Source organism: Parasteatoda tepidariorum, chromosome 4 (genome assembly GCF_043381705.1).
Source record: "Parasteatoda tepidariorum isolate YZ-2023 chromosome 4, CAS_Ptep_4.0, whole genome shotgun sequence".
Classification (NCBI taxonomy): domain Eukaryota; kingdom Metazoa; phylum Arthropoda; class Arachnida; order Araneae; family Theridiidae; genus Parasteatoda; species Parasteatoda tepidariorum.
In genome coordinates, this window is record NC_092207.1 from 63,302,043 (window position 1) to 63,374,131 (window position 72,089).

At 28.4% G+C, this 72,089-nt stretch overlaps 3 protein-coding genes across 4 annotated transcripts in view; all 3 read right to left on the reverse strand.

Annotated features, from left to right (window-relative positions):
• Positions 1-451: 451 nt before the first annotated feature.
• Positions 452-16,394, reverse strand: LOC107453818 (cuticle protein 10.9). Its single transcript, XM_016070782.3, has 4 exons — positions 16,257-16,394; positions 5,968-6,060; positions 3,513-3,808; positions 452-749 (listed from the first exon to the last, which is right to left on the reverse strand). Exons 1-3 carry the CDS (start codon positions 16,275-16,277, stop codon positions 3,536-3,538), a joined length of 387 nt encoding a protein of 128 aa, XP_015926268.1. The 5' UTR covers positions 16,278-16,394; the 3' UTR covers positions 452-749; positions 3,513-3,535.
• A 26,670-nt stretch (positions 16,395-43,064) lies between these two features.
• On the reverse strand, positions 43,065-49,141 carry LOC107453933 (uncharacterized). The gene is made up of 3 exons (XM_016070958.4): positions 48,994-49,141; positions 46,694-46,816; positions 43,065-44,343 (listed from the first exon to the last, which is right to left on the reverse strand). Exons 1-3 carry the CDS (start codon positions 49,003-49,005, stop codon positions 43,432-43,434), a joined length of 1,047 nt encoding a protein of 348 aa, XP_015926444.1. The 5' UTR covers positions 49,006-49,141; the 3' UTR covers positions 43,065-43,431.
• Positions 49,142-67,868: 18,727 nt separating this feature from the next.
• The window catches only part of LOC107453944 (uncharacterized), a 10,771-nt gene continuing 6,550 nt past the window's right edge, over positions 67,869-72,089 (reverse strand). For both annotated transcript variants that reach the window (XM_016070968.3, XM_071179937.1), the window contains exon 3: positions 67,869-70,255. In XM_016070968.3, coding sequence (XP_015926454.2) covers positions 68,312-70,255 — 1,944 coding nt within the window. In that variant the 3' untranslated portion in view covers positions 67,869-68,311. The remainder of the gene's footprint in view (positions 70,256-72,089) is intronic.

Genomic DNA, 72,089 nt, shown 5'->3' on the forward strand with positions numbered 1-72,089 from the left:
TTGCAGTCAGGCGGGCGTCACTTGGCCGGCATTTATGTTAATATACATATCATAAAAATGAAATGTTAATTTGAAAAAATACGAATGCCTCCTTTTGCTATTAATCACAGTTCTGAGGTTTCAAAAGCCGCTCGTGATATCTTTGCTGTGTATAGAGAAAGTTCCATAGCTTGAAAAATTCTTTGTGATGTGTGTTACAAAATAAAAATGGCAGATTTGACCTGAAAGACCACCTCGTTCTGGTCAATTAATTGTAGAGCGATAAAGCCAATTGTTGCATTAACTCATGTCAAACGAGAAGAAAATTAACAGCAGAGAATTTCCTACACTTTAGTTTTTTTTATAAAATTCAAAAATAATTGCTGAAATTTAGCTGTTAACACAACATATAATCAAATTATTTAATTCCTCATTTAAAGAGAGAAGCAAATAAAAAATAAGTAAATTGCAATTCAGTTCAAACACGCACTTTATTTACATATCACATTGGACATTTCACAGTACTGTCAATGCAAAATAAATACAACTATGTGTATCATAGATTGCAGAACACAAAGCATAAACACAAATAATATAAATATGATTTTTTTTTCGAGAGATGATTTTATAAAATGAACCAATTCCAGATGCATGAGTGAGAATGATCTATGAAATGCATATTGGCAGTTGATTCAATGAAAGGTATCATTTAAAATTGTCCTTTATGTACAAAATCGTCTTTTAATCAGTTCTGTTGACCATGCAAAATCCTGTAATAGAAATTAAAGAAAAGCATATCAAAATAACAAGGTATTTCTTTACTAGTTTGCAATTTCATAACGTTAAAATGACACATAACCGTTGATAAAAGGGGCAGGCGATTCTGATGTTTAATAAAGAATGTTGCGAATATTTTATATATTTTTTTTCTTGGTTTTAGCTTATAAGAATTTTTAAAAACTAGAAAAAAGAAGAAAAAAAGTTATAAAATATGCTTGACGTCTTATAAAGTGTGTAGTATTGTAAATAGAAACTATATTGTACATTTATTAAGAAGTTGCATAAAATTGTCGAGCATATAATACACAAAAAAGTTCTTTTTTATTATGTTTCATGGCATACAGTAAAAATTTTTACAGATAAAATGTTTTTTGAGATTTTTTTGAATTCATTACATAATATTTTTTAATTATTGATTTTTTTTGTATGACAATAATATTAACATTAAAACACGTTCACTAATGGTGTCTTTTAAATAAACAGACATGTTGGTTACTGATATTGGTTACACACATATTTTTGCTAAAAAATAAAATTTTGAAATGTATGTTAATTTTCTACTAACTTCTTGTAAATTAAGAATACTTAAAACTAATTCAATCTTAACTCTTTAAATTCAGTATTTAAATTATCTAACTTTTAACACTAAAAAAAAAAATGGATAAATTGCATTTTCAGTAACATTTCTCAACTGCAAATGATTTGAATCATCAAATATTACCGTAAATCAACAATGATTTTACTTAAAATCAAATAAAATTTCCATTTTTTTTTTAATGTAACTTTATATTCTATTAATGATACAAGCTAAAACAAATTTCATAAGGGAGGCATTCTTTGACGATGTTTTCATAGATAAACCATAGACAGCCAATCTGTTTTCATAGATAAAAGTTTACCAATGCGTCTCTCTTTTCTTGAAAAAAATTTATTGATTGTGCAACAGCATAAATCTTATCTAATACTTTTATTATCTTTCGCAAATGGCAAGTTCCTCAAATTATATTTATTTATATATATTATTAATTCTTGTTTGTTTTCATAAAATTTGTTGTTGTTGTTGACGTAGGCCATTGAGGCAATTGGGTTGCGATTGTTCTTGTTTTGCAGTGGCGCCATCTATTGCCAAACTTTTGACTTCTGCCACACCCATACGTCACACCCGTTTATAGAACCCATTCATACATCCATTCATTCATTCATTCATTCATCCACAGATTGTAATTTTGACATGAACTCGATCCATCTCCAATCCAGTACTTCCAGAGGTATAATTTGTTATGGGAACACGAAGGACTTTATGACCCAAAAGATTTAACGTGCACCAGTCACCATTTGCTACACGGGGAGTATTTGGTCGGCTGGATTCAAACTCCCGTTCTTACGAGCTGAAGTCCAGCTACCTACCAACCAAGCTCTCCCGGTCCCCAACATTTTTTGTACAAAAGTTGAAACAAGCTGTATGTTCTTTAATTTGTCACTTCAAAATTGAGTTAAAGTGTTCTAATAGGACAAGAATCGTATAGTAACAATGAGTGTTTTAGAATTTAACCAAATATTCAAAGTTATATTTAATACTTGTATTACTTTAAAAACAAATCAATTTATTTCAAAAGTTTTCTTAATTTCCAACTCTCCATTTTAAAACTGAGTATATAAAGATGGTTGTTTTTTCAACAGGAAAAGAAATGGAATTATTAGGAATCACGTCAGTTTTTCTTCAGACACTATCGTTTTCAAAACTGTTGAAATATAAAATTTGGAAGAACTTGGTTTAGAACTTAAATTCTAGGTTTTATAAGAAATAGCAAAAAAAAAACCCCTTTTAATAATTTAAGGTATAATTTATTTAAATTAATCACAGTCCTAAATGCTTTTTTTAACAGGTTTTATTTTAACACATGAATTATATTTCAAATGTCAAATTATTATATTCTCTATTATAATATTTATAATGTACATTTTATATATATGAGCTAATTATTTACCTTTTAAAGCTTAACTCAGAATTTCCATTCTAAAATTATGGTAAAATAACCGGCAGCAGTCTGCCCTTCCAATTAACCGTAAGGTTTACAGTAAAGAACATTTTTCATACCTACCGTTTTAAAACTGTTCACAATTAGCATGGTTAAGAAACCATATTTATAAAACTATACGGTTTTTTAACCATTAACAACTAGCATGGTTTCAAGACCGTAAACAAAGAGATTTAACTAGACATTGGAGCTAAGTTGTGGTTGAGTTGCGTTTTGTCAAATGAACCGTGGAATGGCTGTTTCACCTATGGTAAGAGATGGGAAATATTAGATTTTTTTTGTTTTAAGAAGTTTTATGGTGCTGCTATCTATGCGTGAAACAGAGTATCGTATTTTAATAGTTTAGTTAGGGTCAGAAATTGGTAAATGCAGGACACTAGAAACTACTCTTCACGTGTTGAAGGGATTGGACTAAATATTGTGGTGTCAACGCTGGGGGTAAAACCACCGTTCTGTCGGTCATGAGATTGATGGATTAGCCCTCTTGGCTATAATTTGTACACAACTACAAGGAACTAAGTGGCTTTATTGGGTGGTCCTAGTTGGTGCTATAAAATTCTGGTTGTATTGGGTGAAAGCTGTTAAAACCACAATTGAATAAATTGTTATTTAAACATTTTTCAGAGAAATTTCTAAGAGTGCATAAGCTTTAGTGAAACACAGTCAACGATGCGCTACCAATTTTTAAAAAAAATATTTATACAAAATACATACTCTTTTGTTTTATTCAGGAAACCTTAATGATAATCTCCCAAATGGCCGTGGTATGATGTTGATTGCATATGGACACTGGCAGGATCTTGGTTAGCGGTTCCTGGTTCGTTGGTTCTCACTTTGGCTCTGAAACCATGTTCGTCGGCTACGTAGTCTACAAGACGATGAATTCCGTGAGCGTCGGTGTATCCGTAGCTACCAATGACTTTTTTGCCGTCACTGTGTTCTTTTCTGTACTGTTGATTGCCGTGGTGGTCCTTAATCTCATAACCGAATCCATATGGATGTGGTGGGTGCTAAAGAGAATTGAAGTGATTAAAAAAAGGAAGCTAAAAAAAATAAAATGATTAAAGAAAGATGCTAAAAAGAATTAGAGTGGTTAAGAAAAAGGATTCTAAAAAGAATTGGAGTGGTTAAAAAAGGAAACTAAAAAGAAATAAAATGGTTAAAAAAAGATGATAAAAAGAATTAGAATAGTTTAAAAAGGATTCTAAAAAGAAGTGAAGAGATTACAAAAAGGAGGCTTAAAAGAAATAAAATGATTAAAGAAAAATGCTAAAAAGAATTAGAGTGGTTAAAAAAAAAGGATTCTAAAAAGAATTGGAGTGGTTGAAAAAGGAAACTAAAAATAAGTAAAATGGTTCAAAGAAGATGCTAAAAAGAATTAGAATGGTTAAAAAAAGGATTCTAAAAAGAATTGGAGTGGTTAAAAAAGGAGGTTAAAAAGAAATAAAATGGTTAAAAATTATGCTAAAAATAATTAGAATGGTTAAAAAGAGGATTCTAAAAAGAAGTGAAGTGATTTAAAAGGAGGCTAAAATGAATCAGGGTTTTTAAAAAGGACTAGAGGGTAAAAAAATAGAGGCTTAAAACAAAAGGTGTGGTAATAATTAGTGCCAAGAGAAGGAAAAAAATTGAAAAGTCGCTAAAAAGACTAAGAGTGCTAAATGGAATAAAAGGTTTCAAAATGTGCTTCAAGAATATAAAGCTCCGAAAGGAATAAAAATGTTAAAGAAATGGTTCTAAAAAGAATAAGAGTACTGTAAAAAACGGAAGTGATAAAAGAAAGAATGATAAATTTATTTTAACTGGAGCAAAGCTTATTTTTTTAAAAATTATTTTACCATCTGTGACATTCGTTGGAAAATGTGCCAATGTAATAATATTTAGTGCATGTTTAAGGAATGAAGAAAGATTCCAAATATTTCTGTTTGTTTGAAGTAAAACTGTTAAAATTTTTAAACTTACAATGCAAAAATTTTATACAACTGAAATGAAATTGAGTTTGAAAAGAAAGAAATTGCATTTCATTTTCAAAATTGCTGTCGCCTCCAAAATTTTCAAAAATACTTTTTTTAGATTGGTAAATAAAAGTAATGTTTCGAGTTGAATAATTCGAAAATAAAATATAATTTTTCTCGATCAAAAGCTAAAGACATACAGATTAATAAGCTTTATTCTAAATCAATGAGAATTTAAAAATTTTCTTTTTAATATAATATTTTTTTTAAAGTAATAAATCTTTTTTTTAAGACCGGCAGCACCGATTTTTAACTCATGTTCTTACATTTTTTTTGTCATAATAGCTAATACAATTTTCGTTAATAAAAACATCATTCGCAATTTGATGCTGACAGTTTCCTCAGATATTTTTGGAAGTTTTCTTTGAAGGGTTTTAAAATATGATTTAAACACTGATTTAAACTGCATTCAACAAAATGTATAGAAATTTCTATTTCGGTATTGAACTTTTTTGAAATGTTCTTCATTTCAAAATTACATTTTCGAGTTTTAAAATTTTTCCTTAGTAAATAGCGTTAAAAAAAAGATTTACATTTCTTTGTATATCCCTTGCTTTGCATTGACTTACATTAACATCAATAATGAAAGTTTCATTTCAGAGAATATTGAAATATATCAAGATACATTAATTTTTTTAAACAATCATTAATTAATGAGTTAAAATATAAGTTAAGATTACATTAATAGTAAGATTAGATTATTTAATTGATATGCAGTGTGTTTAAAAATAAAAATTGTCAAATATTTCGAGAAATAAACATCAGTTCATAAATCTAAAAAACACGAAAGAAATATTTTCAAAAGACGCATTTAATCTTACCAAACTTACCCCCTAACTTGACCTCTTGGGAAATAGAGTAACTTAACATCATTATAGGATAATTTTAATTTACACAATATTGAACATGGATTTGGATTCTTCAGAAAAAAATAACCCGATTTGGTCTCACTTTTTGAATTTTGGTTCACAGATGGCACTGCAATCTTGAAATGAAAATGAGAGTCATAAGAGGTGATGATGGGGTGTTATGAAATGCATTATATGAAATTATTTCTAAACTTTTAATTAGATGAGTATTGCTCGAGTTATATGGTCGTTTTGACACTTTACGAACATTCTGCATAATTTCATACTTTAATGTTTGCTACTTACTTTTGGCTCATATCCATAGGCATTTATGGATTCATAACCTGGATATTCTGCTGAAACACTGATCACAAGTAAGCTGAAAGCTACTGTAAGTACCTGAAAAGTCAAACCAAAATGTTTTTAACTGCTTTATGCCTGAAAATTAACACAGAAAATCTTGAATAATCACTTTTTTTCAATAAAAACTAGCTTTTGACTGTGTAAAGGAGTCTGAAAAGAAAGACCATGCTCATATTTTCATGAGAGTAATAAATGTTTTTTGGTAGCTCGCTCCATTTAAATATATATATATATATATATTACATGTATATNAAATACACATATAATAAATAAAACCTTAACAATACAAATGAAAATACACATAAAAAAACGAACAAATGTTTAGAATAGTATTTGCTGATTCTCTAAATTTAAAATTCAACCCTTTTCATCCCTAATTTCGAATGGCCCCAATTATGCCACTCTAATTCTAAGTTTCATTCAGTCGTTATTCGTTTACTCGTATTTTAAAAACCGTCTGCTCTATTGTCAACTAGAACAGACTTTTCGTTCTGTGAGACTAAACTTATCTCGACAGGGGAGAGAAAGAAGAGAATTCTTTTTATAGCTGCCAACATTTTTCGCGCTGAATCACCGGTCGCCTGCTTTGTCACTCAACTCAACTCTTTTACACTCGCACCCCACTTCCCCCTAAAGTTTCACCTAAGTGGCGGAAACAAACGCTAAAAACAGATTAGAGCGTTTCACAGTGATTAAAAAAAACATGTCCGCGGAATGAAAACATTTATCCAATGTGTTGATAAAACACTCAGGCGATATTTTTTTTCTCCCACTCAATTCCGCAGTTTTACAGAAATAGAGATAACTTGTAGTTAGATGTTTAGACAGTACGATGACAGATAAACCTCAATTTCTATTTGGGAAAAAATTCTAAAAAGAAGGTTTTTAAAAAAAATGCTTTATGAAGTTTAAAAAAAGAATGTTCTATTAAATAGAGAAACAGTTATGAAAATATCGTTTGCTTTTTTTCATTGTTATATATATATATATATATATATATAATATTGTTGTAGAGGAGTATATTGTTGTAACGAAAGGCAATGAAGTTATCATACAGGGTGGTTCAAAAATATTCATCAAAAATGTAAAGGCAGGTAAAGGGGACCTAATAAACCATATTTCATAAAGGAATGTTTACGTAGAAATGCAGCCTTAAGCCGATAGACGGCGCTACTGCTTACTAATGCTATTTACCCAACTTTGTTAAGGTTGCTTATTTTTGAGTAGCTATTGTAAACTTTAAATGACTGTAATTTGATTGTAAACTGCTTGACTGCTTTTAATAGTTAAGAACTCTGTAAAAATTACTTTTAATTGGATAGTCATTAGTTTTCCAAAAAATCCAAACTTGATAATGTCATATTTCTGATCAGAAATCATTGCATAAATCATATTTGCAATTAAAAATAAACTGCATCTATTTAAGAAAGTTCTTCATGACATATTTGTATGTAGTTAATTAATGTTAACTTTATTTTTCTTAATCAAAGCGGAATGAATTTGCGTGGAGATTTAAATTTTGATATATATAAAGAAAGGAAAATAACAATTCACAATTAATTCCGATCGAAGCTAAAATATTCACATTTTAGGTCAGTGAAATGAGTTTATTTTTAATTAGGGAGCAAATTTAATCAGATGTAAATGCGTAGATGAATAACGGTATCTAATTTGTATTCATCTCTTGAATATTATTATTTCAAATGAGTTTTTATTATACTACGTTCTCTTATCATTATTCAATTTCAAAAGAGCTGCCGAGTTTCTAATTTGGCTTCAAAACAATTATTAAAGTGCTATAAGTGCAATTTTAATACTACTTTCATTTAGTGTTCTGCTATGATAAAGATAAAAATACATTTCGTGTGTTTTTCAAACTCTATTTATATAAAGGTTTTCTCAACTAATTTTATTTTTTTTTTCCTCCAGATTATTCTTAAAAGAATTAAGTTGTCCTTGAACTAAATATTGCAACTGTCTTTTTAAGGATTTTAATGTTTTTCATTTCTTAAGTAAAAATATTAAGATAATTCATTCCGTATACAATGCGAATATTTTTGTTAATTGACAAATTTTTTTCAATTGTGTTCAACGAATTCCGTCCAAAAAATCGAACTAAATATTCAAATTTAAAATAAAAAAATTTCAAGAACCGTCTTTTGCTACTATTTGCTGCTTTGTACATATTGAATAAATTGTATTTCAAATAAGAAATTGAAACGTTCTTTATAAAAAATGCATATTTAACACAGTGAAAATATTATTTTGATTTAAAATTGAATTTTATTAATTCTGATGTATTAATATTTTTAAAAACAATGCGTTTTGGAGTAAAGTAATTAAAATTGCTACTGTAAAAATGCTTTATTCACTAACTTTCTTAAAAAAATAAATAATAAAATAAACAATGAAACAATTAATTACCACGCTGTTTGGTAGTAAATGTGGTGAAATTTGTTAGTTATATAATGATACCTTATACAGTAAAGTGCAGAACTGCAATTTTAAAAAATTACATAAAAAATTATATAAAATTGATAAACTAAGAATTGCGTGAAACTGTTAAAGCAAACATATTGCGGAAAATTTATGTCTTTTTTAATAGATTTTCTTTTCAATGAAGACATTAAATTGTTTGTAATGCGCTTGAAATTATGTGCTGTTAGTCAAAAAATTGAATAAATAAATAAATAAAACTGAAAAATTAAATAAAAAACGTGACTACATGCACTGTAAAAGCCGTGATGGCTCAGGGAATAGAGCGTGCCCAGAATGAATCCCAGCAATGGCTGGTTGATACGAATTCTGCATCTGGCTTGCACCGACCGCAGTGCTGACGTAAAATATCCACAGTGGTAGACGGATCATGGGTTAGAGTCAGGGTTTGAAAAAACCCGGGGATTTTTGAAAAAACCCAACCCGCCTGGGTTTTATTGAAAAAACCCGGGGAAAATTGGGTTTTATTTGAAAAAACCCGGGGAAAATTGGGTTTTATTTGAAAAAACCCGGGGAAAATTGGGTTTTTTCATTTAGTGCTCATAAATTTTACTGTGAAAATATTTTTATTTATTAAATAGTGTTGTATAAGTAAGCACTAAAATTTCATCTGACTTTTACTCTTATAAAAATTTTTTTCTTTTTTTTTAAAGCCAGAAAATAAAACTGTTTAAATTTGTTAATGTATCACTTGGTAAAAAGAGAAAAAAAATTGTTTCTTTTCAATTTTTTTAAACATATGAATTAATAATAATAACTTGCTTATTAATATAAAAAGCACGCAACTATATTCGAAAAATTGATCTTTTCAGACTATATTATTTAAATTATTATTTGATTTAATACCATTAAAATATTACTTTTTGAAAAAACCCACTTAAAGTTTTCAATAGTACCTACTATAAAATTATATGAAGATTCGAGCTTCTTTTACTTTACTAATATTAAAAACTTAATCACATAAATCAAGCAACTCTATTTGACAAATTTATGCTGCACAATAAATTATATAAAAGTAAATGCAAAACAATAAGTTTTAGTAAAAAAATAAATAAAAAATGTGAAAAAACCCACTTATCGTTCTGAGAGGGTTTTTTCAAGGTGGGCCCACCCGATAAAACCCGGGCGGGTTTTTTCAAAGTGGGCCCACTTGGCGAACCCTGGTTAGAGTCCCCTTGCCGTCAGGCTAACTGTGGGAAGTTTTCCTCTCCATGTAATGCAAATGAGGATTAGTTCCATTAAAGGAGTCCTCCACGAAGGCATATTTCTCCCAATGCTTGATCCAAGAGTTCCTTTATCAAAATTTCAAGGCTATAGAGTTGAACATTAGTAGTCGTAAACCAAAAATTGGGTCGGCTGTTCAACGACAGTTATAAATCTTCTATATGCACTGTAAAATTTTTTAGTTACACCTCAACTCCGAAAATGATGGCAGCTATACACCAAAATTTTTTACACTGTTGATAATGGCATAAAAATTATTTACTCTGCCAAATTTACTTTTCAGTCTTGTATTTTTACTAAGTGTGAGGCAATAAGAACTGCAGTTTTGAAAATCAACCGGAAAACATTCACTTTACGAACGGAAAAATTACTAAATGAATGGTTTTAATATCATATATTTTAGTTTTATCACTAGAATAATGTCTTTTATTTATTTATTTTTATTAGAAATGTCATTGCCATGCACTACGGAAATTTCACCAGAATATTCTTCTATATATTTCCGTGTAAATATTTAGGCTCAACAAGTACAGAGATGTCAAATTTCTAATAAAAAGTATAGCTTTCCTTCTGCTTTTTTTAAAAAAACTTATTACTTTCTTTTACGGGAGTACGGTAATTTAAGAATAATTTTTTTCTTCGTTTAACTCTATTTCTTATACACAAATATCTAACGATTTCATTGAGAAGTTTTTTATTTATTTAGTTTTAAATTCATGTAATTCTTAAATAAAAGTCGGTATTTTAACTAGTTCGCGATCGGAGAAAAGCGAAGGAAACATTTCCCCTGACTCACACGCTCCGAGAGTATACGTACTAAAGAGTATACTAATACGAGTTGTAATACGAGAGAGCCGAATTCAGAATACGCCCGTGTGATCATGGGCTGCTTGAGTTAGAAAAAATTGTTTCATAAATGATATTTTGGGTCTTGTAGGGAGAATCGCGTGATCACGTATATATGATTACGGTCTTGAAAGTTAAAATTAATCCTTTTACTTCTGTAGTTATTCGCATAGATAATTGAAAATATTTTCGTTTTGTTTTCGGTCATCGGAAAATCAGTATATAACCCGTTCAGGATCGGAGAAAAGCGAAAGAAGCATTTACACAGACTCACACGCTCTGAGAGTATACGTACAAAAGAGTATACTAATACGAGTTGTAATACGAGAGCGGCGAATTCAGAATACGCCCGTGTGATCATGGGCTGCTTGAGTTACAAAAATTTGTTTCATAAATGATATTTTGGATCTTGTAGGGAGAATCGCATGATCACATGTATATGATTACGGGCTTTGAAAGGTTAAATTAATCCTTTTACTTCTGTAGTTATTTGCATAGATAATTGAAAATATTTTCGCTTTGTTTTCGGTCATCGGAAAGTGAGTATATAACCCTTTCAGGATCGGAGAAAAGCGAAAGAAGCATTTACACAATCTCGCACTCTCCAAGAGTATACTAATACGAGTTGTAATACGAGAGTACCGAATTCACAATACGCCAGTGTGATCATGGGCGGCTTGAGTCAGAAAAATTCACTTTATACTTGATATTTTGGGTCTTGTAGGGAGAATTGCGTGATCACATGTACATGATCACAGTCTTGAAATCTTAAACTAATCCTTTTACTTCTGTAGCTATTCGCATAGATAATTGAAATTAATTTCTTTTCTTTTCAGGGTCTGCTGGTCCAACGGAGAAAGTAAAGCCTCATCAAATAAAAAATGCACTTTTGTTTTGTTTTCCTTTGAAATAATTCGATTTTACACTTCACTGGCTTTACAATAAATGACCTTTCTCCGAATTTTAATTCATATCATTGTTTTACTGAAAAAAAATCCTGAAATTTTCTTACTTTCTTGCTTGTTATTCCTTTATTCGATGAGAATATAGATCAGATTTCAGTATTATTTAGAATGTTTATAAATTGTAAAATAAATCAAGTTTTATGTCGTAAAAAGAATGTCTATTTTTAACTGAATACAAACCCATATCCCACTTTTCACCTTTCAGTTTGAAAGTACCTATTGTTTTATCTGAAGGTTTTCGTATTTTTGCTCATCCGGGTGCTTGTCATTAATAGATTCAAATCGCTTAAGAGGAAATTCACGAAACTGTTTAGAATTATTTTGTTTTATCTCACGCTCAAGAAGATAATGTATTTAAATTCTGATGTAAACATTCTTATTATAATTATTCAAAAACAAAAAAATCAAAATAAATATGCTGAAAAAAGTAGAAGAGAATAAAAAACAGAACTCCTTAAGTTATAGGTTGTAGATCGAAATGGGAGCTGATTCTCAAACTAGTAGCCTAGCTTGATATCTATACCCTTGATAGCTATATCTTCAACATATAAGGAGTTTGAGGCAGCAAAGTGATACGTTACATTCTTTTCCAATGTTGATATTTTCCCTCAATGTGTATCTAAGTGTTGTTTCCAGGTAGGTACTCCACGAATTTGCGGAATATCCCCTAGAGAGCAGCACAATGGATTGAAGCATCCTATAGTTGGCAAAATAATCGCTTCCTTTTTCAGCAGAAACATTTGTCAAAAACGCTCTCCTTTATAATTTAGAAATGCAGCTCATTACTTTATTGCCCCAAACATAAAACCTATATTACTTGTTCTGGAAAAACGTTTTTAGTACGGTAAAACATCCCTAAATGGAAAGTTTTAAGCAGCTCGAATATAACAGTACAAACACTTGTGATTGGATTTTAACAAGTACTGCTAATTTAAATATTCATTTGATTAACATAGCACGACATTTATGAGGAAGTACAATTTTTTTCTAGTGGGCTCCCCCCCCCCTGGTTCGCAGACTTCCGAAGACTGGTCTCTAATTTTATATGGTTGCTTTGAAAACTATGTACGCTTCTCTCGCTATTAAGTTAAGCATGCTAAGCTTAACATTTTGAATGTTAATTTAAGTTTAACATTTAAAATGTGTTCTAGCGTAAATCATAAGAGCAAAGCAATTATTAAAATATTTGAAATTAATTCCTCTTTAAAAAATTCGAATTTTTAGTCGGAAATTAGTCATTGAAATAAAAAGTTTTAAATTGAAATAAATGAATGCAATAGAAAAACGTTCAGAAGCAAAATAATAAAAATGGTTTTAAAAAGCAGGTACTACTAAAGATTTTCAGAATTATAAATTTTAGAACTTTCGGCAATAACTGTAAAGCTACTGTTATTATTGCGAATAAAATAATTATTATTGAACCTGTATAGGCATAGTTAAAAAGTAATATCGACACTTTTCTCGTTGATATGAATTATTCGTTTTTAACCTTTCTGTTTTTCCCAATTCATAGCTCAGTTTGTTTCAGCTTTTTTTTTGTCCACGCGAAAAAGGAATTATTCTTCTGAAAATCGTTAACATGTACGTTTACGCTTTCATGCTTATGACAGCTCTCATGCTTAGTATCTTAATTCTTTCTAGTTCTTAATTTTGTAGCTAGTGTGAAAAAGAAAAGAAGACTTTCTTTGTAGTGATGATGGAATGGGAAAAAAAATTTAAAAAAAAAGTGTCGCTGAGGTTATAGGTCAGGTGGTTGAGTATCAGATGTCTTCTTCTCGAGTTGAAAGAATTCGACTATATTTATGCTTTATACTTAAACTATTTATATTCATTATATTTACTACATCTGATGTTAAAGTTCATTTAAGGTGTTTATTAAAAAAAAACTTTTATTTACACGCATTTCAAATAAACAAGTTTTTAAATATACTTGAAAACTTTTTTTGTAAATTTTTCCAATAAATCATAGTTACAAGCTTTATTAATATTTTTTTTTAAGATTACGGTTTGATGCTTTTACATAATATATTATTATAAAGTTATTCTCAAACTTTGTAAAGAGCTACTGAGAATTTAAGAAAAATTTATTTTTTCATATTGTAATATTTTTAAGCACAATAAAATTTGCATAAAAGCTCCAGTACCTTTTTGAACTTTGTAATGGATTCACCAATTGGGACTTATTTTATATTGACGTATAAATGAAAAGTCATATAAAAATCTACGAACATGAAGAGAATGTTCTTTTTTTAATTTTTTTTCTTCAAAAAAGTGAAAAATGAAGTGAATTATCCAAATATGCCTTCAATAAATTTTTATGATATGTGTATCCTGCATTAGAGAACGAAAAATAAGTCTTTTTAATCGCAATTTGAGAAGTTTTAAAAGGAAAGTATTTAATAAATGTATACAAATGAAACTATACAAAAAAGCTTGCAAAAATTTAAATGAAAGTATTACTCGAAATTTGAATTTCTTTTTAAACACAACTACTACTTAAGTTAAAATAATTTTTATCATAATTATTAACATTTTACAGAATATTTTATGCATTTCCACATTTTCTCTTATTATAGGATGTTTGTGGCTTTTATCTTGTATGATTTTAATATTGATAATGTTCAAACTTCTTTGATTTGGGGAAAATTGTCAGTTGTAAAAGATATTTTAGTAAGAGGTATAATTAAACACAGTCGTGAATGTATTATATGACAATGAAAAAAATTCTCAATTTTTTTTAATAAGAAATATATTTGAATCTAATAAATTACGCGAAATGCTATAATTATTTTTAATTATGTGCGAAACAAACTTAATAATATTGAAAAAAGGGAACTTTAAGGTTTGTCAGATACTATGCTTGTTTGCTTATAGATCTGTTATATTTTAGATAGTATAATATATATTTTTGGAAATTGTTTTTGATTGTTTTGGGAGAGTAGGATACGTACTACATAGTAACTAAAATTCAGCATAATATATACAGATATAATTCAATATTATGCTTACTAAGGTAAAAGTTTAAATTTAGCAATTTTATTTTTTCTGATTAAAAAATTCTCCTTCAAAGTTTGTTATATTTTTATGTTTCAAAATTTTAGCGATAACTTTCCAAAAGTATAAATTTGAATAGTGATTAAAGAATAGTGAATATTTGAAAAAGAATAATAAAAAACACTCCAGAAGAAAGTAACTCTGAATAAATGGTTTGTCTAAATAAATTTTCTGAATAATCTGCCTAAAATTAGAAAAAATATTTGTATACTTTTTTATGGAATAATTTTTAATTAATTGAGTACTACAATAATTATTTTAATACAATATGTTAGCATGAAATACTTATCATCCATGAAATCAGTCAGTTTCGTTCAAAATTTAAGTAATTATAAAGCATTAGTGCAAAATTCAGAAGATATTGTTTTTCATGTTTTGTAGCATAATAATGATTCATAAATTGGTTTAATTCAATAGAATATATTTTGAACAAAAAAGTTTTATCTTTACCAAAAAGGCCAGATTTTTTTTAAAAAAAATAGTTCAATAAATTGCCGTAAAATTTTATTTTTAAAATTATGAAATGATTTTAAGAATTAAATTACTTGTCATATTTCAGAACACTAATTTTTATAATCTCTAAAATATTTTTAGAATAAACAGGGTGAATTAACACTTTGTAATTTATTTTGGGTATTAATTGCTTTAAATTTTTTTATTGGAAAAACATTTAAATGGTAAAATTGCTCTGTAAAAATTAATTACTATTACGTTCTTCTTAAATTGCAATATTCAGCTTTTCATAAATAGTTAAATTATTGAAACGAAATAAACGATGAAAATTATATATGTTTACTTATTTCGTGTTTTTTGCAATTATTATAATAACATTCATGATAATATTAACTTTCTTTCTTGGTTCTTTAATATTAACTTTACTAAATACATGAATTTATTATTATTTACATTTTTAAACTTAGATAAATTATTAAAAAAGGGATAATGATAAAGAAATTTTTTTCTGCTAGTAAGTTTTGCACGGATTTATAAAAATTGAAATTTAGCATTATTTTTTGGAGTTTATTTTCATATAATTTTTTGCAGATTATAAACAAAAAAAATTGCATTACTAATCTTAAAGTTACACAAAGCAATATATAATAATGATTAAATTTAAAACTAATTCCATTCCATTCATTTTCAAATGTTATATTATTTAATAAACGATTACAAATAATTTTATGGAACATATTAACAAAAAACTTGCAGTACGGGTCTTAATGTTACATAATACCAATATATGTCATAATCATTAAATTTAAAATTTCTCTTATTCAATTAATTTTCATTCATTGCGTTTTTTACCAAATAAAATGAATAATTTCAACTACTTTTTCGTAAAACATTAACAGAATATTTGCAATATTAAGATCATACAATACAAATATATCATACTAAATTTAAAATTAATTCCCCTCCATTAATTGGCAGAAAATTTACAGTATAGATCTTAAAGTTAGGCAATACAACTATATCATATTAACTAAATTTAAAAATAATTCTTTTTCATTCATTATATTTTTTAATACACTTAAAAATGAATAATTTGAAACGCTGAGATGTAATTTTAAAAAAGTAAATCGAAATGTAACAGCTATGTTTATCCTAAATGTTACATAAATTAGAAAAAAAAAAAAGAGAACTCACATGGAACAGAATTCTATTCATGATTGAATGAAATCGTAATCCGTCAAAATTCGAACTTTCTTGAAGTGATAGGCAGAGAAACTACGATTCCTTCATAATGGGAGACGGAGCTTATATAGTGGAATTATAGCGTGCGCGTTCAACTGGAGAAAGTGTAGACATTAGTAGGTCAGCGGTCGTCCGTTAGGGGGCGGGGGTAACTATTCACACGATGGTGTTGTCTTTAATTTACTATTCATTAATATTTGGGTGTGAGATTTCGATTATTGTGTTTATTCTTGTAAGCGAAGGCCGGTATTGTTTCCTTTTCCTTGTTTCCTTATTGGTCCACAATTTGCTTGCTCTTTTCATGAATTTATTAGTTTCATAATTGTCACGGCAAAAATCGATTTATGCATACCGCAAATATTGTGTAATTATTTATAAATTGTGTTGAGTTTTAAATTTTTCGAGCCTTTTTTGTTTTTGTTTTGAATTAATTAAATTTTAATGACAGTTGCGGCTGTTAGGTTTTGAAAGTTGTATGGGATATCGCATGATATCGCAATGTACTATAGTGTACATATTGCTTAATGCTGACAAGATATAGCACAGTATCATTTCATTTCATGCTAGCAGGGCATCAGACTATAGTTAAGTATTACTAAAGTTGCAGGCAAGTTACGTTCCAGATATTGATATAAAATCAATGTCAGCGTAATATGAAATTAGTTTCACTCAAGAAAGAATGAAACTATACCGAAATATAGGATGAGTTTTATCTCAGCTCCAGAAAACGTTTCAGAAATAAAAAAAAGGCATAAGTTTGAGCAAAGGCATAAAATAACAATATAACGTAATTTACAATTAGTTTCACTTAATAAATAATAAATAATGGCGAAGTTTTATTTCAACTTCAGATGACGCATCAGATATTAATGATTAAGTCTTGGGTTTGACTCTTGTAAATCGAGAATAACAATGCAGCGTAATATCGAATTAGTTTAATGCAAGAAAGAATAAAACTATGTCGAATTATGTGATGAATTTGATATCGGCCTCGGACGACGTTTCAGACGTTACTGAGAAAGGCTTGAGTTTGAGTTAAGGTTCGGAATAACAAAGTAACGTAATATCGAATAGTTTCACTCATAAAGAATGAAGCTATATCGAATAATGGATAAGTTTGATTTCAGATTTAGACGACATATCAGGTATTGATGAGAAAGATTTGGGTTTGTGCTAATGTTCAGAATGACAATACAATGTAATTATTAAATTAGTTTCACTAAAAAAAGAATAAAACTATACCAAATTATGAAATGAGTTTAACCTCAGACTCAGACGATGTTTCTGACCTTAATGAGAAAGGTTTGGGTTCGATCTAAGGTCGAGAATAGCAATGTATAATAATATCGAATTAGTTTCACTCAAGAAGGAACAAAACTGTACCGAATTTTGTGATGAGGTTTACATCAGTCTTGGATGAGGTTTTAGAATTTAATGAGAAAGACTTGGTCGAGCTAAGGTCCAGAATAGCACTGTAACGTAATATCGAATAGTTTCACTCATGAAACAATGAAGTTATACCAAATGATGTGTAGCTTCAGATGACGCATCAGTTATTAATGAGAAAGGCTTGGGTTTGATCTAAGGTCTGGAATAACAATGTAACGTAATATCGGATTAGTTTCACTCAAGAAAGAATAAAACTGTACTGGATTATGTGATGAAGTTGATTTCAGTCTTTGACGAGGTTTCAGACCTAAATGAAAGAGACATGGGTTTAAGCTTAGATTCAGAATAACAATGTAACTTACTATCGAATAGGTTCATTAGTCATAGTTTCATTACCGAATAGTTACATTAAAGAATGAAGCTTTACCGAATAATGGGCAAGTCTGATTTCAACGCCAGAGGATGCGTCAGATATTAATGAGAAAAGCTTAGGCTTGAATAATAAAATGCAATATAGAATTAGTTTAACTCTAGAAAAAGGGAAACTGTAACGAATAATGGGAAAAACTACGAAGATGCGTTTGTCTAGAGTCACCTTCGAAGTGCTTTTGTCCTTTTAAATGGACTCGAATTAGAAGAATGTTAAGATAAATTTTATAGTTCTTTAACCCAGGTGAACTGTAGCTTAGAATTTCTAATTCTTAATTAAAACAAGAAAAATAAAAAACATTATTAAAATAATGAAATTCTCTTCTATTCAAAACTCGAGAAGTATTTTATAGGATCTCTCTGGTCCCATATCCCAAAAATAAACTCACCAAATCAATGCATTATAAAAATAAATGAAAAAAAAAATTCTAAAAAAATTATCAAACAGCATCGGTCGCCATAACAACACATGCAATGACGACGCATGCGCACTTTTTACTTTTGAACACCAGGTTAAACGGGACTGTGTTCCAATACCGAGTATGATCGTTGTTTAGGTTTTCATCGGTACTGAGGAACACGGCTTTGAGTTCTATTCTTGTTGTTAATTATGGAAAGTTTTTACAATTTTCTTATCCACATCAAGGTAACGCTGGTTAATTCCGTTTAAAATAACATTTCCAAAGAAGATTTTCACTTGATACACAGTTAAGAAGATATATCTGACTTCTGAGTTCGAACTTAAAATGTTTTGTAGTTTCAACTTTGAAAAACTAACATTCGTGATGCATACAGCCTTTTAATCATCGGTAATAAAAAATGATATCAGGCGCAGAGCACTATTTCTTTCAATAACGTAATATCGAAAGTAATATCTTAACGTAATATAGAATAGTTTCACTCATGAGAGAATGAAGTTACATCAAATAATGTGTAAGTCTGATTTTAGCTTCAGATGACGCATCATTTATTAATGAGAAAGGCTTGGGTTTGATCTAAGGTTTAGAATAACAATGGAACGTAATATCGGATCAGTTTCACTCAAGAAAGAATAAAACTGTACTGAATTATGTGATGAGGTTTATTTCAGTCTTTGATGAGGTTTCAGATCTAAATGAAAAAGACATGGGTTTGAGCTAAGGTTGAATCTAGACCAGGGGTTTTCAACTTACATGAGACCGGTGGGACGCAATTAAAAACACAAATCAAATGGCGGGCAGCAACTTTATCAAAATTTTATGTAGGACACTTTTATGTTTGAAGGAACATTAAATATTACTGTCAGATTTTTAACAAGTTGCTCAAAACAAAAGTATTGAATTACAAATTAAAATAAGAAGTAGATTTTCAAAAATATTTAATTGCATATTAAAAAATTCGTTATACAATAACTTTAATGTGCACTCATGTAATAAACAATTAATATGCGACAGATATCTAATTGTTAAGATATAAAACTTTTAAAAGGTTGGTATTAAAACTTACATAGTACCACACAAAATGTTTAATGAGAAAATTGAGGTCTGCTGAAACCACCAGAGAATAGATATTTACATTCTAAATTTAAAATTTAAAAATGAGTGTGTAAATATTTTCGTCCAAAGTGAGTGGTTTTAAAAAGTTAAATCGAAGAATTTCTTCGAGAAAATTTCTTATACACACATGCTAAATTATATTCACAAAATGCAAAAAAATTAAGTAACGAAGAGCAACATACACGATTATTTTTGTATTTAAATAAATATTTTCTTGGATGCAAAACCTGAGAAATAATTTTTTTTGCACCGTTGGTATGATAAATTTCACAGAAACGAAGAAATTAGGTTTTTAAAAACGAGAATAGTATTTTAAACCCATACGAAAATTTTTTACGAAAATTGTCCGCAAGAAAATGACAGCCAATATATTTTATTATATTAACTAATATCAATTAACTAATAATAACTAATATCAACTAATGTTAAAAAGGGCTTCACGGGCCGGATGCGGCACCGGGCCACTAGTTAGAAACCACTGATGTAGACCAAGAAAAGAAAAGTATAAAATAAATCGGAACTAACAGAAAAGTACACTTCATATTGGAATGACTACTTGCTAAGTGGGGAGGTGTCAAACTTTAAACTTCCCTGATTAATTTTTATGTACTTAAGTGTGAATAATACTTAACGCTTTAAATAAAATGAATCCTTAATGAAATATTAAGAATGTAATTTCTTTTTATCCAAATTATATTTAAAAAAATACAATAAAGGTTTTGGGACAATGCGAAATAGTAACTAATGTTCTAACGATAGCTCACGCATTTAGCACTGTAAGTAAGCCGCACTTTTTTTTCATCCAAGTTTCAGTCGAGAAATGATTTATTTATAAATAAAAAAAATTACAGAGCATAACAACAAAAATAAGTTTTAAAACAAACTTCTGAGGCATAAAATTGTGTTTCGGCTTTGTTTTTTTTTAATTTTTTTTATAATGAAAATTGCATTTTAGGTAAAAACGAAATAAGGAAACTTAACTTTCAAGAATTTGCCTAATTAAGAACACGGTGAAAAGAAATCCTGGTAAAAATACCGCACTGTATGGTAATAACATTTTTGCTTAAAAAATATATAATTTTGGTTAACAAAACTAAAATATACGGTTTTTAAATCATTCATTTGGTAATTTTTTTGTTCATAAGACAACTATTACAGATATTCCGGATTTCAAAATTATAGTTTTTATTACCACCCATTGAGTAAAAAGTACAAAACTTAAATGTAAATTAAACCGAATAAATGGTTTTCGCGCCATGCATTAGGGTATCATGATAAAACTACCAAATTTTATCATATATCATAAAATCATATTTTAATGTTTATTTTACCAAAATCAATACCTGAGAGCTTCGGTAATAATTACCGCGCTATGGAGAGGTGGTTAGGAACTAATGTCGTTAACAAGACCAGAAGAATCAGCCATCATTATTTATCAAGAATTATTTATTTAATAATATTATAACACTTTTTCTTTCGATAAGAACTATTCGCTTATAACCTTTCAATTCTTCCTAATCAATAGCTCAGTTTGTTTCAGCTTTTCGATGTCCTCCTGAAAAAATAATTTCCTTTCAGAAATTTGCAAGCATGTAAGGAATTTTAGGAATAACTTTAAGGAATTAAATTCGATTTTATTGAAAAAATATAATTAAAGCACCTATATTTTGAGTGCAAGCACTTAAAATAACTGTCAATCAAAAATAAGTAGTAGATAATTACCTTCATTATTCATATAGTTATCTTTTTATTAATATTTTATCTTATTTTATATTCACTTTTCTTAGTACTTAAAATATAATTCGGTATCAAAGGTAGTTTCTCTGTTAAAAATATTGAATAAAGAAACAAATCTTTATTAATTCAAGAACTAAGTTCGTAATAAAAAAAATTTAATTTCAAAAAACAAACAAATACACGTTTCCTAACATAACAATTTTTCTCCCGTCCTTCTGAACAATTAGAGCAAATCTACTATAATAATTATATTTATTACTTTATATTGAAATAATGAATCGAATGTATTGTAATAGATATAGTTGAATGAATGAGTGATGATTAGGAAATCGTTAAACAATAAGAACCCTTTTGTTGTCTATTTGATTTCAATATTAAGAAATATTTCAAAGAATGAAAAAAACAATATCAGCATAAAGGTTTTTTTTCTTAAATTTTATCTTTATATCAATACAAATTGTGGCAGTTTATTATTTTTCCAAAAATCTGTTGATTTTCATACAGAAGCTTTATTAAATAAAAAATTAAATCGGCTTAAAGAAGTTTTATTTTTATATTGAAAATGAAGTTTCGTTTATTAGTTTTTGTTTTTGGTAAATAATATTTCTTTCTATATAGAGAAAAATAAATCAAACTGCTTAAGGATTTTTTTATAGCGAAACTGTTGAAAAAAAAACAAAAAAAATTCGCTTTATTTTTTTTGCATAAAGAACTATAGAATGTGTCAAATATTTTTTTTTTTTACTATCCAATAAAAATTTGTTACCATGTTTAATTTTTTGATTGCTGGAATTGTGAGTTGTCAGAGATTCAATTTCTACCAATAGTTCCTCAACTGTAAAAAATTCCAGATCAAATATCAGTAAAAAGTACTAACACTCAAGGTGCAGGTACTTTTTACCGTAAAATCCCATTTTTACTGGAACATGTTAGGAACAAAAAAAAAAAAAAAATTGATACTCCGTAATTTTCACCGTAAAATCACCGTATTGTAAAATCACTGAATCATTCTAACTAAATAAATATTACAGTAAAAATTACGGGATAATATTTTACGAATGATGTACGCTAATTGACGGCACTTAATACAGTAATTTTATCCGAAATTTTTTTACAATGCAAACCGTGAACGTATAACATATATTTTAAATTCAGTCTAAAGAGCTCCAAACACAGAATTAAATTAAAATTTTAATATTTAGGGCTGTAGTTTTGGAGGGTACTTCCCTCTTCAACTTATCTCGTGAAATTAAGAAAAAAATATTCGACATGAAATAATGATAAAGTTGAAAAAATTGTTTCGCTTTCTGTTTTTTATTACTTATTTTTTTCTGGTGGGGTGTTTGAGTAGTGCTGAAAAATCAAAATTATTTAAGAAAAGTTTTAATTGAAATAACTAATAAATAACTGTTTCTAGATACATTAAAAAGGAAATAGGAATAAGAAACCGATTATATTCAGGAAACATGGGAAGTTTTACACTGCAAAAAATTCCGGTTTGAAACACATAAAAAGGTATCAGAGGTCTTTGGGTAAATCATCCGTAAAATTCATTTTTGCAGTAAAATATAACCCTGTAATTTTTGCAGTAATATTTAATTAATTAGATTTATTTAGTGATTTTACTGTAAAAAATTACATTTATTAAAAATTACGATATTAATTTTTTTTGTTCCGTAACGATAAACATGTTAATGTTTCAGTAAGAATGGATTTTATTGTAAAACGTATTGGCGCTTTGAGTGCCTGTACTTTTTACAGTAATTTGATCCAGAATATTTTACACTGTATATGAAAACGTTTGCTATGTGATAAGAACTATCCAAAGAAGCTGAAGCGGAAAATTAGTTATGATAAAGTGAAAATTAAATTTGTTTGCAAAAATACAGCACATTTAAAGAGCTCAATTATAAGTGCCCATTCTCAAGACTCACCAGACATGATTGATAATAATGATTCGAAACATGCCTATAATGCTTTGAAACATGTCGATCTTTATAATTTTAATTTTTTTTACATTATCAACTAATTTTGTTATTTTATAACCATTTTATTTTTTATCCTTTAATGTTGTATGTTCACTGATTGCTTGTTAGTATTTAAATAAAAAAAAATACTCGACTTCTGCTTTTCATAAAATAAGTTTATTTCTTTTCGTTGAAATGTATACATTATTTTATGATTATTACATTTTTTAGGAAATGTCTTAAAGATTTCTTATAATTATATATGCATTTATTACTTACTTATTTCATATATGTGTCTTTTTTATAATAAGCAGTTTTTTTCTTCCTGTTATACTAATTTACATCATTCAACTGGTTTCTTTATTATAGTTCCTTTGGCTTTATCTAAATGTAAGATTTAAAAGTATTTTTTTCTAATATTAGCTATTTAATTAAAATTTCATAACTTTAATTAGAAAATAAATCCCAACGAGGAAAATTAATTTAATAGTTTAAGGAAAGCTATTAATTTTACTATTAAACTATGCGTAGTATAATTAATCTAGTTTTGAAATGAATTATCACCATAGTTTAAGACATGTTTAGAAAAATAAATTTAAGTGACATAACTTTGTGTCGTTACCACAGTGTCTATAATTAAATATCTTAACATTTCACAAAACTATGAATGTTAAGTGAAATATGTGAGAACCTTGGCAGGGTGGATTATCATAGGTTTTAAAACACGAGAAAATCGCGTGATCCCTAACTGAAAAGCCATTCACCCGCAAAAGTGGTAAAAAAGTAAGTTTTGTCACGAGATGGATTTACACGACCATGACATGTGGAAAAAAAATTTTGAGTTTTTTTCTCAAATCTAAAAGGGAAAGTTTTGAAGATGTACGATGTATTTGATTTTATGATGAATGTTCATCGTAGATAAAAATATATTTCGCTTTATTTTATGCAGTGAATTTTCTATTATAAGTTTGATAATTTTTGTAGTTCAAGTGTAAAAATGTGATTTTTCAAGTAAATGAGGAAAAATTTTGTATGCAGACATTTATCTGCATTAAACATTGAATGTATAGTTTGCATAGATTGTTAAAAAAATTCCCAAAACGTTTCCCAATATATGGGCATGTAGTTTCCAAAAATGTTTCTTAACATTTTGGAAACCTCTTGTGCGGCTAGGCTAACAACAATGTCAAGCAACATCTATCAAAAGGTATCCCATGATAGAATCGAGTTAACAAGTCTTATATAATAGTGAATTGAAATTTAATAGTTGTAGTGGTAGTTACGATACATTATTCCCCGTCAGAATTTCATATGTGATAGAAATCGATAAATGGATACAGCTAGTTGAACCATTCCTGTTTTGCGAGAGGCCGTATTAAGATCACGGGGCTTTGGGTTCTGGTTGTGAGAGCTGTATTAGGATCACGCTTGTGGGTATGGTCACTCCTGTGTTGCAATTAGAAGTCGAGTGTGCACAGGCCCCCATTGTGTGTGATCGAGACTGAGTAGCATAAGCGTAATGAGACCAATGTCGCTGTCACAAATGACAAATCAAATGTTCACTGTGAACCATTCATCAAACTAAGTGTGCTTAAATCGAAGTGGGCATTTCAGTCGAGGTAGGCTAACTGGTTGAGGCAGGTGTGTTGAGATAACGTTCGCAAGTCACCCATGTGAGGCTAGGGTACCGAAAATGTCAACCATCGGCCATGGTGGCACAGGGGATACCGGGTTCGAATCCCGTCAGTGGCTGGTTGATTCGAATTCCGCACCCGGCTCGCAACGACAGCAGAGAAGACGTAAAATATCCTCAGTGGTAGATGGATCATGGGTTAGAGTTCTTGTGCCGCCAGGCTAAACATGCGAGGTTTTCGGGGTTTTTCTCCTCCATGTAACACAAAGGGGGTTTAGTTCCATCAAAAAGTCCTCCTCAAAGGAAAAGTTCTCCCAAAACTTGATTCAGAAGTTGCCTTGTCTTATAGATTGGGTTCAACATTAAAAAGATACGGAGTTTAATTTTTCTAGTCGTAAACTGAAAATTTGGTCGGCTGTTCAGCAATGGTTATAAAATAAAATAAAACATCAACCGTCTGGCCTGGATAGCCTGGTTGATAGAGTGTTGAACTAGTGTTCGAGAGAACGGGAGTTCGAATTCAGCCAGCAGAAGAGTCCCCGTATATTAAATAGTGACTGATGTACGTTAAATCTGTTGGGGTCACAAACTCCTCCAAGTTCCAATAACAAATTAATACCTCTGGGGATACTGATCCAGGAGTTCCCTTGCTTTCTGGATTGGGTTCAAATGAAAAGTAAAATGTTATTCGTACAACTTATTTCAAACTTTTACATACCTAAAAGGTCAATTTCTAAGATATATAAGGTAGTATTAAATCTTCTTATATTTTTATATATGTTATTTCAGATATATTATCGGATTCTTAGTTTTACAGAAAAGTTTATCAATTTGCATTAGCAAACTCATACATGAAAATTATTTACATACATGAAAATATTTGCATACATATTTACATACATGAAAATATTCTTCGACAACTTGCAATTACTGCATATTTATTAATTTAATAACTTTATCATTTCAGATTTTTCCTTCCGCTTTTTTTCTATTTTGTTGATTGGTTACGAATAAGTTTGTTCAATTAGTATACTGCAGTTTTTAAATTTATTTTTCGAAAAAGTATCATTCTTCCTACAGAATAAAGTTTATAAAATGATATTCTGAATGAGTGTTAGCAAATAAAATAAATGTTTACTGCTTTCTCATATGGTCATTCACAGTAACTTATATCATAAATAGATAAATATATATATGACAATCAAAGCTATTGAATAATATTTCATACAAGAAATAAATATTTTATTTTATAGGGAAATTTTGCTATTTTTTAATGACTATGAAAGTAATACAGCTTAAAATTGATACACGGAAATTTTTGAAAGTATTTGGCTATATGGCTGCGAAAGTATTCAAGCAATATTCAATAAGTAGAAATTAAAAAAAAAAAAAAAAAAAAAAAAAAAAAAAAAAAAAAAAAAAAAAAAAAAAAACTAACGACTAAATTAAATTACATTAAACACTATTGCTTTTTAAATTTCACCACATTGCTCACGCAAATTTATAAGAAAAGAACTAACATTTTAGAATAAAAAGTTCTAGTTACGAAAGTATGTAAGCAATTATTGATAAGTAAAAATTAAAAAAAATAGAAGCCAGTAAATTAAATTATATTAAACACTATTGTTTTTTAATATTCAACATATCGTTCACACAAATTAAATTATAGTAAATTAAATTATATTAAACACTATTACTTTTTAATATTTACCACATTGCTCATGCAAATTTATATGAAAAAAACTGAAATTTTAGAACAAAAATTACTGGCTATAAAGTATGCAAGAAATTATTGATAAGTAGATATTAAAATAAATACAAGCAAGTAAATTAATTATATTAAACACTATTGTTTTTTAATATTCAACATATTGGTCATACAAATTAAATTATAGTAAATTAAATTATATTAAACACTATTACTTTTTAATATTCCCCACATTGCTCATGCAAATTTATATGAAAAAAAACTAAAATTTTAGAACAAAAATTTCTGTCTATATGGTTACGAAAGTATGCAAGCAACTATTGATAAGTAGAAATTAAAAAGAATACAAGCAAGTAAATTAAATTATATTAAATACTATTGTTTTTTAATATTCAACATATTATTCATAGAAATTAAATTATAGTGAATTAAATTATATTAAACACTATTACTTTTTAATATTGACCACATTGCTCATGCAAATTTATATGAAAAAAACTAAAATTTTGGAACAAAAATTTCTGGCTATATGGCTACGAAAGTATGCAAGCAACTATTGATAAGTAGAAATTAAAAAAAATGCAAACAAGTAAATTAAATTATATTAAACACTATTGTTTTTTAATATTCAACATATTGTTCATGCAAATTTAAAAGCAAAAACTAGCATTTTAGAACAAACATTTCTAGCTATATGGTTACGAAAGTATGCAAGCAACATTCCATAAAAATTTGGTCATTATTTACATTGTTCGCGTGACATGGGCAATCAATTCAGAAAAAAATTGCTCCAAATTACAATTTCGGCAATGAATCAATCACAACTTAAGACAAATGATAACGTCTAAAATGGTTCGTAAAGTTGAAAAATAATGAAAGTAGTGACAAAAATGTTACTGTCACCACTGAATAGTTTTGACAGGTTATATTTTTTGCTAGCAGTTGTATCCCACTAACAAGTCTCTGAAAGAAACTTTCGGCATCATTGATCAAGGTAAGCGTAAATCACGTGATTAATCACATGAATATCATAAGTGTTATAAAACTCAATCATATTGTTATAGTAAACAACTTAAAAGCTATTTGAATGCCTGGATAATAGCATTTGATTGCCTAAGTGACTAGCGTGTGTGTGAGGGTTTTGAAAAGTAAAATTCCCATTTCCGACTAAATCGCTAAAACGTAGTAATTTTAGGCATTAAATGTTGTTTAGTGTTTAGGTATAGTGACGTGCCAAATTTTCTCTGAATAAAGCGTTTTTGTATTTAACTTTGAGTTGAAAGGAGCGTAAAATGAAAGTGCTTTAATTTACAATTTTTTAAACACGTTTGCATAAATGAATCGAAATGTTAACCAGTTGTTTATTTTGCTACAATAATTGATTGTATAGTTTGAATAGTATTTAATTTGATATTTTAAAAAGTAGTTATTTTTTGAATAAATGATGTTCTACGTAGTAATTTTAGGCATTAAATGTTGTTTAGTGTTTAGGTATAATGGCGTGTCAAACCATCTCTGAATAAAGCGTTTTTGTATTTAACTTTGAGTTGAAAGGAACGTAAAATGAAATTGTTTTAATTTACAATTTTTTAAACACGTTTGCATAAATGAATCGAAATGTTACCCAGTTGTTTATTTTGCAACAATAATTGATTGTATTGTTTGAATAGTTTTTGATTTGATATTTTAAGAAGTAGTTATTTTTTGAATAAGTATGTTTTTCTCGTATTCTTAGCATAGTTATGTATTTATGTTACAAAATCTGAAACAGTAATAAAAATTTATAGTTGTTACTTAAATTATTTAGTTTTGATAAAGAAAATTATAATAAAAATTTAAATAGTATAGTAAATAAAAATAATAACTGTTTAAACTAAAGGTTATGTTATTATTAAAGTTTCAATGAAATTAGTTTTAAATAACAATGTAAAACAAAATATTTTTTTAAAGAAATAAACAGAAGAATCAGTAGTGATATTAGGAGAAATAAAATACCCAATTTTTTTAACTAAAAACAATTTATTGGGTAATTTTGACGACTTACCTGAATGGCTTATCAGAGAAAAGAGCAAAATTTGAGTTTTAAAACTAACATGAAAATCTTTGTTTTAGTAAAATTTTAGTTGTTTTTTACGAATTCTTTCGAAAATTTTCAAATTTACTGTTGAACTATAACATGGATACTTTAAATCTTAATAAGGTATTGAAATAAACCCCGTTTCGGTTCAAATTAAACTATAGCATCACGTAATCAAGTTTAAGAAGTGTTTTGTTTAAACTGGACATCATACTTAGGTTGCAGTGAACGTTGAACAGTATTAAGGTTCATCACGCCTTTAAATTTAATTGTGTACAGTGAGAAATGTTTTAAGTATACAAATGAATGAGACATCAGTTTCTGTATAATAATACTCATATGTAATCAAGTTTAAGAAGTGCGTTAATTTATTTAAACTAGACATTATATTCAGGTTGCAGTGAATGTAAAACGGTATTAAAGTTCATCAAGCCTTTTAAATTTAATAGTGCACTGTGAAAAATATATTTTTAATACACAAATGAATGGGATATAAGTTCTTGATTAATAATATTGACTAAAACATTTGAAGGTTAATAAATTACTAAAAAAATTCATATTGTTACGAGTCTTGGAAGAATGAGATTTTTTTTATTAAACAGAAGGAAATGAATTAGTTTCTAGGGAATATTATTAGTGATTACATTTAGCTTATTGATGCAACTGTAAATTTATTAAGTGACTTATAAACGAAAACAATTTAAATCTAAATCCGAATGAAGTTAAACTAGAATTACGAATAAAATTTGCAAATAGAAGCTACACACATAAAAGCTGTTAAAAATATTTGTTTTTCAAGTTCAAATGAATGAAATATAAATGTACTTTAACCCTTCTGAATCAGCAGAATGAGACCCGTATACTCCTTCAGTATATGCCTTAAACAGTGCGTACTAATACCAGAGTACCGTATTGTCATGTTGGGCCGCTAGAGTCAGAAAGGCTCGTTTTATAAATGGTACCATGGTCCACGAATGGAGAATTTCATGATTATGGTCCTAAGGAGGTTAAAGCACGATGCAATAGTTTTAATATTGATATTAAGTTATTTTTATTTTTTGCAATGTTTGCAGAATGAGTTTTGCGATAACGATGATTTTTTAAAATGAAAATGCTCTGAAATATTTTTATTGAATTAGAAATAAACTATACATAACTAAATTTAAATTATATGTTACAGTTAAAAAGCTAATTAAAGAAGCTAATTCATATTTCAGTATTTAAATATATCCTAGGTAACCTAGAGTATTGAAATCAAAACAAGATAATGAAATACAAAATAGCGTATAGATAAAATCTCAGTAGCTATGGACAGTGAACTTGTCCGTTTTTAAAATGAAAATGATCTGAATGTTTTTGTATTTAATTAGAAATACACTATTCATAACTAAATTTGAATGATATGTTTCACCTAAGTAAGTTAATTTTTAATAAAATAAGCTATTTCAATAGTTAAATATCTCTCCGGTAACCTAGAATGTTAAAACCAAAGCAAGATAATGAAATGCAAAATAATATATCGACGAAATCTCCCTTTAATCTTTCCATACCTTATAATTAGATATATTGAAAGAATACAACTATTTAAAAATACTTTATTTCTTTGTTATCGATCTAGTGTGATTGATACATGTCCTTATCTACAAAGTAAGACTTGGATAATAATGAAAAAATCTTTGATAAATAAAAATGAAAACTTGAAGAAAAAACTTTTTTTGTTATTTGATGAGTGTTCTTGAAGGAAGTTTAGAGGACAATTTCTTTAGCCTCTAACTACTATATAATCGTTAAAGGGAGAAGGAAACTTATTTTTATTTCATTCAATATAATTTTGGGGGGATGTACTTTCTCGCTCTTTCATCGTTTCACAATGGTATCGATAAGATGGACACGATACTGTTCTATTCACTTGAGAATAGAACGTATTGGAAGCAAAAGGTTCCAGGAATACCCACTCATGTTAACTCCTTTCACTGGTCACGAAGGCTATTTAAATGAAAATACTTCTTTTCAGTTTTCTTAACTGGTTAATGAACTTGGCTTGGTCGTGGCTAATGGTAGAACTTCGAAGCTTAGAAGAATAGTTGGTAAAGGTCAGTCACTGGGTCATCTGTCTTTTGTTTTTATTCGACTTTGAGCTTCATGCCTTGTTGGTTTCGAGATAGAAGCCTTTGGTGAATCGAAAAAAGAGATCTTTAAATAGTGGGGATTTAATTGTTTTTAAAACTCTCCTGCTTTGTTTTACACTGCCTTGGGTTTATTTTCGACAATTCTATAAGAAGTAATGCATAGAATTATTAAATTTGGAATTCACGTCGTGCTGCTCATTAGTTTGACGTCCAGAATGTGAAACTAATTTAAACTCAGCTTAGTTCTGTTGATTAAATATGGAACTATAACATGAATTTTGAGTGTCTATCTTTGTGATTTATCAAAGAAATTATACCAAAAGTATATCAGAATGATAAAAACATTTTGATCTTGTAATTAAATATATGATCCTGGATTAACGATAATATTTTTTATTTTAAATTACCGCCATTAGAAAATATGCAAATGATTTTTTTAACTGTTTAAACGTGAATTTTGTTTTGTGAACTGAAACAAAATTTGCATTTGAATGGTCCCTGAAATTAAGTGTTTTTTTTTAAAAAAACCCTCAGTGAAGTGATATTTTTCACTATACATAGTTCTTACACTGCGCATAGTTTTTAAGAATTTTATTTTTGACTACAGAAGTACAGAAAGCGTTTTTGAGCTTCGGGGAACAATATATACACTACTTTTTAAAGGCAACTTTTTTAAAGACATATTGAATTTAGGAATCCATTTAAAGTTTTATTAACTTTCCCAATTTTGGAACAAAGCTTTTTTCTGCCTGCAAAAAAATGATATGAATATTGTTTTACTGTTTAAATGAAGAGAAGGCTGTGAAATTTTAATTTAAATTCTTATTTACAAGGGTAATGCACTACAAAAAACCGTTTGAGCTATTACGGAAAACTGAAAACATATCTTCTCCAATTTTGTAAAGCATTTCTAATGATTAAAATTCTTCTGTGTTGGTGAAATAACAGCTTGGTAATTTCCAAAAAGAAAATTGATTTATTATTTCTTTTTAAATAAATTTTTAATTAATTTAAATATTGAAAAAATACAAATATTATAAAATTAAATGCATAGCTAAAACAAGTCTTTAATGTACCTAATGTTTTTTCATATTTAATTAAAGAGAAATTAAAGTTTTTATTGATTCTAGACAGTGATCGGAAGTAGCGCACTATAAGTAGTTAAACTACTGTGGTCAATACTTAATTTCGTAGTTTGTAGTGTAGTCTGCTACGCTTTTTAAAAACAGTAGTGTAGTAAGTAGTGTAATAAGTTTAGTATATGAATAGGTTTAGTATATGAATAGGATTCTAAAGCAACTAAATTTTCGAGTTTGATGGGAGCATATCTTCGCTGGTCTGTCAGTGGAGGTAATTTATAATGCCTCTGTAACTGTGAGTGAACAAGAATTGCGTATTTAAAGTCTCGTATAACTAATTTTTAAGCTAACCATTATGAATAATAGATAATTTATCACTTATATCACACTTTCACATGTGAATGTACACTCGTAAAACAGTGATGTTATTTCAAAGGAAGGAAACATATTTTCGATGCGCTTAATTTCTTAGAGGAAATAAAAGAGCACTAAACACTTCGAAATTGCAAGTATTTGATTACGAACAGCATTTCTCAAATTAAATATTCGCTGAGAAGAAGGGCATAAAAAGTTGAAGACTAAAGGAATAAATTCGAATTTTCTTTTTTAGAATAACGAACTGGCTCATGTAAACTTGAATAGATATTTCTAAACAATTCTTTATGTTTAATATGAGCCAATTTTTTATTAAAAAACATTTTAAATATAATGTGTAAATTAATTTCTCCTGCAAAGTTCGTTCCCTTAAAGTAACGAAGTAGTCACTACAATTTCAAAGTAGCTTGTAGTCACTTTATTTTTTTAAAAAAAGTAGTTATAGTTAACTACATTTGTAAAAATGTAGTTTTAAATGTAGTAAACTACAAAAGTAATGTAGTTTTTCTGACCACTGGTTCTAGATTACTTCTCGAACCAAGTAGGCAATTACGGTTAGTACCAGGAAAACCAAACCTTTTCAGCAACCAACTATTTTTGTTGATTGATTACAAAGTACTTCTCAAACCAAGTAGGCAGTTACAGGTAGTAACCGTACTTTTCTGCAACCAACTATTTTGGTTGTTTGATTACAAAGTACTTCTCAAACCAAGAAGGTAGTTACAGGTGGTACCAGAAAAACCAAACCTTTTCTGCAACCAACTATTTTTGTTGATTGATAGCAAAGTACTTCTTAAACCTAGTAGGCAGTTACAGGTGGTAGCAGAAAAACCAAACCTTTTCGGCAACTAACTATTTTTATTCATTGATTTAGAAAGTTTTTAAACATAAATTCTTCCGTGTTATTTTACATAAATTTCGCACTTATTATGTGTCAATTATTTATGTTTTTATTTAGCCATAATTAGTTTTTCTGTAAAAATCTTGTATAAAAGTTCTTATTTACTGCATATACTATACTTATATACTATACTTGAATAGTATATATTTTGCTTTACATTTTCTGCATTTTTTTGGGTCAAATAAATGAAATTTTATGTATTTTATTTGACTTACTCTTCTTAATTGAATTATCTGGTCTAATTGACTTGTTTTTTAAAAATATCCCACTTCTATTGTTATATTATCATTCGATATGATGAATGATGATTTTTTAAAAATATTAATAAATTATTTGAATACTCTGAATGATTTTTTAAATTATTATAAATATATTATCAAGGTTGCAATATATTTTTGAAATATTTTATCTACTGATGTAATTAAGATCCTGTAAAAATTAAGTAAACATGATTGAAATTAACATTTAAGTGGCAATTACAATGAACATTTCCAAAACAATTATTTTATTAAATTTCTTTCCTACATTAAACGAAATTCTTGTAAAGCTTTTTAAAGTTTATGAGAAAAAGTAAAATACACCCACGTGAATGTTTTCTTTAATTTTGTTTGATGAATGCAAACTTTTTAGTATCAATTTTTTTTTATTTCTTAAATCTTATTTTTTCCCCTCAAGCAGAGAAGTAAAAAAAGTGCATGATTTGATGCATTTAAAGTACGAAGGGATCAAAAAAATTCATGGGCTCATCGCTCTGTAGCTCTATATTGTTTCTTGTGCCTTCTGCAACATTGTTTGTAAACTCACCGTTTTGAGGCTTCCTGATAAAATAGTAAATAAACAAAAAAGTAAAAAGTGCATAATTTTTTTGGAGATAATTGTTGCAACTGTATTTAACAGTCATACGATCAGATTTAAATTCAGTATCTAAAAAATTCTGTTAATTTAAATTTTTTTAAAAAGTTTTTAATTAAACAATTATATCGAATGACTAAAATGAATAAATTAAAGCATCAGAACAAAGAATATTTTTAAATCATTCAGAAAAGTGCAAAGAACTGAAATCTACATTTGAGTTTCAAGTTTTTTTTCCATATTCTCTAAATAAGCATAGAGTTTTTAAATTTCAAATCTTCCGCCTTCTAAATACGGTCACAATTCGGAAAATGTGATTTCAATAGTTTAGGCGAAGAGCAGTCGAACGTTTGTATATTTAAGGTTAATTTTACTTTTTGCGTATTTCGTTGTCTCTTGCGTATTTAGTTGTCTCAACGAAGTAGTAATATTAAATATATTTTTCTTCAGAAATATTCAGCAGTTTCTGTTCGATTTTGTCAATTAAATCGATGTAGATTAAAATGGCAAAGAATTATATCCTTAAAAATTCCTAATTTTATTCAATATTAAATTAAATAATAAAAAAATATAAATAATCCCAAATAAATATTTTTTTCTCTAAAATACGTTTGGAAAAACACATTTTATATTTTTGAGCTGAAAATCGAATATATCAATTACTTTTAAAGCGAACCTATTAATAACTTTTAATCTAATGATCGTATTATTCCGCACTAGTTATTAATTTTAATGACTTGAGAGCCTAAAATATGGTAATAAAGTTGTGCAGACTATTTTTCAATTTTCGAAAGCAGATACTAAACTATACTTTTTCTTTATTAACGTATGTTGAATAAATGATGAATTTTGATGCTTGATCTTCAAATTATTGAAGACAGATTCAATCTGGAAAATTTTAATTAACTCTACATAATGAATAGTTTTTTTTCTAACAGTTTGCAACGTAGAGAGTTCCAAAGCTTGACTCTTTAATGTCAATATGACTTCTTGCGTGCTTGGCAAAGAGAAAAGAAATTAGATATCAATAACTAATTTCTTTACTAATTCTATCAATAACTAATCAGTCTATCAATAACTAATAAACTATCAATAACTAATTCTAATTAGAATAACTAATTTCGGATGTTTTCCTTTGAAACTGTATGGAGTAAAATTTTGTAAAAATCTATATAGTTTGCTATTAAAATTTTCAACCATTAGTAAATTAAGTAATAAAAATGATAAAAAATTATAAAAAAATTATAAAAAAATATTTTTATATGTGGAATTATTTTTTTACGAACAAGCTTTATGAGTAGTCAACTTCTAAAGCTTGATATAGCTTATCTTTTCTGTTAACTTTCAAAACTTGTTTAAAGCTTGTCTTTTATAAGTAGTAAAACTTTTTGATTGCCTTCTTTAGTTTCAGAGATATGGCGAAGTAAATACTTAAAACAATAAGGGATCCAACCTTTCAATCATTATCTCAACCAAACTATTTGGGTCTATTTCCCAGATTGCGATAACCTATCCTATCCAGATTGCGATAACGGTCAAGAATTCAAATTCGTCAAAGAAAAGGTATGTCCATTCAGTTTTTATGTCTGAATTTGTAACTTTATCTTCTTAAGCTTGTTAAAAGTTAGACCCTTGAACCATTAAGATCACTTCCTAGAACGCTGAAAATATGATTATTAGATTGTAAGTTATCCGGGTGTTCTGTTTTTTAATTTTGATAACTGTACTTAAATCTACTGTTTTACAAGGACTATTGCTAATATTAAGCAATATTCCATTTGTTTATGAAAACATAACAAGTGAAAATATTTTTTTCAAAACCAAAAACCTAGTTAGTTTGCTTTTCATTTTTGAAATGCTGGTGGATAACGCTCACTTCATTGTCAGTTATAAATACACGCCTTCATTATTTTATTGTTTGCTAAAAATACTGTCAACTCACTTTATATAAAAATGCTTTTTTTGTAGTTTTTATAATATTTTTTTTAAAAGAAATTTCTTTTAATTTTCTGAAACTAGGTCATTATCCCCATCTTTCATCTATTATAATTATGTTTCTTTTAACGACGGACGGAAACATAAAAGAAAATGGTTTCGAAATATGAGCAAAACGTTCTGTTGCAAAATCAGCATCTCCTCGCGGTTGGAACCAGGAAGCTGGCAGTTAATATGTTTTTTAGAGCATCAAACGCTTGGGTGAGTTTTTTGGTGTGATCACATGTTTCAGGAGCTCCGAGATCGAAAATTAATTGAAGCCTTATGTCAATAAAAACTCACTCATAAAGGATATGATAGATGCCAAAGAATGGTTTTATGGTTATGTTTTGTGTTAAATATTCAGTAGCTGTTCCGGAATTTGAATGCGTTAATAGAAATTTTATGGTGTGACGTTGCAATTACATTACCATTACATTTGCTACTTCGATAACAGCAATAAAATTTGATAGTATTAGTATTAAAAATCAGTTTTTTTAACTTGAGACAGGTAGTGATAGGAGTTTACTAGAAAAGTAATAAGCTTCAAAAAATAATGCTTTTAAGTTTGATAGTATTGATCATAATAATGAACTTTTTCATCTTGGGATAGATATGAAGTTTTTTTTCCTAGGAGAAGTTTATTAGAAAGTTTCAAAACATGTACAAACTTTGGTTGTTACGCATTTTAGTGATAATTTAAAATGTTTGCATCAATTTTGACTTCATATTAATCTTCAGACAGGCACTTTTGTTGAAAATAAGACTTCACATTACATTTTGTCATTTCTCGTACATTGAAAAAGAAATTCTGTTATATTACAGAAAATTTCAGGAAGCAAAGTTTCTAGAGATTTTCAGTATGCTACGGAAAAAGCACATTGACAGAAGTTTTCTGTAACAAAAAATTACAGAAAACATTTGTAAGCACCTATCCGTATAGTTGTGGGTACGAAAAAGAAATTTGCCATGAAGGTAGTTTCCTAAATTTTAAATTATTGCATTTTCTGCGTGATTATTCAGAATTTTTTAGATAATGAAAACCTCCACATTAGAAAGAATAGTGGTATAATTTTATCTTTTCTATCGTTTAATTCAGACGTTTTGAAGTGGGATATGAACCCGGAACCTCATTGCACACCATACATTGGTCGATATCTGTTTCAATGTATAAAATTTTTTGTTACCGCTTTGATCCTAAAATTTTTCATATTGAAAAGTGAAAAAATTTGTAACCAAGAGATGCAATCAGTATCAATAGTTACAGAGTTTATTTGTTAACAGAATTTTTTTTTTCGCATTACGATGAAATTTAACAGTAAATTTCTATAGTTTCAGAGAACAGAAATTTTCTGTAGTAATGTTATAGAATTATTATATTTTTTTAACAGAAATTTTTCACAGTGTAACATTTTTACCCAATCAGCATTTAGAGATGCTTTTCCTCACCAATATGTGTATAATGCTCAATTAGAACATAATTTTCGATTTAATGATTTAATTTCTACATATTAAAATGCTGTCTTAGTATTTGAAGGGGTTGACTTTAAATAAGCTGGTTAATTTCAGACGATATTATTAACTGCTAAATTTGATACAAAAGCGTACGAATAAATATATCTTGTTTTGGACTGGTTTGAATTTTAACTTTTAAAATATGGGGGATAGGGAGGGGAGATGGAAGCAAGAAAATATGGCTACCGACAGTTTAATAACGTTAAATTACAAAAGTTTGAAACCCTTAACATCCTTTTCGTTATAAGTTTTTAAGATAAATTAAAAATATTCGATTATCTGATGTGATTTATGTAAAAACACATTTTTGTTATTATTTATGTTTTATTATTTAATTTATGATGCCAAAATTTTTGGAATAGTAAGGCTTAGAATTTTGTATAATTTTGAACTATGTTATATTAAGTGACAAAATATAAAATTTTGCCTGGAAATCTGACACAGCAGTTCAGAGCTTTTGATCTATTTTTCTGAAAGAATTGTTTTCTAAGAAATAAAAATATAAGAATATAAAGAATATAATATAAAGAATATAAATTTCCCCCTTCATCTCAATGAAATAATTTAATGAAATTAGCTAGTAATTTGTATTTCTGGAAATTGCTTATTATAGATATTAGTAATCGATAACACTTTTTAGCAAATGATGAAGAAATAATCTGCTTCAACGTATCAAATTTTTATTGCCGGTTTGATGCTAAAATTTTTCATATTCAAAACTGAAAGAATCTGTACCCAAGAGATGCAATAAGTATTAATGGTTACAGATTTTATTTGCGAGCAGAAAAAATGTTTCTTTTGACTGATTGCGATAAAATTTAACTGAAAATTTCTGTAGTTTTAGAGAACAGATACTTAATAAGACTTAAAAAAAATATTTTGTTCATGGCCAGTATATATTCGTGTTGTCAATAGAACCTATATATACATATATATATATATATATAACTGCCAACTCTTCCGATTTACAGATTTAAGCTATGTTTTTAGTGTTCCTAGCCAGAAGGGCTATCTACTCTTCCACACTTCTATCGAAATTGTAGAATCATTAGGGAAGAAAAGTGGTGAGGTGGTTACGCAAGCGTATAACATATAAAATGAAAAAGTGTTTAATCGAAAAAATATATGGCGTAATAAAATACGCAGTCTGGATTAAATAATATAGTACACGATAAAAAAAAAACCATTAGCTATGAAAAAGGCACGAAGAGAATAATAATAAATATATACACGTTAAGAAATTATTTACATATGTACACTGGAAAGCGGGTTGTCAACTCTTCAGGTTTTCAAACATTTATTTAATTTTTTATTTTCGTATTTAACACGTTCACGCCGGGGTGACCCACCGGAGGGTCACGCTAGATTGTCTCATCGGGCGGCGCACCGGAGTAAAAACTGGTAACAAATAAATTTCACTTTTCAGTTTTTTTCCGGGAATAATAAAAATCCATAACTACCAATTGTTTTTAACGGATGCAATATTTATATTGAATTGCTTCTTGGCCGTGATAAATNATATATATATATAAATTTGATAGATCATTATAATTTTTTATTAATTGCTAAATTTCATTATCTTTTGAATGAAATAATTTCATTAATTTTGATCTATTAAAATTCATTACTTAATTTATTCTATTAATTCACTAAATTTAAAACGAATTAATTTTATTAGGTTTAATAAATATTAAATTTAACAAGGAACTCAATTATTAAATTCAGCATAATTAATTTGATTGAAATTATTAAATTTTATAAGTGGAATTTAATTAAATCTTTAAACTCAATAGAATTTTACTGACTAATAAAACTTAAATTTCGTAAAATTTAAATTTATTATAAAATTTTATAAAATTTATTTATCACATTTTCAAACGTAACAATTCAATTTAAATTATTAAATTCAATTCAAAATAGAGTAAGAATTGATCGTTTTACTTCATGATTTTCAGATACTACATATTGATATTTGTCATTAAAAGTTTTCGAACGTAAAGCCCTTGTCGTTTTCGTGCCATCCTTATGATAAGTAGGACAATTGCGTGCATCTCCAGTTTCACATTCTGATGAATGCTCTGGTACACGACAAGGTCAGCTAATAAATAAGCCCTGCTTTTACGACCATCTTGGCGATTTTATTGATAGAATTCAAAGATAAAAAATTAACTGCTGATAACTATCAAACAGAACATTTAGAAATGTAAACACTCGTAAAACGATTGACAAGGAAAAAAATAACCATGCGTGTAATTGAAAAAAAAAATTGAATGAATATTCATAGAAGTTTAAAGTTAGGGGAAAATTCCAGCATTTCCGGTTATAAGAATTACTTAAGTAATGAAATTTTTTTTGTTGATTAAACTTCATTTATCGTAGTTAATTGATGAAATGTTTAGTAAGAAATGTAACAAAACAAGGCGAAAAGCTTAAAAACTACTTGTTTGTGTTTATTAAAGAGAAGAAAACAATTTTATGCTTGTCAGACATAACAGAAGTGTTCATCGCTTTCGAAAAACATGAACGGAATTTTCGGTTTGATTGATATGAAGCTATTTTCTTCCTTCCAGTCTACTTAGAAAACGTAGTTTTTAAAATTTTAATTTTAAATTATTGCTTTTTTCTTTTTAGTTTTGCGTTAGATAACTTAGACCACTTAGATAGCTTAGATCGGACAGTGATCTATAATGTAATTAGCGATAAAATGACGATACTTGCTTACAGCATTCAGAAAATAATGTCATAACATAGGAATTTTAAATTTAAGCACATTAGCTGATCTTAAAGGGGTCTTACCATCGATTGATAATAAATTCTCTTTGACGATATTAAAGCAATAAACTTTGTTTGTAGCTATAAGCATTATTAGCATATAAGCATAGTCCATTGTTAGCTAGCTGTTAGATTGCTCTGTTACTGACATCAAGCATAGATCTTGGATAGAGATTTAAGTGTTCTTGTTTGTCAGAAAGTGGAAGATAATTTGATTGTGAGATACCACCCTAAGGAACAGGAAGCAGGATACTAAAAACGTAGTTATAGCAAAAAGAATAAAATTAATAATTTACGAATTAATCTTAAATGTTTGTATTCCTGAAGAGCTGTGGAGTTGGTTTTTACAGGAATTGGAGTTGAAATATTTTGCTCAACTCCGATTATTTAAAAATTAGATCCTTTTAGATTAAAAGAGAAAAAAAAAGATTTTGATCTTATAAAAATTATTTTGTTTACTCCATATGTAAGCAAATACAATACTCTAATGAATATATTAATAAATATTTAAATTAATACTCATCCTAAGTTTAAACACATTCGAACGTTTTTGATCCTCTGTTTAATCGAACTATTAAAAAGGAATGCAGAAAATCGTTAATCTATTGAAAAATTAAGATTAATGAATAGATTATTAATAAGTTATAATTAATAATTTATTTATACAATTTAATTTCTTAATTCCAAAATCAAATTTAGATAAGTTAATAAGTGAATGAAAATATGCGAGTGAATTTAGCTTATTATTTGTAATAATTTTCTTGTTCCTGAATAAATCAATAAACATTTTTCTTAGAGGAAGTTTCTTTTTATGTGAGAGGGAATTATTTATTAGTAGTTCCTTTGTTGTAATGTTTTGCACAATTTCAATATTTTTTAAAAATATATTTTTCTTAAAATTTATTTCTTCAATCGCTGTGTTATAATACAAAGTGCAATATTATATAAAGTGTCTTTTAATTTATTTGTAAATAAAAAAATAGAAATATATAATTTGAAATCAACAATTATTTAACAGCATTACATTACTGAGATTCTTCGGAAATTTTAATTGAATATAATCCGCAGTTGGCGTTGGAATTAAGTTCTCAAGAAAGACTGGAGCAGGAGTCGAACATTTCAATTACCGGCTCCAATACTCTGCTATTGCTACACATTTTGAAAATCGTTACCAACACTATTTATGTCATTGTGTTTAACATTTATAATATGATCATACCTTTATCATTATTATAGAATTTTAGCCATGAAGAACTTAGTAACAACTAAATTTTTTTCCGTGGTATTAAGTAGAATATTTCTTAAGGATTTAACCAGTTCTTAAAAAAGTGGGTCACTCATTCACACTTTTGTTCAAGATGTTATTCAAAGCGTGCCGAAACAATCAGGAATCACTTTTAATAGTTTGTTTAGTCCATTAAAATTCGAAGCAGTAGGAGGTTTAAAATAACCCAGCAAGTTTTTTTTTGCTTTCAAATTAGAGAAACACCATGTACACATTAATCTAAACACTAATTACCTGTAATAATTTTAAAAGGAACGTTTTTTTAAATTTTTTTTATGAATGATTAGTCACTATTTTAAGAATACATCTAGATTCAATATTTATTTTAATAAAGAGATTGATTAAAGTCCTCGAAATTGAAATAAAATTTAATTCAGGAGGATTACTTCTATGAAAATTATTTTTGAAAACAACACAGAAAGTTATAAGGTATTACTTTATTTTAAATTAAAATTTAATTTAATACACTGATGTGCATTTGTTTTTAATGGTGCTATTTCAAGCAGATTTTTTTAAGTCGTTGTTTGTTTTTTGTGGATTTTTGCGAGTTTATTTTTAAAATAAAGCAACTGTTGTTTTCATTTTAGTTATAAATGGTTTAATATAAATTATGGATTTCGTAACAAGATGGAGGATGACGAAACTGGAGGAAAATTGTATCGCAATATTAGAGAGAAAGATTTTGCGGAGAATACTTCGTAGTGTAAATGAAAACAATGACTGGAGAAGGATATTTAAATTTAAATTGAACAAGATTTATAAAAAACCTGATATTATTAAATACTTAAAAATAAATGGAATGAATTGAGTGGTCCACATGATTCGAATTAGTGATGACAATATAATAATAATAATAAAAAAAATTGGATTTTTGACCTAGAGAGCGGGGAAAGCCGCGGAGATGGGCTGATGCGTTGGAGTCTGATTTTCTTGCAATTTATGAAAAGAATTGGTGATCAAAGATAAATTGGAAGTCATTATGGTGAAATCTTCAGAGGAAGGCATTGGCCCCTATTGGGCTGTCTGGCCAAATATGATGATGATGATGAATATAAGTTACAAAATGTTTTCAAATGAGATTATTCTAAGCGTTGCTATTATGTAGCATTATGTAACATTAACGCAAGGGTTTCAAAAGTAAAATATATAGATAGGCTGTAGATATATGGATAGGCTGTAGGTTGCTAACATTATTTTTGGCATTTAACTTAGTAAGAATTTTTCTTAATCAAAAGTTTTTTACTGTCCATCTTTCCTAAGGTAAAAATAAAGCATCGAAATAGAGCCTAAATTATGACATATAATTGCCAAAATTATTTTATTTATTAAAATTTCGTGGTACATTAACTATAGTTTGTATTCCGATTCTATTTCAGTGAAACAAGAAATAAAATAAAGAAGCGTTTCTATGCTCATCCATTTATTAAATATGGTAACTTACACTACTACATTTTAATAAATACAAAATACAACATTTACAAACTTTAGACTTTTATTTGATTTGCAATTTTATACAGAGTATGTTTTTAAATTATCTTTAACATAAAAATAATGCAAATAATAAAAAAAAAATCCTCAACCTATACGAATAAATACAATAAATTAAAGGACAAAATAGCACCGTTGTAACACTTGCAATTACAATTAATTGTCCAAATATACAAAGGAAATTTAACTGTCCAAATAACTTAATCATCAGCCTTACAACTTAAAGTGCTTTAATTACCATCCTGATGAGGATAATCACCAGATCCCTCAAATGCTAACTGCTTATGCTACTTGAGCAGATGGGTAAGTGTGGATGTGCTTAACTAAAGTTGTAGGAGCTCCTCCTGTAACGAGGGTTGGTAACAAAATGGTTCCACTTTCTTGTCTTTCACTTCGGGAAAGATCAGTTATGTGTGGGTTTCCAACTTTGTATGTGGGTCCATCATAAGGTTTAGCAACAATTGGCTGCTGAGCACTGGAGGCGGAGGAAGATCCAGCTGATGCTCTATGCTGACTGGCAGATTGGGAAGCATAGCTCTGAGAATCTAAATAGGCATTTCTGCTTGGGTAAACACTGGCTGATGATTGGTAGGCAGATCCGGAAGAGTATTGGCTACCACTTGCAGAAGCTGCTGCTGCGTTGGCTGCATACTGGCTGCTGACAGTTTGTGGGTATTGGCTAGTGCTCAGAGCGTTAGAAGAGAAAGCATTTTGTTGAGGTGCAACGTAGGGGTAGACAGCAACTCTGTTTCCTGATGTTGATCCTGAACCTCTTGATCCGGAAGATCCAGACACTGGCCTTACTTGACGAGATTGGTTGCTACCTGAAGCAGTTGGGTTTCTTTTCTGTTGTTGTTGAGCTGAGGCTTGTCCATTTTGTCCACCTTGTAAGTATCCATGTGGATGGTAGTATGGTCGCTCAACGATGACACCAGCGGGTGGAGGCTCGGCATAGATTTGAACATTAGCGGGGCTTTGGGTTCCCATACCTGGTTCGTTAGATTTAACTTCAGCTCTGAATCCAAATTCGTCGGCAACGTAGTCGACATGTCGGAAAACACCAAATGGATCGGTATAACCGTAGCTACCACGGACGGCTCCGTTGCTGTCTGATGATTCCTTTCGGTTCATAATGGTTCCAAATTCATCGGTGCTTTGGAAGCCGAAATCGTATGGCTCTGCTTTACCTGTTTCCTGAAAGTTAAACAACAGTTTCTTCAATGTCTGAATTGATATTTATTGTCAAACCAAATTGAAATTTAGTGATTTTGCAGAGGGATTATATTTTAAAGCTAAATGCTTCACTTTAGTACGAACAGTATAACCAACGTACTTTTTAATATTATTACAGAACAGTTGCAAATTAGAAATTAATGGAAATTTAAAGAAATGCTTCACTTTATGAAATTTTAGGGTGAATTTAATATAGACTGGTGAGAAGTGTGTCAAAAATGGGTGGTATAGTATAGAAATAAATGCAAAATTTTTAAAAAAATGCTTCATTTTATTAAATTTTAGGGTAAATTTAATATAGACTGGTGAGAAGTGTGTCAAAAATGAGTGGTATAGAATAGAAATAAATGTAACATTTTTATACAGCAATTGAAATTTTTTTAAAAGTTTGTCTAAAAACTTACTTTTTTAGAGACTGTATTGCAAAACTTAAAAATACAAAACTATTACTTATTAATAAATACTTGTAACACTTTAAATGATAATAAAAAAATCATAACGAGAAAGAAAACCCAATTAAGATCAAGAATCTTTTCGATATTAGCTACATATTTGTTAAAGTTATTGAAAAATATGAATTGAATAAATATATAACAAAAATATATATATTGAATAAATATATGATGCAAATATACATTGACTAAAAATACATATTAAAGACATATTTAAAACATACTGAAATTATATAAAAATGTATGACTGTCTTATTATTTAATTTAATGGAGTCAAAACTTCTTTGAAATTTAGTCAATGCTTTTGTCCGATTCAAATGATTACTAATTATAGCACAAAAACTGAAACAAAATTATATGGGTAAAGGTATAAGATGGACAGAATTTTAAAGATGAAGTTATTAGTCTTTTTATAAAAAGTAAGTGAAAGTAACAAAATTGGGTGAAATCAAAAGGAATAAATTGTGCGAAATTAAATATTAGAATATCAAACTGATAATCCTATTCCGTATTTGTTAGAGAGTTATTATTCGTGAACCTTAATGGAATTTAAATTTCCGAATCGCTAAATTTCTGAAATTTAATGTAATTAAATGAGTAATACGTGAAATGAAGTAATACTTAAGTTTACTTCTTAAAAAAAATTACTAGAATTTCAACATTTAAAAAAATATTTTGCAAAAAGTGTGTAATTTATGAAGATTTTAAAATTTTCAAAAACACCCGACAACTTTAACAGTTATCTTTCACCAAAGATAACAAAAAAGAAGTTTTTGATTATAAAATCAAATTAAGGGAAATTTAGTAAAAGCAAACTTATCATTATAACTTATCATAAAAGAGTGAATTTGTTTGTAAAAGAAATTTATCCATATCGTTTGCTTTTTCGATCATTCTCAATCACTTGTTTGAGAAAATAATTTGATAAATTTTTGTACCAAAATAAAATCATAAAATCAATTCAAATTTTGTACTGCACGTGGTTCTTCTGAATATAAAATGATTGGTAATAATTTAATATTTGTGTAAGTTAAATTTAAATCTATGAAAATAAAATTATTATGATTTTTAGTTGTTCAGTAATTTTAGTATACTTGGAAATATGGGTAAATATTATTTGACGTGAATAGTTAAAAAAAAAAATCTAAAACTATTGAAACAATTATTTTTTCCTGTTTTAACTGGCTGATGCAAATATAGCATTCAATAAAAAAAATTGCCAAACTAGGTACATTTTTTTTTATTTTAAAAACTCAATAACTCTAAGAAACGTAAAATTTTTTTTCAATTAATTAAACTTTAATTAATAACACATATATTTTATAATTGTGAATTAATGATAGTTATTATTAAGTTTTAGGTTACATTTTGGCAATCTTTTTAGTTATTTTTATAAATAATATACGCTTATGATTTAATTTTTAAATATTTGAAAACTTACTCCAATTCTGCATTGTTTGTGCTCTTAAAAATACGTGAAAATTGAGAATTATATATATTAATGAGTTTCATCTAGGTGGAAACGTCTCATCAATTAAATTTATTAAGTTCAATTTTTTTCAATTATTTTAACCATTTGTTCGTTTTAAACACCAATAAACTCTTTAAAGAAAAACAGTATTTCTAGTTTAAAATTAAATCTTTGCCTCGAGTGTAAAACACCAAACTTAGGTTATTTTATTTTCATTGGGAAAAGGATTGTGGCAAACAGTCTTATGGTGCAATTTTTAGGCTCTGAACTTTAAAGACATTTATAGATGTAATTAGAAATTTAAAAGGAAAAATGTATTAAATCGAAGAGTAACCAAAAAGAATCCTTTCATGAAGAATTTAAAAAGAAATACTTGCAATAAACTTACGTATATATCATTTCTATATCCTTGATGAGCATAATTTGGTGCAAACTGTTGTTCCCTGGCATTCTGGTCATCAGAATAATCTTGTGCAAAAGTGCAACCAACAACAAACAAGCAAACAAGAGCCTATAAAAAATTATTTCAGTTCAGTATATTCATTAATATAATGTACATAAATGGAATTTGTATTATTTGTATTAACATATGGTGAAATATGCTTTTCAAGCAAAATCTAATAACATAAAATTCATTAGCTCAATAATGCACTGATATGTGAAGAATGTTTTTTTTTTTATAGAGATGATTATATTTTGATAAAATGTATAGCTGTTATTAAATAACAAATTTAATTCTAAACAGGAAAATTCTGAAAATCGCTGATCTGTAACATCCGTAACATTATTGAAAATGAAAAATATAAATATTTATTTTATATTTCAAACATTTTCATAAGTTTTTTTTCCCTCTCGTCATCGAATTTTTGATGGTGCTGCTATCTGTTAGCATATAATCGAAACGTTGTTATAGTCAAAGCATATTAATTGAAGAAAGTTGTATGTTTGTGAATTTTTTTCTAATTAAATTCTTCGAATTAATAATTTTTTACCGTATGAATTTTCCATTTATTTTTAAGCAAATTATTAAGCAAAATTTAAATCTAATAGATGATTTATTTGTTAAGAAATTTAATGATTGATTTGCATAAATGCATAATGCTGCCCTCTATAAATTTATGGAATGAATTATTATTATTGATGCAATGTGAGAGAATAATTTTTACAAGCTAAAACTGATGTTGAACGACTACAACCGATTTTTAAACAGAATTCATGATTACGTAAAGCTATTTTATTGAAAAAAATTCTTCATCATTAGTAGGATAAACTTTAAAAGTAAAATTTTGTTGAAATTATATGTGAAGAAAGACGAATACTATAATTTAATCAGAAGTTTTGTTGTAAGATACTGGATAATTTTTTGTCAAGTGCTTATACCATCATCTAGATTCTTTCAAATTTAAAATTTTCAATTAACTTGTCATCTACTTTAACAAATTTACTTTAAATAGTTTGTTTTGAAGTGAGTTGCTTCGAAATGTGCTAACGCATAACTCTTTCGTATTTTGATTCCTACATATCAGAATCATAGATATTATCAATGTACAAATATTTAAATAGGAATATATTAAAATACTTCGTTGAGTGAGTTTCAACTCGTGAAACTGAATAAAGACGATTTTTTTTAATTTTTCATACTATTTTTAGAGTTTTGTAGTTGCATATTTTTATAATAATTATAATGTATAATTACTTAAAACTAAGAATAAAATAATAGAAGACTGAGTAAGAGTGTACATACTACAAAGTAATATGTTATGTAGTTTTAAAATTTATGCTGCTTTGCACCAGATATATAGTTAATTCTATTCAGGCGTTAAAAAAGTTAAAAAAATTGCATATTTTAAAATTTTTTAAATACAAAACCCGTAAATAATTAATTATCTAATATTTTAACAGAACCGAATGTAATAAGTAGTTATTTATCATAATTTCACTGCATTTGTTATATTTCTGTAACTTTATTACATTTATGTAAATAGTGAGTTATTATTTATTATGCAATAATTTTGCAATATTAATACAATATTAATTTTGATAATTAATGAAAGAGTATACTAAAATAACTTATCAACTTTCAGATGAGTTGAAAGTTTAAAATATGAATCATAATTTTAAAATATTAAAACTGTTTAAGAGCAATTAATTTTTGAAATTTAAAAAACATTAAAATTACTAATCTAATACTTTTAGTTTTTAAGGTATTAAAAGCAAGCAAGTAGAATAGTATTTTTAATTCTAGCAGAATCATTTCGATATTATTTATTTGCATTCACATAGCCTGAATAATGTTTAGGATTTATTTTGTAGTATTTCGTTATGCTAGGTCTATATATAAAGAATTTTTTAAATTTCTATTTAGACTATAATTTGTTTTTATCAATTAAAAGTTGATCTAAAGTTATTTTAAAATTAAATTGTTTAGTAATTTTTTGAAAGCAATAGTTAATCTTTAGAAATGAAACTATTCTTCTTTTGAAAAAAGCAAATTTAAATATTAAGTTTTGACATAACTTATTTGAAAATTTAAATATTAAGTTTTGACATAACTTATTTGAAAATTTAAATATTAAGTTTCGACATGACTTATTTGAAAATTTAAATATTAAGTTTTGACATAACTTATTTGAATACTTAACTTATTTGAAAATTTCCTTATTTGAATACATATTTAACAAAACTTACCTTGGTAAACATCTCTCTAAGTTATGAATATGCACAGAAGTGATAATCCAAGAGGAGTTGTGATGCTGATTTGAAAGCGAATCTTCCTTTTATACTAAAACGCAATTTCTTTTTCTTGTTGTCTCCTCTTTGACCCCTTTCTTAAATTTTGTCAACCTCCATCTTGGGTGTGTATCTGGTTGGAGACATCGGATATTCTTTTTCATGCACACCTCGATCATAAGATTCTTGCAGGGTTTCGAAATTCGGCCACAGAGGGCGTCAGCCACGACAAGATGACGTAAAAGGGCGGGAAAAAGAAAGTGAAAACCAACCATTAACGATACCCCCTATTGCAAATTGTTCTTACAAAGTTACATTTGTTACCAGTGATTGCGTGGGAGTAATTGTTTTTTTCTCTCTTTTTTGTAAACGATTCCTGGTAGCTTTTTCTCAGTTTTCAAATAAAATTTTTATAAGCTCCATTTTTCACACTGAAGTTCAAAATTTAATTTTATTTATCATGAATATGATGCTCGCGAAGTTCAATAGAATGGAATTGTCTAGCATTTGAGTTAGAAACGCTATGAATCAATTTTTAGTTAAAAACTGAAAAGTGGTGGTCATATCATTTGAAAAAAGCTTATTTATTTACTGTTCTGATTTCTATTGCAAAGAATCTCAAATTTATTTGAAAATACTCTTAGTCACGGTATAATGACGAACATTTTTGAATAGTTCAGATATTTACTAGAATTTGCACGAAAGACTTTTAAAAATTACTCATTATCACTCTTTAAATTTTTAAAGATTTTTTTAAGAACTTTTGCATTTATGTACATGGAGAAAAATATTCTGATAAAATTCCCGTACCGATTATACAGATATTTCTGGTTAAAAAAACAACAACAGCATAATTCTGGTAATAAAACCTAATTGAAAGGTATTTAAACTATAAGGTATTTAAACCATCTACTCAAATTTGTCAGATTTCAATCGCATTTTTGTTTTTTTCTTTGCTCAAATTTGCCATCGCAAACATCTTTTGTTTGAATTTTTAAAGAGTTTAAAAATACACATAAAGGATGGTTTTAACTAAACACTCTGCATAATGAAAAATATTGATTAATTTGAAAACCTAGTCCTCTATCTAATCCTAATACGATTTTCATATTTTTTTGTACATTGTGTGTGTGAAGGATTTCTTTTAGTTAAGTTTTCTTTTTAAATAAAAGCAAAATATAATATTTTAGTAATTTTCAGTTTTCTAAAAATATTTTCTACATTTGTTTTGATAAAAAATGCATTGTTAATTTTTCAAAATTTATAATATTTTAAGCCGTTATATTGATTTAAAAATTAGTGGTGCACAAAAATAAATTAAAAATTTGACATCAAATTTTTTAATCTTTTGAATATTATAAAAATATTTTATTATATCATCATATAAAATAATAAATTTCCTTATATTTGAAGTTTTGTTTAAATTTATTTTGTGATGCAAATAAATTTAAATTTGTCTTGAATAATTCAATTTATGAAATACTGATTAAACTAAAACAAGCTAAATATTTTAATTGTTTTATTCATTCTTAATTCTACTTAAATAATTTACGTATACAAGTTTATTATTTCATGCATTTAAGTATTTTTTAAGAGAAAAAAAAGCTTGATAAAAAGAACACAGGAGAAAAAACACAATAAAAATGTGTGTGAGTTTTTTTCTTTAAATTAAAAGCCTTTTTTTTTTTTTTTTTTTTTTTTTTTTTTTTTTTTTTTTTTTTTTTTTTGCTTTTGCGCTTCACGTTTTTCGTTTTGATACCACAACTTAAAATGACAAACAAAAGATACCGCAAAAGTTTTTCGTTGGAAAAATGTCGCATGCTTTCCAGTTATATTATAACGAATCCACCTATCTAAATATTTCAAGAAGCTGGTTTCAGAAATATGTCATTTTAGTTTTGAGGGTCATAAGAGCCGTAAAAAATTCTTTCTTTAATATAAATTATAGGTAAATCTCAACCCTTTTTACCATTCAAAAACGCAATTTTTAACGTAATTTTTAATAGTTTAAATCAAACTTAGTGGTAACTAAAAGTAAATAAACAATTATTTCTTAAAATTTCTTTAAGCGAATTCACTTTAGCAAAAATATTACTTTTACTGTATAGCATTAATAATACAGTGCGTGAAAGAGTATAAGGACAACATTAAATTAAATGAAAGTATGCTTTATTTTCTTTTCATCTAAATTAAACTATTATATATTTGACTGTTGCATAATTTTGTGAACTTATAGCGCATAAAAAATAAAATTTGGTTTAAAAATAGGGATTTTACAAAAATTAACACTAACGGATATATGGGAAAAAAATTTAAGAACATGCTTCTTAATACTTAAAATTTTCGTTAATAATCAGGAAAACTACTTTTTTTCAATTTAAATATAAGTTAGAAACTAAAAACAAGCAAAAACGAAATTCTAAAGATATTAACAAAAGCAGCACTTCATCAGGGGACACACTGTCTGTTAACACACTGGAGCCTTTCTGTAGACAGTGGTAAAAAGAGAAACTGACTGTGACTTTTTTTTGAAAATTTTTTAAAATTAATTTCATACTTAGGTTGGATATCTTTTTTTTCAATCCCTTGAGTAAAGGGCCGGGATAGCCTGGTCGGTAGGGCGCTGGGCCCATATCCAAGCGGTCGTGTGTTCGATCCTCGCCGGCCGAAGACTCTCCGTGTAGTAAATGGTGACTGATGCACGTTAAATCTGTCGAGTCTCAAAGTCCTCCATGTTCCCACAACAAATCAATACCTCTGGGGGTACTGATCCAGGAGTTACCTTGTCTTCTGGATTGGTTCAAAATTACAAGGCTACGGAGTTGAACGTAAGTAGTCGTAAACCCATGAAATTGGGTCGGCTGTTCAACGACGGTTATAAAATAAAATAAAATCCCTTGAGTAAGCCGAGAGGTCATGGATCCTGAAAGATATCTTAAAGTATCCACGGAAATTGTTTCCTAAGCTTACTTGATAGCGAAGACAAGATCCTGTTGCATTGATATTTTGCGCAATTTTTATGAACTTAATTCTCAAGCTACAAGTCCCCATAAGTTTTCGATTGGAATAAGATCAGGACTCCTCACTGGCCAATGAATTAAATTCACAGAATAAGCTTCAAACAAAGGTTTTGCTCTCTTAGTAATGTGTATCGAAGCATTATCTTGTAGAAAAATATAGTCCATTTAAGTAATCAGTGGCGCTTCAGGTAACAAACTTTCTCCTAACATATCGACATATTTGTCGGAATTAATTTTACTATTGATAAAGACCATTGGAGTGGTTCCATTTGCCGCAAAAGCTTCCCAAACCATCACTGAGCCACCACCATATTGACATTCGGAAAGCACTTTTGCAGATCATACCAAAGATAATGAAAATCATCAGGTTCATCAAGGTTGAACTTTCTTTTGTCAGAAAAAATGATCTGTCCATTTTTGATAAAGTCAACATGTCTTCTCTTATGTTGATTTGTAAGAAGTGTACGTGACACATAAAAAAAAGATGAAGATGTTTATTTAAAACATATTAAACAGTCCTTGATGAAAATGGTCAATTCAAATTTCGTCTAACTTCATTTGCAGTTTCTTTCTTCTGGCAAGTTTTCCGGACGGTTATTCTTTTTCTGTCGATGAGTGCAAATTTCTGGTCTTCCAGTTCTTTTTTTTCATGCCATACACTCTATGATTTTTTAGAAAATTATTAACGACTGTTTTAGATCCTTGATTCCTTTTGAAATTTCCCATGCACACATTCTCGAAAAGCAACAATTTTATCTTTCTCAGAATCAGAAAGATTAGTTCCTTTGAGCCGCATTTTAATGTCAGGATGAAAATCGACGATTGCAAAATTTCATCCTAATAACACTTTTTATTTTTAAATATGCAAATTTTTCTGTAATTAGGGAAGAAAATAATTGTCCTTATGCATTTTTTTAAAAATCTCATTTGGATTTAAAAACCAAAATTTAAATTTAAACAGGTTTAGTTTTGGAAATTTTAATTAGTTTTCAAAAGAAATAATTTAAACTGATGAACAAATGATCCGAAACTGATGACTAATGTGCTTATTGTATATTCTGACTTTTATTTTGCTGTTATTTATATCCGTAAGAAATCTTATTATCATTCTTACGGGTCATATAAAAATTGCGATTTGTCAGATTTTTTTGTTAAGTTAAATTTTGCGATATAAAGGATTTGTGCTGTAAAAAGTACTGCACCCTGACTTTTCAACGTAATTTGATCCAGAATTCTTTCAGTGAATTTCCAAAACTGGATGTCACATTTTGATTAATTAATGTAAAATATTTTTACTATTACTTGGGTTTCAATCAACTTCCTATTGTATACATCCTCTGTATAAAACATTTTGTTTGTGTATTCTTCCGTATCATTGAAACTAATTGCGCGTATCAATTGATTTTTTGTTTCTGTTTGCAAGACTAATTCATCTGACGATGACAAATATGAATGTGATCATGTTAAAGGAATGAGATCATGTGAGATAAGATTTTTAATAATTATTTATTATCATTTTTAAAGAAGATCGATAATATAATAGTAAGGTTTAACTATTTTTTTACTCACTGGCATTACCTAATTTTAAATGGAAAAATCGAATATTCTTTCATGATTGGATTGAAACAAAATCTGAAAAATACGAATTCAAAAATAAGATATTTTGAAATGTCTTTTCACTCTCGGTAACAATTCAATAATAATTTTATAACTCACTATTTAAAATTGCATAGTTTAAAGAGTTTAATAAATTGAAGTTTAAATTTTTTCGACAATTATTACAATAATTAGAAAAGAATTTACTTAAATGATTTTTTGTATGAAATATCTTTAGATAACAAATTAAAAAGGACACATGTGCTAGTATTGAGTAAAAATATGTTTTGATTTGCGTTATTACTTTCAAAGATTTAGTAAATTAAAAAAAGTAAACAAATAACATTTAGGAACTAAATGTAACTGGTCTTCTTGTTGTTGTTTTTTCTAATGCTACTTGCCAATACCAGCGAGCCTACTTAGTGAAGCCGAGCTAATTTAAGGCAGAGGGTGTGTTTCTTGTTTTGCAGTGGCGCCATCTATGGCCAAGAATACGAATTCAACCACACATACGTCACAACCCGTTTATAGAGCGGACCTAATCATACATTCATTCATTCATCCACAGATAGCAATTTTGACCAGAACCAGAGAATCATCAATTTCCTATTTAGTACCCCAGAGGTATGACTTGTTGTGGGAACATAGAGGACAGATATAACGTGCATACACACGACCTCCTGGACACGGGCCCAACGCTCTACCAACTAGGCTATCCCGGCTTACTGGTCTTCTTACTAATCATGAGGACATAGCTCTTTAGATCCATATCTCAACGCTCAAAAGTTCAAATTTGTCACATGAAAGCAGTATGGTGCGGCTTAATTAAAAGACGCATTTTTGTGCCTAATTTAATTACATTATGCATTAGCTAATAAAAATATTTGAAATATTAAGATTGTTTTTTTTTTCAGAATATGAACATTTGATTCCTGGTGCAAAAGTTTTCAAAATTATTCTTGTTTTATTTTGTTGACTGAACATTTTAAACTTAAAACAAGGATAGAATATTCTAAAAAGAAACATACCAACCAATTGGTTTTTAATTAATTCGACTGAATTTACGATAGCATATACTGAAACATGTTTCTAGTAGAAATAGAAAGGAGAAAGATACTATGCGTTTGGAATAGACTTGAGTAGTCATAAAAGCGCTGTTTCATGAACAGTAATACCATTTCTACAAAAATTATCTATGTTGCTTTGTATTTTCTTTAAAACTTTTACTGAGATCTTTAACTATATTCACCTTTTGGCAAGAATATTTAAAATACTTTTTTTATAAAATTTGTCTCTGTTGTATTCTTTTGTTCCTTCAGCTTCTTGCTGAATACACATTTTCGAAAAAAAAAGCAAATAATCAATCAATCAGTAATGAACAATAATACGAAATCATGCACAAAATTGAAAGATATATACCGACTTAATTAATATAACGAAGATTATTCCTTACATTTTAAAATTTATAGCTATTTTTTTATCTTTTTCGTAGGCTTTACATTATTTGATTAAGTAAAACGCGTTTTAGTAGTTTATCTCATCAAATTAAGTATGAAATATATTCAGCATCATAATCCACGATGTTGTTGCTCGAGGCTAACTCATGATCGTCAGAATTGAACGCAACCAAGCTATTTTCTCCTGTACTTATACCTTTCCAGGGGTCGTAAAAACCTTTTACCACTATATATGTACTAAAACTGTACAGTATTGATACATTTTTTATTTTCTGTACACGCATTAGTGTATTTGATATCAATTAAAACTGCACCATTTACCATAATACCATTAATACATATTACCAAAGTTATAGCAATAATAGTATGGCCATTATTTATTGTTTCTCAAAACGAATAAGTACCTTTTCTTTTTTAATTTTGTTTTTCCGTCCATAATTTATTATATAATTTCAATTAATTTAATTAATTTATTATTGCCAAAATTAATTGTCAGCTAATAGTATCAACTGTAGAATAACGTATTTCCACGTATCTCCTAAATAAATACTATAGTTTAGCTCTTTAATACGTAAGTTATTTTTTTTTGTCTTAAAATTTATCGAAACATGCTTTAAAAGCGTAACTACAGACATAATAAATACGTGGTTTGAAATAACCTTAGAAATACTAATTTGTTGACGTAGTTTTCCCAACTACGGCTCAATGCCATTCACTTTGTTCATAAAGCGCAACTGAAATAACGAGTAAAAAATAATTAAATTGCAAAAAAACAATTTTTTTTATTGAATGGAGCAAATATCACGAATGTTATCTTTTAACCAATTGAGATAGCGGAATCATCTTTTATTTAGTTTTTATCAATGGCTTCTGCTAAATCAATGAGAAAATTCCATTTTTCAAATGTCTCTCCTGAACGATCTAATTATATTTTTTTAACGATTTTTTGTACCTGAGGTCTAAAATTGTCCCTTTCACTCGCTGATAAAATTTTAGGATGTTAGCTAAAACGTTTTTGAAATTATGATCGAGACACGCAGGCAAACTCTTCCTTTTATTATAATATATCGATGAAACCTTAATATTAAGAAATTTTATGCGTCTTAAATGGATGGTAACAATATTGTATCAAACAATTTTGCAGTTATGTTACTTGGCTCATAAAATTTCTTTGATATTTTCAAATTTATCCTTTTTCTCAAAAATAGCTATTGTATTTCAATGAAAAAATTATCTTGTTCTATTAACTATTTTGGAGATTATAAAATATTGTGCTACGCTTTAAATAAGCAGAATCTTCCATCTCATATTACATTGTTTTTTTCATTGACATATCCAAATAAATTTCTTTTCACAAGAATTGTTAAAACCTTTTTCTATAAAAATCTTTTGCATTGAAGTCTTTTGTTTCATAACTTAATTTCTAAGAACTCTGTTTCATAAAATGTTATGGTTTTTTTGCATGAAAGAGAAAAGTGTCTCAATAATAATAATGTGATGCATTATTTTGCTCGGTTGCTTTTTATTAAGAACGACAAATTAGTAGTACAATAGTCTCAAATTTCTTTAAAAATAAATTTTAACCGAAGAAGTGCAAATAATAATCAATGCAGTGAAACAAAATCATAACCAATGTCACTTTCGGCCTCGAAGCCATTGAATTAATGAGAAACTTTCTGTATTCGCACTAATTTACAGAAAAAGAATAGCATTCTGTAACATAAGTTTAAAATGTACTTTTTGCTTTGAAAAGAAAAAAGCATATTGAAACAAAAAGTTTTAAAAATATTAAAAAAATAAATGTGTTTGTTCATCTTTCCATCACATCGGAAATTTTTATTGCCGTAAGCACTAAATTTTTTCAATTTGAATTATCATACTTACTGTAAAATGTTTTAACATCAATTTAAAGGATGTAAATTTACATTTCAAAATAGAAAATTTGAGCGAAATCGGTTGAATAGTACCTGAGAAATCAAATTTTAAAAATAATTTTTTTTTAAAAATTTGATTCCCCAGCAACTATTCGACCGAATTTATTCAAATTTTGTATTTTGTAACGCAAAGTTTCATTTTTAAAAATGAGATAAAAAATTGCATACCTTTTAATTTACAATTTTTCGACATTTTTTAAATAAACTGATAAAAAAAATAATAAATAGTTTCTAAAATTTGTATTTTTCATGGAATTATCCTTGGATAAACGAGTTTTATAGTAGTGTGCAAAAAGTTTTCAATTCACTTAAAAAGTTCTTGAAGTATGGTGAAATAAGCAAAAAATAAAATTAACCTTAAGGGGTTTAAGCTCTGGATCGCTTTCCTGACCGAATTCTGGGGACCATATTTCCCAGATTGCAGCTACCCCCTATATTTTGGGGGTCAGAAATTCTGTCGTTAAAATAATGTGTTTATTCAGAGATAGTACATTTTTGTCTCCGACTTCGTTTCTTAGAATATCGTCTGCACTAATTAATTTGCATATTTGAGGTCAACCCCTCAAACAACTAAGAATGAGTCCTAGAACATGAAGAGCTGATCATTTGATCAAAAGTTTTCCAGGGTGGTCCATGATCTGATCATTAGATCAAAGAGGAGAGCTGATCATTAGATCAAAAGTTTTCCAGGGTGGTCCATTTTGCATTAATATTTACTAAAAGTTGGTGCAGGTTCAGTTTTGCTGAGGGTTTGCTAAAAGTTGGCAGAGGGTTCAGTTTTGCTCACTGTACATTTATTACTTCTTTATTATTATAATAACTTTAATACTATTCATACTTTTGCGAGCCTTATTTTTTTACATTTCATATTTTTTCAAGTGATCATTTGATATTTTACGTCGATCCGCATTCGTCGTTTTCTCGTAACACTCGTTCGAAATTGATGATCCCATGAGAGACGATCGATCGCAATTCTACTGCGTTTTTTTTTATACATGAAAATCGAATATATTACAATAAGTTTTTAGGATATTACCGAGATCTGAACAATTGTAAAATGCCACCTGGGAATAGAAATTCTATAAAAATCGTTTTCACTATATTCTTTTTGTTCTAGAATAGAAACAAAGCTTTCGTGAATTAATTAATGAATAAAAGGTTAGAATAAATATGTCAAAGTGTCTCGTGACCCGAATGATGAATTATCGTTTGCAATAATTAACCCACCAGAGGGTGTAGATTTCTCGTTATTTCAACCTTCTGGTTTTGTTTAAAGAGGATCACCTCGCCTTCTTTTGCATCATCCATTTCAGAACATCTCAAAAAATATATAAAAAGAAACTGAGGTATGCAAATGACATAAAATTCCAGTTACTCTGAATTAGTCGCATTTTTTAATATGAGATTTTCAGATGCAAAGGATTCCTCTGTTATTCTTCATATTCCAATTTCAGCGTTGGTAAAAATTTCTTTCTCACTCGTTCAGAAATAAATCTATAGGTCCCAGGTGTATTTAAGTTTCATAAGGCTTCTCAGGTTCTTATCATTTAGTTGGGAACTCTGCCTTATTCACCAATCCTTACGATTGGTGTAAACATTTCTTCTCTTTTGACGATATGTAATTGTTACATCGAACTTAAATGTATTTAAAGGAAAAATCCCAAAATGTATTATTGTTTTAATACAGCTTTATTTTTCTATTAAGGTAAAAATCAATGTTAATCATTTTGATGTGATGTTTTATGACTTCATGCACAAAGTATTTTATTAATCTCCTATTTAATTTTTTGGTAGCTTGTGAGCATTGCTACATTCTTTTTGCCAAAGATACTTATATCACTCATAACTAAGCAAAAAGTTTATTTTTTTATAAAGTCTTAAAAATTTTTTATTAATTATTTTAATTACATATGTACACAAAGCTTATATTAAAAATAACTATAGCTTATTTATAGTTAAATAGTCGTGAAACAGTCATCATTGTTATCAGTTAATCATAATTATAGTCAGTTGATCATAAAATATAGCGTATTGTGATTTTCTAAGTAATTTAACGATTAAGGTAAAAGCAGATTTAAGTTTTATAAAAATCTACTAGTTTTTATTTTGAATTTGTGTGAGATATTCATTTTCCTGCTTGCTTCGCGCACTAGGTTTAAGATTTAAGCTTCATAAAATTCTACAATTTTCTATTTTAAATTTGGAGTATTCATTTATCTGCTTACTTCGCTCACTAGCCCCCGATTGGCACAATAATTTTTTTTGTTTTGTTTTTAACAGCAAAAAATTAGTTACGTATAAACTAAAAAAGTATTCAAAAGAAATATTCCAGAACGAATATCTTTTCAATGATTTAGATCCCGTTTTAAATCTAATCCTTTTTCTGGGTTACTATTGAAACTGCATCTAGATTTTTTTAATGACTGGTTACTATAAAAACTCCTTAAATGTTTCCGCCAAAAATATTAGTAAGTAATACTGCAAAAAGGTAAATTCCTAATAATGTTTTACAATTTTGTATTCATTATTTTAATTGCATTTGCTGACGGGACACAGTTCTTATACAAAGCATGTAATAAAATAAATATAATTTCTTCGCTGTAACTACATCTACATATTTTTAAAAATTCCTATTCAATGATTCGTTACTTAAAAAAACTCTTTAAATGTTTTCGCCAAATATAATAGTTAGTATTATTTCAAAAAGGTTAATTCCTAATAATGTTTTACAATTTTGTATTCATTATTTTAATTGCATTTGCTGACGGGACACAGTTCTTATACAAAGCATGTAATAAAATAAATATAATTTCTTCGCTGTAACTACATCTACATATTTTTAAAAATTCCTATTCGATGATTCGTTACTTAAAAAAACTCTTTAAATGTTTTCGCCAAATATAATAGTTAGTATTACTTCAGAAAAGTTAATTTCTAATAATGTTTTACAATTTTTTATTCATTATTTTAATTGCATTTGCTGACGGGACACAGTTCTTATACAAAGCTTATGATAAAAATAAAGATAGTTTATTCATTGTATAAGAGCTGTCGTAAGATAGTCGTAATATACCAATTTAAATATGATTTATTAAAAACGTACCGTAAAAAGTAATATCATAGGATTATTTTAATAAAAGAACACTACTTTAAGCTTTGAGACTCCATATTGATATAATAATCAAAAATATTAACCAGATAATAATTGAAAACATTAAGAAAGATATTTAGTTCTAAATAAATGTTATAGATAAATAACTGGAAATTAGGGCCAAAGAAAAATTTTACTCTGAAACAATACTTTTATACAGTGTGTCCCAATTAAATAAAGTCACCTTGATTTTTTGACATAACAAAGAGCAAAAAGACGGATGAGAGCGAAACATATACGAATTTATATCTAAATCGATATTTACAAGAAATAACTCACTCTCCTGACCACCTGAACGGAAGAAAAATATCAAATAAGTAAAAAAAGAAGGAAAATAGTGCCCCATCAAAATAAAGCTACTTTCTGATTACAGATAATATTTATACACGAAACTTTTTTAATATCTGATTTAAAATATGCCCTGTAACATACCATTTACCAATCCCAGAAGAACACTAACATCAATATTATGTCTTCAAAGATGGCAGCCTTCAGTTCTACCCCAAATTAAAACTGCTACTTTTTTGTGTATACAGTCTTATTGAGGATAGTTCTCACGTTTTTTTTTTTAGGATATAGATTAGGTGAAAGAGCAAGTCATTCATTGCCTGCACCCTATCACCCAAAAACCTACACTTAGAAGATTTTGCAACGTTGTTCAAGTACACTATAAAGTCCAAAAATATTAAAAAAATAATTGGCTAGCGAAAGCATGAATAAAAGTAAAAATATTAAGAATTAACGGATAAGCAAAAGCATGAATAAAATAAACTAAACACATAAGGAGATAAATAAAAAAATAATAAGCAGACGATAAAATTAGAATAACAATTTTTAGAATAACAAAGTTGTTAATTTTTTAGAGATTAGTTTTGTTTTAGAATTTATGTTTTCTTATAACCCGTTACTGGTTTTTCTAGTTTGTTTTATAAGATTATAACTATCCCGTTGCGGGTATTTCATATTTGTCACTATTTATGCTTGTGAATAAATTTTTTTCTTTATATGAAAAAACTGAACTGTTATTTGTATAGCTTATGATACGTTACAGCACATTGGATAATACTGTTTCTTAATATGTTTATTACTATTTTGAGATTTATCATTTAACCTTTTTCTTACGGTACAATATGAGAACTAGAATATCATAATGCTACAACGCGCCGTAAGGATAAGGTTAAAAAAGGTAGCAGTGTCAAAAATTTTGTAATATAGTCATTCTCTGACACAATATATGTTCAATAAATTTCAAATGAGCTTACTCAAACTTAAAAGGAATTAACAACAATCATTTTTGATGAGAGAAAATTTTGATTGGCGTCAAATTTTTCTATAATCACGGCAAAATCCTTTGCAAATATCATAATCTCATGTAGAAAGGATTAATATATAAATGTCATATTTTGCCATTTATGTCTACAATCCTCCGATATCTTTTCTTCCTTTTTTAATTATTTTTAATAAAAGCATTTTGTGTATGTATATTATTAAAAGAATATCAATCTAATATTAATATTTTTTGAAGACATAGATCATAAGCTTGAATGAATCGAATAATTTTGTATTAATAAACCTTTTCCCTCCAGCATATATGGACTTTAATTTTTAATTAATTAAAAAAAAGGTAAAATTTTTATTTTGGCTTTTTTAATGCTATTTTGTTCCTTAACTTTTAGTGATAGACTATCGTTTGGCAAAATATCTTTCTTGAAAAATATTGATCTTTAAAAATAGGAATAAAATAATGGTATTGTTAAATGGATTATAAGAAATAGCACTTCATATCTTTTAGAAATTCTACTCATTTTTCTCGAAAATGTCAACCATAATAAAATTTAGCGATTAGTGATTTTGTGACCAGTAATTTATTACTGCATAGTTTTCGGTTTTTAGATAATTTAAAATTTACTGTTTTGATGAAAAACCAATATCGGTGAAGCTGAAGTTTTTTTAAGGTATCTATCCTCTCGGCCTAACTCAACTGTCAAAGTAGGGATGGACAATTCTAACTATGCTTTTAATCATTTTTACTTAATTGTCAAAAACAAACTGATTGACGATTTTTAGTCTATTCAACAGTATCTTTTGATGTGTTTGAAATAGAGGCATATTTTTCGAAACAAGCACTATTATTTTTTTTAATTTTAAATAGAATGTTTTTTTTTTTTTTTTTTTTTTTTTTTTTTTTTTTTTTTTTTAAATCTCTAAAAAAATTTATAATTATTCCGCATATGTCCGTCATATTCCGACTGTCTTGTCATTATAACTATTTTTTTTATTTAATAATTTTCTAATTATTTTCTATAGTTTACAGGGTCAAAACTTTTAAACGGTTATCAATTCCATAGTTCTGTGAGTAAAGTCGTTGAACTGCTTTTTAATTCAATTAAATAATTATTATATTTTTATCTACTATTGTTTCTTTAAAGTTGATTTATACTTTACAAATTAATTACGCAATTATTTTTATTCTATTTAGATGATTTATGCAAAAGTAGAAAATAAATAAATAAATAAATTAAATGTATGATAAATTAAAAAAAAAAAAAACTTTTGGCTCAGAATTTTTTGTATCCATTTTTAAGAGCTCTGAATGACTCAACAAATATTACTATTTATTGCAGGAAGTCAAATTGACTAAATTTTAAATAGATGGCGCCACTATAGTTAAACACTCAAAGCAACATAATTATGAAGTAAATCTTGAAAAGTAGTCTTTAAAAAAAATTATATTTTTAATAATATTTTAATAATCATCTTAAGAACTTTTTACACATCATATTCTAAATAAAAAAGATGCGACAAGGAGACAAACAAGTTTTAAAAACAATTTTTTGATTTTTGAGCTAAAAAGGTTTTTATTAATAAGTTTTAAAGTTTCCAATCTCGTAATATTTGTCATTAATTTATTTTTGATAAATACCATTTTTGTTTAGTACCATTTTCCTTTTAGTAACTAGCTGTTTACAGATTTTGTCTTGATTGTATTATATTTAAACAACTTTCTGTCGATTTTTAATAAATATTCAAACAATTTTAAATGCTAAGCTTATGCGGACTGTTTTCCCGATTTTAATATTATTTTTCAAAATTTCATTTGTATTTCATTTATTTAAATTTCACAAATGTAAAACACACACTTTCGTAGACTGTAGACTTTTTCTAAACTGAGTAAAATCTAAAAGCTAGATTAAACATGTTTGTTGATGGAAATCTTAATTAAAGAGTTAAAATAAGCAAAAAAAAAAAAAAAAAACTATTAATGAAATTTAGTTAAAAATACGAACAAGATTCATAGTTTACAATAATCTCTCTTGAATAAAGTTTCTTTTAAAAAATCCTTTAGTGTACTTTCTCTGGCATTTTCTTTTATAAGCTTGTTCTTGGCTTGTTGTCAAAAGTAACGAAAAAATGAATGAAAAAAAAATAAAAAAATAAAAGAGAGATTAGGTTTTGCCCGATATAAATCCTTAGCCAATATACCGAAATATTTTTTTAAAAAAAATATAAAGATTAAAAAGAGGTAAAAACTGTCTCCAATGCGCACTGTTTATATGATTTAAGGTTATGGTTATATGTTGTTAATACGTAAAATTATTTCAAATTTATTATTGTTTATTGTGTCGCATGTCCTGTATTCCTAAGTTTGATTTTTTTTCAAGTGCACTTGATTATTGTTCAAATCCAGCTGCACTGTAAAAAAAAATGGATACTCAACTATCACGAAACTTTCTTCGTTTTTGACGAATCGTGGTAAGTTTTCGTGGTATATGCTTCGAGAAAAAGCAACTCACATCATAACGAAATAACTATCATAATTTCTTTAAGGAAACGGATTTCGAAAAAATTAAGAAAAAAAAATACTTTACCATTCCTTTTTTTTCTTAAAAAAAATTCTTGTATTGTCTAATATATCTAACTATTCTAGTAATCACTTTAACGTTAGGAGCATACAGGTGGTAAAACACAATAAGGACAGATAGCACAAAGAGGTAAATTAAGTTGATGTCCATAGCGGGATTCCTGGTAACAGCACACAGCACACTGACCACCACGTAGGCCGATAATAATAACGTGTCCCTTTATTTTCGATTGTGTAGAGACTTTATTCTAGTTTCGCCATCCTTGTTGACAATCTCCCATAGTGCACTACAATGAAGTTTCGAGTTGAGGTAACATTTTCGTCATTTATTTGAGAGTTCGCGTTTCGTCAAATATATCATGATTTAGTGACGAAATAATTCCTAAATAAGCAAAATACTGCTCAAGGATTGCTGAATAGTCAAAACTGAGACTTATATTTCGGAGAGAGTATATTTTCATTTCGTTACGATTTATATATTAATAAAATGAGCTAACATAAAATTATAATAATTACGTATTTTTTAAACAAAATCATCTTTTTCGTTAAATTGACTTTTAGGAAAAAAGAAACTTTCAAGAAAATCAAAGGGGGGGGGGAATGGTTTATAACCATTAAAGTTATTCAGATTTTGGAAAAAAAAAAAAAAAAAAAAAAAAAAAAAAAAAAAAAAAAAAATTGCTCACGCGCAGGCGCAGTTTTTTTTCACAGCGTGGCCTATCTTCATTGGGTAATTAACTCTGAGGGAGGTAGGCGTACCAATTTTTCCATGTTATTGAGTTGCTAAAATTTAGTCATCCTCAAAATGCATCTTCAATGATTAATGGGAAGCAGTCACGGGGGTTGGTGGTTGAAGCGAACAGGGGGTGGAGCTTCTTTGTACATATAAAAAACTTATTTTTTCGAGTAAAATAAAAATAAAAAAAAGTAAAAAATTTAGTGACTTAAATAGTGCCATTATTTCTCTTTTATATTTATTCCTCTGTCATACATACTGCATTACTTTGATCAGAGCAATTTTAGTTATTATTGAAACAAGTAAGAATAATGCAGCATTATTTTTAAAATATGTTTTTTTACAAATAGCTTTCTAACTTTCATAAAAAGCTTGATTTGCTAAAATTCAATAAGATGCAATATAATACGTTTTCCATGCATGCACTATCTTAAAGTAGTATTAGTCTTACGATGATGAAAAATTTGATAGAAATATAACAAGTTTAAATATAAAATATTAAAAAAAGCTATTTCCGCGCTATTGACCGGAGAAATTTTTGAATTTATTACGTAAGGGAGGTGAATTCATATATTAGGTATAGGCAACTAAGCTTCTGCCCTTTTTTTTCTTTAAATTTTAACATTCCATGTTCCGCATGGCAGTATGCTTCGGATTTTAGGTTTTAGATTATTCGAAAAAGAAACTTCGTTCTATCAAAATCCATTATTTTTAGTTGATTTATTTTAATTTTTCAAAGCATTAAAATAGAACGTCAAATTGAGAAAAATGAGCATTTTCGACACTTTTTTTTTGCTTTTAATCAAGGTCCTAATGCCGCAAAGGCTGCTCGTGACTTGGTATATCAAGTTGCTTTGTTTTCTTTCATCAATATTTTTATGTTAAAGATTATATTTGCATAAAAAGGCACTAATTAATTAGAAATTGCTATAATATGTTTCTATAACTATTCTACCTATTGTTATTGTTAATACCGTTAAAAAGGATGAATGATATAATTTTTTTAACTCACAGTAAGCATTTCTTTTCGGTACATGGGTGATTCTCACGAAATATGACAATTCACTGTCCCTTGCTCCAAGATCTAATACTATAACACTAAAAGAACTTTTCTTAAAAAAAATTAATAAATAGCATTGCTGTTAGCATTTTAAAATGACTTTTCACTAGCATTGACTGTTTCGCATAGTTAAAAAATTTAATTGAACTGCAAAATGTCATTTTCCTGGTATGTCCCAAACAATGTTTCCAGTAATAACTAGCTTCAAAACTTCCCATAACTTTTTCAATATCTATTCGTTTTTTTTACCTCAACCGGTGTAAGCATTTCTAGAATATACGCAGAGGGTATTATTTACAAAAACTTCGTTTAAAATAATTTTTTCTGCCAATAATTTGTTTGTCCCAAGAAAATCTGTCATTTTCCTGGCTACTTTTATTTAGAGGTTTATAATCAAAATAGATAGAGCCAGCAATCGATATCTTAGATTAATAGATTAATTAGATGCCCTCCTATATGAACATGTCTTGTTGCATGAATAAAGAACCAATTTTCCGGTTCAAAATCTATTTCAAAAAATATTTCAAGGTGAGTAGGTTTTTGTTTGTCATTTTCCTGGCTTCGTGAAATTATTAATAACATAAACTACACAGATTTATCTGAGTTATTTTAAGAAATCCTGTTGTTTTCTGCAGAATGTAAACGTCTTAGGCTAAATTATTAATATAAAGTAAATTTATATGCTATAAAATGTTGAATTTGTCATTATCCTGGCTGTCATTTTCCTGACTTATGAATGCCAGAGCATTGAAGTGTTACCAGAATTTTTTTTAACTGCTAATACTGTAAGGAGGGAAAGCATATATTAACCTAATACCAAGTTTATGTATGATTGTAATATGGTTGAGTGTAATCAAAGTTATTTATTTATTTAATGATTTATCATTATACGCAATTTTATTCTGCACATATCTGCAACAAAAAAATTTCTGATTCTTCCTACAGTGAATAAAAAGAATTAATTTAAGCAATTTATGGTCCATCTGACATAAAGGCCTAAGTTGAGTTGCTTACTATTAACGTAAAATGACTGTATTTTAAACTTCTAAGGTAATATGTCATTTTCCTGGCATTCAAGATTTGGTGAATTTCTATTTTATTTTTTCTCTCGAGCAAATGTCAATAAACTACACTGCTGCCTGTAAGATATTAATAAGTGTAACTAAAGAATTATACAAAAAAAAATTTAGATTATTTTGAAGACTTTAAATTTGAAGAATTTTTTTTATCCGAATTGTCATGTTTAGAAAGAATCACCCATATACAGGTGGTTGAAGTGAAACTGGTTTTATGCGTATGCGCATTTAGCTTCAAATACATGTTATGGGGTTGAATCATGGTCATGAACCAATGATCATGGAAGCAATAAAATAGGTCTAAATTATATGCAAAATCATATACAAAATCATATATAAAAATTAAATAGTGCGTATAATGTCCCTATAAAAACAAAGCGTATTGTTTGAGAAACTCATTTGACCACATTTTTAACTGTTATATTTTTAATATCATTGTTAAACCTTGATTCCATAATCTACATGACATGTATTTTAAGTTTCATCCAGATCGTTAAGTAGAACCGTTGCTATGAATGATTGAGTATTGTTAGCTTAACTTTAAACACCCTGTATTTTTGAGGTTTCTTTCAAAACAGTATGTTCATTCGTAAGGTTGAACATAGGATTCCTAAATGCTTTTAAACTGAAAGGAAATTCCATTGCTTGTTTAAAAATATTGATAATTCTTTGAGTTATCAAAATAAATGTTATGAATATTTTTTTGAGAAATGCCAAAATAATTATGATTCAATTTTTTAATAACTGTGTAACTTCAATTATTCTAAGGATGAAAATCCTATTTTTTCATATTTTATCTTGTAAAATTTTATGATAAAAATAATTTTAATTTTATTGAAATTTTTTAATTTCTTTTATAAAAAAATTGCAATCGTAGCATGCAAATCAAGCAAATTCGAAAGAGACAAACAAACTGTACAACAAAAAAAGGAAGCAATAAGTAAAAGTAACAACGGTTTTATTGTAACAACATATTTTACACAATTAGACAGAAAGTAACAAGAATCCCTACAATCCACCTTGATATGTGAATCGAAACATTTTACTCACACTTAACGTATGAGTTAATTGGCAGCTTAACAAGATGGACAGAAAACACAACAGATGAGCAGTATTTTATACTGCATTGATGAACTTTTTCACCCAAAGAAAATACGCTGCATGAGGCGCAATCACATTGTTATGCAAGCTATAAATAGACAGTTCATTCAAATGAGCTCCCAAGTAAATAATTAGACAGACGAAACTTCATTTCATCTGTAATCCTCTACAGGGATGAACTTGGCAAGTAACTGTACAGGACTGACACTTTGTCCCGTCAGTATGTCTTGAAAAGCTAAAACTCTATAAATATTTTTACATTTTTTAAAAATTAATTTGAAGTTTAATATTTGGTTCCTTTTTGATTGCCATAACTTCCCCCGTTGTTTCCAGCACCTCTAAATCCACCGGCAGCTCCTCCACCTTGCTGACCTCCGAAACCACTTTGTTGGCCACCATATCCACCAGCACCTCCTTGCTGACCTCCATAGCCACCATTTCCACCTTGTTGTCCACCAGCACCTCCTTGTTGACCACCATAGCCACCTGCTCCTCCTTGCTGACCACCATAACCTCCAGCACCACCTTGTTGGCCCCCAAAACCACCAGCTCCACCTTGTCCGGCTTTACCTCCTTGTTGACCACCATAACCTCCCTGGGACCCACCAGCTCCACCTTGTCCTCCTCTACCACCTTGTTGACCTCCATAACCACCGGCTCCTCCTTTTTGTCCGTTACCAAAAGTTCCTGCACCCCCTTGTCCTCCTCTTCCTCCTTGTCCACCATATCCGCCTGCTGCACCTCCAGCACTTCCAGCTCCAGATTGACCTCCTCTTCCCCCTTGACCACCGTAACCACCTGATGAACCACCGTTTCCGTTAGCGCCACCATAACCTGCTCCACCTGATTTTCCATTTTTACCACCAAGACCTCCAGAAGACCCACCGTAACCTCCTTGAGCTCCAGCTCCACCACGTCCACCACCAATTCCAGATCCATAACCCCCTTGTCCACCTGCACCTCCACCTACACCTTGTCCTCCATTTCCATAGCCTCCAGATCCTCCCTTAGCACCACCTGCTCCTCCTTGTCTTCCGCCTGCTCCATAACCATTAGATCCTCCAGCTCCACCAAGTCTTCCACCTGCTCCTCCAGAGCCATATCCACCTTGTCCTCCAGCTCCACCATTACCATAACCACCAGATCCAGCATTACCTCCTACTCTTCCTGCTGATACTCCATTTCCATAACCACCTTGTCCCCCAGCACCTCCTTGACCACCGTTTCCGTATCCACCTGCCCCACCTTGTTTACCTGCACCTCCTTGACCACCGTTTCCGTATCCACCTGCCCCACCTTGTTTACCTGCACCTCCTTGTTTACCAGCTCCAAACCCACCTGCACCTCCTTGACCTCCATATCCACCTGAACCTCCTTGTTTGCCAGCTCCGAATCCACCTGCACCACCTTGTCCTCCATACCCACCAGCTGCACCTTGACCACCAGATCCTCCTTGACCTCCTTGGCCAGCTCCATATCCTCCTTGATTTCCTTGTCCAGCTCCAAATCCTCCTTGACCACCTTGACCAGCTCCATATCCTCCTTGACCTCCTTGACCACCCTGTCCAGAACCATAACCAGCACCACCTTGTCCAGCACCTTGTCCTCTAGCACCTTGACCTGCTCCATAACCTCCGGCTCCACTACCTGCACCTCCTGCACCACCATATCCACCTGCTCCTCCACTTCCTCCTGCTCCACCTGCTGATCCACCATAACCTCCAGCACCACTAGCTCCTCCAGCTGATCCACCATATCCTCCAGCACCACCTGCTCCTCCAGCTGATCCACCATATCCTCCAGCACCACCAGCTCCTCCAGCTGATCCACCATATCCTCCAGCACCACCTGCTCCTCCAGCTGACCCACCATAACCTCCAGCACCTCCTGCTGATCCACCATATCCACCTGCACCACCGGCTCCTCCTTGTCCTTTTTGACCATTGTTCTGTGCAAATCTGGCGACAACAGCTGCGGGGGGATCTTCAACAGTCATGATAACGTCAGCTGGATTGTCTTTACCGACACCGGGTTCATTGGTTCGAATATTAGCTCGGAATCCATTAGAGTCAGCTTCATATTCAACAACTCTGTAAACACCATCAGTATCAGTGTATCCATAGGTTCCTCTGACATTGCCATTTTCATCTCCCTCTTCTTGTCGGTAATTGGTATTTCCTTGTTCATCTTGAATGTTGTAGTCAAATTGGTATGGTTGAGGGGGATACTGAAAAAAATAATGAACTGGTTATAGTTTTATATTCAACTCGCTATGTATTACATTTTACACTGTTTTTTTTTTTAAATTTGCTATTTACGTCATATTATTCAACGGTTGATACAATTCATGAATAGATAATACAGATACTTGCAGCTTTTTGAAATATGAATTTTCATTTATTATTGTTCCTAAATTCTAAATCAATTATGAAATAAATTATTAAGTGAAAAATTGAACATTTCATTTGAAATATCCACTTTATACAGCTTAATATTAAACAATATATATGATAAACATTTAAATATAAACTTAAGCAAAACTTAAGTTATATTCTGTTTTCTTTTTAAAAAAACGCAAAAAATTTGAGGAGCACATTTTGCCAGATAAGTTAATGAATGATTTCCGAAAAATGAGTTTATTAAAAGAATTTTTCTTTCAAATAACTTATTTATTGGTTGATAGTTTATTTTCATTTATGTACGTCTATTATGCATTACTTTACTACTTAATAATTGCTGTATATTTATTACGATTATTTCTCCTGTAAACTAGTCATTGCATTGGAACGAGACAATTAAATAACAAAAATGAAAAAATAAATAAATAAGAATTTTAAAAAACTACATTTTTATGGGAGACTAAATAGTAATTCTCAATTTTATTTTTGGGAGTATTTAATCGAAAAAAAGTTGGGCAACATCACTAGATAAGAAAATGTTTGATTAGTTATGGAAGTGTTTTTCGCTTTATAATTATTATTATTTCCACTTTATAATTATTATTATATTTCGCTTTATAATTATTATTATTTAATTATTATGAAATAAAATAATAATTATGAAATTATTAGTTTACTCCTGTTTTGTCTCCTTTAAAGACGTAGATTTTAAAATAATTTTGTTTTATTAGTTTTTTCCTTTTAATTTTTATGTTTGTTAGTTTTTTTAAAACTGAAATGTGGTCAATGATTCTATTTTATTAGTTTCTTCGTTTTAATTTTTATGTTTGTTACTTTTTTTATGCTGAAAAAAAGTGGTCAAAGTTTCAATTGGCAATAAATTTTTCTTGCAGCATTTCAAAACCAATTGCAACTTGTGTACAATTCGTTCAATTGCAATCAAAAACAGAGTTCTAGTTGAAATGTAAGTACTCTAGCTAATCGGGCAGTTGTTGAAATTTCCGTAGGTGAGAAATTCACATTGGTAATATAATGGAGATAAATTCTGCTTGTAGCTTTCACGAAACGATTAGAACTCACACTGTCGTCCGGCATGGATCTTCAGACGAGTTTTAAGCAATTTGAGTCGGGAAGTGATCGGAATTTTGATTGACGAGGAATTCAATTTTGCTGCAAAACAGCAATAAATTTTTGCTAGTACCGCTCAGTAAACGTTTGAGGCTTGAATAGTCATTAATTAACAATTTCCAGTAAAAATTAGATTGTTCTAGCTCATTAAATAGTGCTCGAAGTTTTATATGCAAGAATTCTCCCTGATGGAAAGAAAGAAAGTTATAAAAAATGTAGTAAAAATTACAAATTATTTATCATATCAACATAAAGAACAATTTGAAATATCAAAATAACTAAGCCTCGTTTGTTTCGACATAATTTAGAAATGAACAATGATATAAAACCTTTTTCTTATAATAATAGCTAACTTATGTCTAAGAATATCATTAAACTGTAAAAGCAAGCATGAAAAGCATATTTAAAAGCATTAATAATAAAGCCTATGTACAAAAGTTATGTCACAATACTTTAACAAAATGTAATAATCATAGAAAATAGCTCCTATTTTCCATGAATAAATTAGGCTCTTGAGTGCGAAGCATTATGAAA

Bases quoted from the DNA above. Each gene is read 5' to 3' on its own strand.
- LOC107453818 (XM_016070782.3), bottom strand. From the start codon at position 16,277: ATGAATAGAATTCTGTTCCAT. The intron at 6,061-16,256 runs GTGAGTTCTCTT...TTGACTTTTCAG, and splicing joins TGAATAGAATTCTGTTCCAT to GTACTTACAGTAGCTTTCAG. The intron at 3,809-5,967 runs GTAAGTAGCAAA...AATTCTCTTTAG, and splicing joins CCTATGGATATGAGCCAAAA to CACCCACCACATCCATATGG.
- LOC107453933 (XM_016070958.4), bottom strand. The intron at 44,344-46,693 runs GTAAGTTTATTG...TTTAACTTTCAG, and splicing joins GATATAGAAATGATATATAC to GAAACAGGTAAAGCAGAGCC.